At 42.1% G+C, this 72,089-nt stretch overlaps 3 protein-coding genes across 4 annotated transcripts; all 3 read right to left on the bottom strand.

Moving 5' to 3' along the window:
- Positions 1–5,196: 5,196 nt before the first annotated feature.
- On the bottom strand, positions 5,197–34,862 carry si:dkey-191m6.4 (rho GTPase-activating protein 22). 2 transcript variants are annotated; one of them, XM_036540489.1, is made up of 11 exons: positions 34,710–34,862; positions 30,215–30,414; positions 27,976–28,063; positions 27,601–27,606; positions 12,261–12,377; positions 9,943–10,150; positions 9,288–9,420; positions 8,649–8,722; positions 7,635–7,756; positions 6,389–7,286; positions 5,197–5,490 (listed from the first exon to the last, which is right to left on the bottom strand). In XM_036540489.1, the coding sequence occupies exons 1-11, from the start codon at positions 34,750–34,752 to the stop codon at positions 5,268–5,270; spliced, it is 2,112 nt and encodes a 703-aa protein (XP_036396382.1). In that variant the 5' UTR covers positions 34,753–34,862; the 3' UTR covers positions 5,197–5,267. The 2 variants fall into 2 exon arrangements, with proteins under 2 accessions (XP_036396382.1, XP_036396372.1); XM_036540479.1 differs by lacking the exon at positions 27,601–27,606 and having other exon boundaries at positions 12,261–12,389.
- An 11,040-nt stretch (positions 34,863–45,902) lies between these two features.
- lrrc18b (leucine rich repeat containing 18b) lies at positions 45,903–46,670 on the bottom strand. Its single transcript, XM_036520885.1, has one exon. The coding sequence runs from the start codon at positions 46,668–46,670 to the stop codon at positions 45,903–45,905; it is 768 nt and encodes a 255-aa protein (XP_036376778.1).
- A 9,224-nt stretch (positions 46,671–55,894) lies between these two features.
- vstm4b (V-set and transmembrane domain containing 4b) lies at positions 55,895–68,222 on the bottom strand. Its single transcript, XM_036540930.1, has 8 exons — positions 68,099–68,222; positions 65,768–66,163; positions 61,126–61,179; positions 59,272–59,379; positions 58,677–58,710; positions 57,856–57,977; positions 56,968–57,032; positions 55,895–56,245 (listed from the first exon to the last, which is right to left on the bottom strand). The coding sequence occupies exons 1-8, from the start codon at positions 68,148–68,150 to the stop codon at positions 56,120–56,122; spliced, it is 957 nt and encodes a 318-aa protein (XP_036396823.1). The 5' UTR covers positions 68,151–68,222; the 3' UTR covers positions 55,895–56,119.
- Between the last annotated feature and the right edge of the window lie 3,867 nt (positions 68,223–72,089).

A 72,089-nucleotide genomic window follows, 5' to 3' on the forward strand; every position in this document is an offset into this window, starting at 1 on the left:
ACTCCTAACTGTTTGCTGTTAAATGGTTGTCTGACACATTTTGCAAATCTGATGCCATTGTGTGATTCATGATTTTTGTTTTAAACGTTATTAGCATAACGAAAGTTGTAACAAAGAGCCTTCAGAAAACAGGAGTTAAGTTTGGCTTAGTGCTTAATGTGCTACTCACTTTTCTGCATTGGTTAGCTACATGATCCTTTTTTCAGGTGGATCTTGTTTCATGGTGGGAAGGAATAATTTTGAGTCTGAATATGTGGCACTTAACCTGAGATGTGCCAGGAAATTGATGTCATTCAAGCAAACAGGTCACGTGTAAAAAAAAAAAACTGGGTAAAGCATTGCAAAGAAGGGGGTGTAAAGGGATTTTTTAAACTTTAACATCATACTTTACTAAATGTATTCATACAGGGGTTGAAAAAAGTCATTGAGGTTTGGAGATGTTACAGTGCCTAGAATCAAGAACAAAGTACAGGTGCTTTTTCTGCATGCTGCCAGTGTACAGTGTTACAAATAGCATACCTGTTTAGAAGTCCAATTTAAAAGAACTCCAGGAAGTATGACTCTAATGGTCTCTCACAATATTTATTTAATGTTCTTCCAAAATGATTATCTCTTGTTCATTGTAAGCTTGTGGTGTGTTTACATTATTGACAAGCATTTACGGCTCTCCCGATTAAGTTAAGAACGAAACATGAGCAAAACAAACTGGAAATATGATAGTGAATGAAACAGAACCAATGCAGGATATATACGCATGTGTGCGCTGTAAAGCTATTTTTATTTGCCCTCCACTGACAACATAAAAGGAGCATAAGCACCAATAAAAAAATCAAAATATAAAACTGTATGCAATAATGGCATCGTTTCAGAGTGTTTTTATTTTAAATATAAAGGAAAAGTGCCTGTAGTTGTCATGCATTCATTCCTAAAGTACAAGAAGACAAGCATTTGAGGTTTTTTGAGGTGCACAGTTTGTGAAAAGTACTAGTGTTTCCACAATGTTTAATCACATTTGAGGTGGTTATTATCACAAGTGGAATATCTATTTTTCTACTGCATTGGTATAAACCCAAAGTTGGAAGTGGTAGTCTCCTGAAAGGACAAAGTACATTTAAAAAAAAAAAAAGTCATAGCACACGTGTGATGCTTAGGGCGGTTTTATCAAGGTATTTCATCAAAGTAAAATACTTTGTTTTTTATAATGAGGAGTGATAAGTATGTATGGTTTGCAGCTTTACTTTGCAGCATTGAGATGTACTGTTATTTAAAAAAAAACAAGTCAACAGTACTTCCTTGGTAAATATTGCACCATGCTGTAGACAACGATGGTTAGAGATGGAACAGAGGATTTGGTCTGGGTAAAAAAGAATGTTGTACCTTTTGGAGAACAGTGTTTTTTTAGAATGTAAAGTGACGTGTAACTGAGAGTACGTGAAGGTGAGGACGTGGTTGTTTGAGAATGACCAGAAAATCGAAACATCTGGTGTTCTGTCCCATCACGAGGCACCTATTGTCCAAGTGTCTGACTCAGCACAGAAAACGATTCCTTTAAAACATGATAGCTTTTCCTTTTTTCCTCTTTTGTTTGTTGGTTTGTTTTAAGTGCTCTTAATTTTGTGATTTTTTTTTTTTTTTTTTTGCTTTCCTGATTCTTCTGCAGGAGGCGCTGTTGAAAAATTTAGGGTAGTTTCATTTTTGCTTTTTATATTGCAGACTGTGGAAAAACATGGAATAATCCCAATTAAATAGGCTTTGATGAACTACCTCACAGTAAATTTCTATAAGTTCTTGGATACTTAGCTGCCCACATTGTTAGGTGTAGAGAAGAAATGTGAATAAAGATTTTCATTATTTATTTATTTGAAAGTGTACTATTGTCAATGGTAGGAGACCTCTAGTATTGTACGTATGATGTATACTTCAACTAGAAGTAAGAAAAAAAACTGTTCATGTATATTTTTTCTTTTGTTCTGTTATTTGTTTTTTTTTTAACAACCGTTCATGTGCAATACCCTTTGCAAATTGTGCAAGTAGTAAGTGGTGGATCTAGCCATGTAGATGTATGTTTTCTGAAGGTAGAAAAAAAAATGTTTGGTACTGTTGATCCATGTTTTCCTTTTTATAAGTTAGAACGATTCTCTGTGACTGGATATAGTCATGATGTTATAAAGCCTTGCCGCTCCTCGATACCTGTGACCAGGTGGCAGCTCGAGGAGATGTTATGCATGGCCGTATATATATCGTTCACTAGATGGTAAGGCCATTTAAATACTACAAATAAATGAATAAGTAAATGCCTAAAAACAAGCTAATGTAACTATGGTGCTGGTTTGTATCATTTGCTTGGAAGGCCAGCCGTGCAGGTTGTTGAGAAATCCTGGCTCTGGGTATTCCCCCTACCACAGACTATGAAAAAAGTGCACTATTGGAATGTATGCACTGGGATTCAGTAATGCCAATTTTAAAACATGTAATGCAAATAAATAATTGAATTTGACACGTGCATTGTTTGTTGTTTTGTAAGCTAGCACACTGAAATACAGTTTTGTTGTTTGACAGAAAAAGGATTGTGATACAGTGAGTATGCACACTGTCTTATATTGTCCATGTTTGTCTATTCCCAGTTTGATTGTCACAGTTTCAATTGCAGTCATTTTCTAATTTTCTTTAGAGAAATAATCGATAATTTCTCTTATTTTCATCATTAAAGTAATATTTTATGATGGAACACTGGTGTGCAAAATAAACTGCTTGTAAATGAGGTATTCATTTTTATCATTCTGAAGAAAGTTTACAAACCATAGCACAATTATCTTTTTTCTTGTTTCACCCCTTAATGTGGAGCTGTAGATTGTGAAACACTTTGCACCAACATGAGTGTATGATTACTCAACAAATTAAGAAGAAAAAATACAGATTTCTTTATTTGGATATTTTTGACATTTAATAAACTGATGATGCTGTCAGGTCTATGAAAATGTCCTATTATGCACCTTCATTAAACAAGTATGTCATGTAATATAGTACATTTTCTATTGAGGGATTCCTTCAAATGATGGTGAAAGTCAAGTACACATTCAGAGGCTATTAAGATACTCAGACAACCTTAGAAAAACACCACCTGAGAGTTGTGTTAATAGGTAATACTGCAACTCACAACAAATGACAAGACACAGAGTCTTATTAAAGTGAGAAGAGCTCCTAAAAGAACCTACCTGTTGTTGAAATGTCATTGCTGACTTTTCTAGTAGAAAATGAGACATTCATTTTTGTATTTCCCTTTGATGGGTTTACAGATCATAGAAAAGATGGACAGAATGGTTCGTTAAGAAGAAAGTGCCTTGGCAAAAAACGTGTGTCCTCTGATACTTCCTTTGATCCTCCTCCTTCGCTGTAGGAGGTGAAGACCTCTTGAAACTACAGGCAGAGCTTCACACTGATTCTTGAATCATTCTGCAGAGTTTCTTCAGTGACGACATACTCCTCTCTACTAGTGCTCTGCATTCAGGAGGAAACAATTTTGAAAGATGTACACAGTCCTATGACAAACGGTAAAGAACCTCAATGTGTCCTGTGATATAATGCCATATGATATAATACTGTCGTTGGTATTGGGCATTCTGCCTACATGAGACATTGTGGTGTTGACCACGCCCTTCAGGGAACTGCCCAATCGGAATCGTGCCTAACCAGCAGAACTTCTCTGCACACTGATGTTTTGCGTCCCCAACTGGACAGAACCACCAGGCTGCTGGAGGCCATGAGGAAGGAAGCGCATGAATCTTGTCATCCATTGGACAACCCTGTTTGTCGGGGTGATTTTTATATCACCAAAATAATATTTAAATTTCTCATGTATCACTCAAGTAACACTCAAAGAAAAGGCAACAAATGTTTTGATTTTTTGGAAAAAATCTAATCTCTGTCTCAGAGGCTGAGAATTGGGAGATTAGATATACAGCATAAAGGGCATCACATCCTTGAATGATGTCACAACACAAAGACAAACACGGATGTGAAACATTATGCTGCATTTTCAGTCTCATAACAGGGTTTGTTCAAAAAATGTGTCTTGATTCACATAGGTATGCAAAGGGTTTGGCCATTTTTAAAAGACTTCTCATTTTTGCACATACTGATACATACATGGGATAAAAAGTAAAGGTACAGTAGTAACAATTTATGTCCTTTAATATATGAGAGAAAGTATCATATATTAAAAATAAATCGTATTTTTCATATTTAATCACATTCTCTTTTGTTTGCTTGTGGGGTTTCCCAAAAATTGGCATTTATGGGCCAGGGATAATTAAAAACAGTTAAGAGCTCACACTGAGGAGAATATTAAAATCAAATTTCCACAACCATCACTATTCTGTGATCACTAGTCAACCATCCCTTTCTCTTCCACATGCAATAACCCTTTAAAGGCACAGTTAGGGAAAGACACTGTTTGTTGCTGCTGCTGCTGCTGCTGTTGTTGTTGTTGTTGTTGTTGTTGTGTGTGTGTGTTTTAAAGCAGAAGCCACTCTTGGTCAGGTCCATGTGCAAAACAAAAGAAAAAAATCATATGGCTGATATTCTGGATGATCTAAGTATTGGAAACTCATGCTTTGGTATTGTCTGGTCTTTTGTGCATATGAGAAAGCCAACAGTAATAAATTAACAAAATCTCACAACATTACACCTCATATTAAAAAATGAGTCCTGTCATAGGTCTACAGCTTATAAGCAGGTGTAAACCAAACATCAAGATGCTGTTACGGAACAGCTTGGAATAACCTTACAGTACTCCTGGCATATAAGGAGAGATGCACAGTGACATGGAGGCACACGGTCTACTCCTACAAACAAGTAGTATATGCAAATATACTGCTGACGTTTCACACTGAAAATATGAGGAATGTATTTCACAATATATGAAAATGTACTGTATGCCCATGTACCGAATGTACTGTGTATATAAATTATTGAATGTTTGACAAACTGTACATATAAAATATCGCCAATTTCATATACCCAAAATCAGGCACACATTGAGTTGAATGCAGCTTACAATATGCCATTTCACAATGAACATCACAACGTTTGCAGCTGATATGTTCTGTAATAAATTTTAGAAAACAGCATATTGTGTGTGTATTTGTATATGTATTGTATGCATTTTGTAATGTATTTCTTACTTTGGAGGCCCTATATTTTAACATATACTACTTTGTTTGTAAGAGTATGTTCTCTGACATCCTCTCGTCCGGTGCGTCTGGGTTTCATATGTTGCTCGTCCTTGTTCCCAGAGTCAGGTCCCCCAGCGTGGAGAAGAACTCCTCCATCTCCTCCTGCAGCAGCCGGTTCCGGTTCTCGGCGTCCTCGCGGGCCCGCTCCGAGTTGCGCAGCTTGATCTCCAGCATGCGCTGCTTCTTCCTCTCCTGGTCCATCTCGTGCTCCAGCCTCTCCATGTGTGCGCACAGGGCCGCGCTTGACTCCTCCAGCCTGCAGGGGGAGACCATCACCATCTCAGAGAAATGCACGCACCCACTTGTTTCCACTGTTGCTGGGTGATGAAAATCACGCAATCACGCAATAGAAATTGCATCTGATTAGATGTCAGTGTTTTGATTTTTACCTGCAATTCATGTTCAGTCTGCTTAGCATATTTACAAAACTGATAACCTTCTATGATTTACAGACCACATAACAGTTCATTTTTGTGTGTTTTATAATGGCACGTGTGGAAAGTGAGAAATGAATGCATTGAGAGACAGAATTAAAGTTCCACACATTGTGCTGGTAGCACTGATCATTTACCCATTTGAATGTACTGAATGTGAGGTCTGAGTCAAAACAGTATCAGATTTTTTGGATAGATACTCCACTAAAATCAACAGACTGTGGCTGCTTCCAAAGATATTTTATGGCTGTTAGAAGCACTGTGAATGCCAGTGTAGTGCGTCACCTACGGAACATTCTGAAATTCTAGTCTTAAACTGTTAGGATTATACTTTTAGGTTTAGGGAGATTGGCGTCTTGAATTTCATTGCCATACTCAAATTGCAAAAGGTTTCATTTGACAGTCATGATTCAGAAACATGGCAGAGACCATGTACAGTAAGACAATGTTTTTCCTGCTTTTTGTAATTTACAGTAGAGTGGTGAGATTAAGATGTAAGTGGTAAAGAAACTGAGCAGGAGTCCAGAGTCTGCCCATTTGATTCTCTGCATTGATGTTGTACCCTTGAATAAAGTACTTACCCTGAGCTGCTTTAGTAAATATCCTGCAGTATCAGTGGAGACTATGTAAGAACAATGTTTGCTGTTTAAATTACCCCGGATACCCTGGAGTTTGTTAAGCAAAATAAATAAAGTAATTGACTCTGAGTGGGGCCCTTACTTTCGTATCCTGGTCTCATAGGTCAGCTTCTGCTTCCTTAGCTCCTCCCTCAGCTCCTCCACTAGGCTGGTAAGTGCTTTAGAGTGGCCGTCAGTGTCGGGGGGCGCGGTGGGGTCAGAGGTCACCTCCCTGTTCTCGCCCTGTCCTGCACCGCAGAGGCATGCCTCCAGAGGCTCGCTGCTGTCAGCCCCGTGCTCAGGGGGCTTCTCGTCGGCTCCGCCCCGCCGCGCCAGAGACCCCGCCTCAGGCCACTCCCCCTTCCCACAGTCCTCCAACCCCGAGAGGTCGCTGGTGGAGTCCGCCACGGAGATCTCGCAGGACGAGGTGGACCAGGGCGTGCTGGACACACTGGGCACACTCAGGCTGGACGAGGTCACGTTGTCGTAGGTGGACAGCCTCTGGGACGAGCCGGAGTCCCTGACCCGCTCGCCCGAGGAGGTGCGGCGGTGTCCCCGCAGCGAGGACAGCCCGTTCAGCAGCCAGTTCCCGCCCGACAGGCTGGAGATGTCCACGGAGGAGCCGCCCAGCTTGGCCGGGTGCGGAGACCGAGACCCCCCGCTTTTAAAAGAGTACTTCCAGGAGGGGAGGGGTTTGACCTGCTTGCTGGGACTCACCGCCCCCTCCCCGTCTCCCTGCCCTCCTCCCTGAGGCCCCCGCCTGGAGGTCATGCTGATCAGGTTGACATCCAGGGAGGAGGAGCTGCCATTCAGGTCTTCGCGGGGGTTGGGGCCTCTCTCCGTGGGGGGGTGACTCTGGAGGTCCTCCTCGGAGATCCAACCCACCGTGCCGTGCCGGCCCTGTGCCTGGACCTCCGGTTGTTCCTCTGAGTCCGGGCCCGCGAACAGCCGCTCATGTTCCCTGATGAGGACGGTCATGAGGTGCTGCACCATCGAAGTTCCTGCAAAGGTATATTGATTTCCACACCTTGCTGAAAATCGGCTATACAGACCAGAATAATATGATCATAACAGAGAATTTTCAGATTGGTTTGACCCTTATACTGAGTTAGAATATGCTGTATTGAACTACATTATATTATTGTCGTTTAGAGGCAAGTCTTATACTGAGGCAAGTTTGGACTAAGTACCTTGTCCAAGGGTACAGCTGCAGTGCCCCAGCAGGGAATCAAACCAGGAACCTTTTGGTTACAAGCCCTGCTCCTTCTACCATTAGGCTACATAGCCGATTTAAGGTAAAAATGTAAAAGAATTTAAAAAATATATTTTTCAACATGAAGTACACATACCTTCCATAATTGCCACAGGGTCTTCCATTTTAGGGCGCAGAATATTTGGTCCGAACACAGTGGCTAGGTTCTGCACGCTCATTTTATTTTCATTGGAGTGGGACTGCACTTCATCAAGAAATCTACACAGATGAGCCATGACAGGTTTAAAAAGCACACAGAATACTAAAATAGGCATTTTCAGAATAACCTAGCAGTGATTCAGCTCTCCTCATGGTTGCCACAGATTACATTTTCAAGTCACAAGTCACTTGGTTATAATGGACTGTATTATATATATATATATATATAAATAGCCATAACTCCATCTGCTGTCTAGAAATAAATATTTAAGCATAATTATAGACAGTGAAAGATTCCAGATGGAACCAGCATTGTATGTTACTGTGATGCGCATGTTATTATGATTCAGTTCTCCACATGGTCACCATAGATTACATTTTAAGTCACTCGGTTATAATGGTCTGTATTATATATGTTGCTGTAACTCTGTCTGCTGTCCAGAAATAATCATATAAGCATAATTATAGACAGAGAGAGATTCCAGATGGAACCAACATTGCATGCTACTGTGATGCGCTGAATAGCTAATTGTGATTGGTCAGACAGGGGAGAAGCAGAGCATTTTGGGAGAGAAGCTCATGCTATCTGTCTAGATTAGCAGGCTGCACTGCAAATATCTCTCCGCTGAGCTCGTGTGCTCATATATCCCTCAACACCAGGGACTGGTTTGCACAGGGCCAGGCCTCAAATAGTACTACAGCACTATTACTTTGATAATCAGGAGGAAAGTATAAAAATATGGTGTTTGTACATAAAAATGTTTTTTTTTATTTGTCATTTATAATGTATACTATATGTACAGACAATATAAAAACAGAACCGCCATATCAATTTCTTAATTCATTTTGTCAATTAATTAATTGACTGAAGATAGAGTTTAACCCCTCTGTCCTCTCTGTGTGTGGTGAGTTAATTTGTTGGGACTGGGATGTGAGGAGTTTGGGGTCTCACCTGCATATGTATTTCAGCAGGTTGTAATTGGCCTGAGGAAGAGTCTTCACTTGTTTAGTCAGCTCCTGTATTCCCTAGAGGATAAGAAATACATACACACTTATTTTTACATCGCTCCTCCCTGCCTGGAGAAATATATCTAATCACTGTTACCTACAGCACCCAGCGGTGAACACTGCTAAACTGCTTTGTCTAAAAACAATACAATATGAAGAACAACAGCCTCACTCTCAAACTGATTAAACACTTTGTGTAAAGCTATATTAGACACAAGTCACTCTGAAGATCCCTTAAACTGTCACAAACACACCTATCAAGGTGAAATTAACAAAGGAACCGAGGAACAGCACCAGTCCTCACAAAAACAAAAATGGCACCATGATCTTGATATGAATGTTTTAACATGTATGGGTGACAGAACAGGACCAATCAATAGCAGGGGTTCGTATCTGGTTAAGCAAGATATCATCTGCCATTGCATTCTTCAACCCTCTGGAGCTGTCCTCCTGGGCTTGAGCATCAGTGAGAGGATCACCATGGGGTCATAAGCAGGGGATATACGACAGATGGTGGAATATTAACCCCAGGGGTGACTGGCGACCTCTGAACTCTGACTCCTAACCCCTGCCTCTGACCCACCTCCTCCTCATCCTTATCCAGCAGCTGAGCACAGGTGAGAAAGTCCTGGTACTTGGCGAAGGGGATAACGGGCTCCGGGAGCTCGCGGAGGTACAGCTTCAGCAGGGACGCCACCGTGTGGACATCTGTGTTACTGCAGGGAAGGAGGCAGGGTCACAGCAAGGTCAGCTGCAGCGCAATCACTGCCAAGCCACAGACAAACTAAATTAGATGGCACTTTTCCAGAATGTAAAATGAGGCCATTGGTTAGCATTGGTCTGGCATTCACAAATGTCTGTTTTATAAAGGAATCTAGGGCGGTTCTATGAGAAAATAAAACTCAGGTAAAGTGCTTGGCTGCGGCATTTTTGCCTTATAATATGAATTCCAAACCCATGGGCAGTTTTCACAAGATTTGAAATACAGTTCCTTCTACAGCACCCTTACTGCCCCCCCCCCCTGCTGCCCAATACTGTTAATACTAAGTCAATCTCTATTGACCACCTGTTGGATGCTAGTGTGGCGAATGGAAGTAAAGGTTACATACTTTAAAACCAATGTTTGCATATCTATTTCCTTGATTAGTTTCAACATTGCTTCAAAGCTTAAATGACTGTAGAATCACAGAGACATCACTGACATCTGACAGACACAGAAGGGGTTAACTGTGTCATACCTATCGAAAAGAGGCTTGTCTCCGCAGTCAAAGGCATCTTGGAGCTCCTTCACGAGGTTGGCCTGTCCCGGCATCCGAAACAGGCCCTCCTCGTCCAGACCCTGCTCTCGTATGAAGTCCACACATTGCTCCACCAGCAGTGGGGCCAGACGCCGGCCAAACTTCTTCTCATACTGCACCGTGTCTTCTAAACGCTGGCCGAATATCCCTATGGAAACGATACACACAACTGGATCTGACATTTCGTGGATCATGTGGAGGTAGACATGATGGAAAAGATGATGTAGTAATGGATGTGTTCTCTACTTATATTCAAAGATTTCTGTTCTTATGTGTGTCAATCGATAATAAATATAATATCCAGAATAAATGAAATATGGTATAACATATGTCAAACATACTAGATGTATAATTACATTCACAACAGGCCTACATCTCATCTTGCAATACATGTCATTGCACGTATCAAATTAATAAATATATACTTAATGTATGAATTCTATTTTGAATTATATAAAAAATTGTAAATGTTTTGGATTAGTGCATGTTCACATATACTGTTCTGTAAGGACTATAACTAACACAGCAAGAGATATGCGTATCATGTGGCTTAATGACAGAAACTGGCTGTAATTATTACAAAATATAACGTCAGTATGTACCAGTTTTTCAAAGCATTCCAAAACAAATATATCATTTTCACAATTATATAAAACTTACAAAACACAGTTTAAACCTATGCGGACATGGAAAAGACCGAAAATATAGCACATGGTTTAAAATATGATATATAATAAATAATAATCAGTTATTTTGAAGCAGTAAAGGCAATTGTTTTTGCCAAAACCAGGTGACAGACAGCGCAGATTGTCTCGGCACTGTGCAGCTGCGCATCGTTGCCGCTTTGTACACTGCTCCAAGTCGCACTGTCTCAGTCGTACAGTACAACGGTACCTTGACATTTATCAGCGCATCGCCGCAGAGTGCAGTCGCTGTCGCTCTCACCGGTAAGCGCGCAGAGGTTGTGATAGGCTAGCGAGCAAGAGCTGCACAGAAGCAGCGCCCGGACCTCTGGGGCGAGGAACATCGCAGAACTGCCCTTTCCCAGCGTCGGCAGTCCCGCGGCAAAGATCCAGTCCGACTCATGCGCTCGAAAAGAAGAGCGTCTCGTTAAACCGCAGTGACACATCTGTTTTAGCCTGACCTCAGCTGAAGTAGCGGAGTAGAATATTACGGAAAATGGCAAGCAAATAGCGCACGGTTTGTCTGTCCTCTAGGAACAGAGTTTGCTGATGCAAACAGGCAATACGCCCCAGGTCCACACGACAACACCGCGGCATTCCTGTTAGCAATAGATTATAGCTCTAATTGAGCGACAGTTCTATTCTTGATAACAAGTGGGTGGGCTTGGGGGCATTCCGTGATAGGCTCATGTCGTATACATGAAACCTCGGTGTCCGTCCAGTTCACCCCTGGAAAAAAACACTCTGGATTGATGCTCTAGTGGCACAACTCGTGAACCGTCTTAGCGCCAAAAACGCGACTCATAGCTTCCTAATGCAAATGTTTAAAACGGTCTCTGACCTTTAGGATGTTTTTAGACAGGCTGTGCGCACTCTTTGGAGATGACAATTCACGGTTTAGGAATGTGCGCTCGCTGGCGCACGGACATTGCATTCTGCATAGATGAGATTAACGATTAAGAGTTATCAAACATGACTCCTTGTAAGTCCCTAACAATTGCATCACCGCATTATCACAATTGTTATTCATACGGCGTTCTCCGAGTATAAACTAAAGTTCAGCTTCTGCCTCTGTCGCATGGATTGTTGATAATGTTGATACATGTTATGCAGGATAACGGGGGTAAATTGCATACTTTCTCATGAGGTTAGTGTTGTCGAACGCTGTATTGACTGTACAACTGCGTATGTATGCACGTCTGAATGTGTTCTATGTCAACACGCAGAGGGCTCGGCTCTGACAGTAATTGCTTTACATTTCACGATCTTTCTATAAATAACATGTTCTCTGTAACATAATGCCTAGAAATCCAGACGTCTGGTCAGACAAGTGCCATAAGCCTTAGGTTATTTTTGCATACACTCTTAACATTGTTCATGGCACAGCGAAGTCTACCATTCAGGGGTTAGAAAGACAGAGGTCAACAAGAGTATTGTCTACTGCCCTACAAAACTCAATGTACATCTTTTTAAACGTGACATTGCACAAAGTGATAAATGATGATGATTAATGCTTGTGTGTTTGTAATGGTATTTTTTTTTCCAGTTTATTCTCTGTCGTATCATTTGCGCTACCTCCTCCAAAGGGGGACCAGATGACCCGTCGGATGGCTTTGACCCAGTCGTCCATGTCGTTCTGGGAGCTGGCCATGAGCAGGAAGGCTTCATGACTGATGGCAGTTTTGTCCCTCTCTCCACCCCCACCTGGAGCACAAAAACAGAGGGAATGACATCAGGTGTGTTCCATGTTTTCAATTTGTGTTTACCTCACGATTAGTACTGCACAGTTCCAATCTATATACTGTCCATATAAGAATACAAGGCCAGGTTCTGTCAGCAATACAACACAATTTGTCTTTTTTATCTATTTTCTCTGCTATGTAAGATAAATCTTGCAAAAGATTGGTTTGTAAGTCATTTATTCATTAGCCACCTTTCACTTCTATCCTGCATGAGATCTGGAGTGAAACCCAAAAATTGAATCAATCAAGAAAAACAAAGTAAACACAGCAAGCTAAAGATACATTTCTATACTGACATGTCATGCCCTTGCACAGGAAGCACTCAAGCGTGAAGCATGTGCATGCCTCCACCGCTGACGTGGCGGCATCCCACAGAGCCCTGGCCAATGCAAGGCCATGACCCCTCCAGCAGGTGAACCATCTCCCACTGCACAGTGACACAGTGTGACACAGACAATGCCTGGATTTCTGGGCTCAACCTGTACTCAGAGCTGAGCACCCTAAAAAGCCCATGCCATCCAAGTATCTGTCCCTCAGGTCTTTAGAAGAGAGTCCCACATGTTCTCATGGGAAGCCTTAAAGGAGCTCTCTGGGTTTTGAATGCATCTAAGATTGTTTTTTTTTTTTTACATTACATTGCATTACAATGTTGTCATTTAGCAGATGCTCTTATCCAGAGCAACTTACATAGGTTACAATTTAACATGTTATCCATTTATACAACTGGATATTTACTGAGGCAATTTTGGGTTAAGTACCTTGCCCAAGAGTACAGTAGCACTGCTCCAGCAGGGAATAGAACCGGTAACTTTTCGGTTACGAGCTCCACTCACTACCACTACACCACACTGCCGCCCTTAGGGGGTGTTGTCTTAAAGCAGGATTCTGTGTGAGATTTCTCCTGCAGCTCTTTATCCCACAGGGGCTTCATCTTTCCTCTTATCGCATTCCAGGACATTACATCATCACTGCCCACCGCCACAATAGTGCCAAGCATAGCCATGTGCTCCCCTGTCCCAAAATACCAAAAGGTCTCATCTTTTAATAGATTTATGACGTAATGGAGCTCATAAATTAAACTGACATGACAAAGGTTTTTAAATCCATTCACTATATGATTTGTACTGCCTTTCAAAAGACCTCTTAAATTAGCCTGTTGGCACCAGCCAAGTCCTTGTCATTTTGGAATAGATTAATGAAGCTTCACCACAGCTTTGATGATTAAGTGAATATTTTTTTAGGTTATCATTGTTTCTAGCAGCTGAGTCAGTAAATTTTGTTTTGAAGCCATGTTGATAATTTTTGGTATCAATTACACGTCAAAATGTATGTATTCTCAGATCCTGTACAATGCCAACATCATCAAAAGATCACAAGTACAGCATATAAGGAGTTAATTAGTACTCTTGCTTTGCTTAACTCTTTCATGCCTTTATTTTATAAATTGTTCAGAACTCAGTATATCAATAAAAATATAGCAGTAACAAATATAGCACATAGTAAAAAACACAATCTAGTTTATTTTCCTAATCAGAGAAGCAGTGGCAAAGGAAAAACCAGACTCCACTATATTGCTATAGTTTAGTCCAGAATAAGTCAAGAAGACAACAGCCATATAGTATATAGTTTGTATCACATATGGCTGTTCTGTAACTTCAACTCCTTTTGGTTACCAAGCAACCATACAGCAGAGAATGAGCAGCCAGATGCTTGTAAAACTTGCTGGGAGTGTTCCCACTGTGGCAAGTTAGTCCCTATTAGTAAATTATACATCAGCAGCTCTATGTACCATATACTCTCTGGTATATGTTCTATATACCAGAACCCTACAACCCTATCTTTGTAGCTGGTTCTTATAACAGTTGGTATAACGTAAGTATATATACTGTATATGTAAGTATATATACTGTGTATACACCTGTGTATGTGCATGTGTGTCTATGTGTGTTCCCTAAACAATATCATTTGCATTAAAGCACGGTTTCTCAACCAGTGGGGGTCGCGGATCATTCTATAGGGGGTTGTGAGACTTTCTCTGTAATAAGTACAAATTGCCCATTGCCCCAGAAGTATAGAAATGGGGATTGCCGGTGCAGCCAGTAAGTGCACTTCACAAAAGGCTCATTGCGATATTTGGGCAACAGTGACCCCTATTGTCGAATCGTATTTTCGAATGTCGTATGCCGTAACTTTCTAACGCCATTTTTAGCTGTCCTATCACAATAATTTATCATCGCTATGAACAGCTCTTATTGGACAAGGTCCTACTCTCTTTACGTAATGTTACACACATACACACTAGCCGTGCTTGCTATGCTAGACCTATGCTATTATACGCAGCCACGGCCTGTTAACTTGAGAAAATGCATCCGTTTTTTAAAAGAAAAAAAGCAGCAAAATGTAAACAACGCAAGTACAACCCGGACTATATTAAATATGGATTTACTGCGTCGGACGAAAAACCACTGTGTGTTGAGTGTGGTGAGGTCTTAGCAAAGGAGTCCATGAAGCCATCCAAACTTGAACGTCACCTATAGACTAAACATCCAGCATGTGTGGGTAAACCTGTGGACTACTTTGTACGAAAGCGAGACCTACTTAAAAGACAGCAAAGTAGTATTGTGTCACTCACGACAGCTTCAAAAAGCACCCTGAAGACAAGTTATCTGGCAGCTGGCCAACAGCAAGCTTAGTTGAAACACTACGAGTCGCTCTTTCCCCAATTCCACCGCGTCTGGATATCATCATTTCAGAGCGGCAGTCTCAAGTGTCACATTAACGTGAGCAAAAAACAAAAAAAAAAAAAACAAAAAGAAAATCAGTTTGCCTCATAGTCTGCCTAATGATTGAAAATGTTTGTGTGTTTTCGTGAAATTAATTATAATAACCATATACTGTAGCCTAGGTCTAAAGAGGCATTTCAGTAATTTATTTCTTTATTTCTCCCCTTAGTGGGTCGTGGATGACTGGCATACAAAAAAGGGGGTCGCAGTAGGCAAACGGCTGAGAAACCCCGCATTAAAGGACCATAAACAAGCCATTGTAGTAAAGATGTGGGATTATATTTGTAAATTGTTTGAGCACCACTAGGGGGCAAGAATACATTAGTGAAAAATACACATGCATAGTCATGAATTTAAAGGTATTATCCTTAGCCATGTTCCCAGCTTTGTATTTTTCCATTGTCCTTTTACTCTTTATTTTGCCTGACAAATTGGTTACTGCTTCAAGGGAGTTCTTTAAAATGCCCATCGAAGCCAAGGCACACTCTCAGTTTAGGCTGGGGGGTTGCATGCTACTATGAGAGAGCAACAGCTGTAACAGGAAGATTTGTGTATGCGTGTGCTGCGTTTCCTTAATGTTTATAAGCATTGGGTTTCTGTAATGTATTATTTCAGAAACTCTCCACAGTGTTGTCACCCTCCCTCCTTGTGGCTGACGCCAAGTTACTTCTTGGTAATCAAGGTGTGGTTCCGACTTGTGTCTCAGGTGCTTTTTAGCATGAAATTGTGGTTTATCATGGCAAGACCTGTATTTAATAAACAAACAAAAATACTCCCTCTCTGTGTCTGTTCTGTGCATGTGCATGTGTTATGTCTTATGTGTTTGCATACCTGCTAGGGGCGATCTTTTGGGCATTGCACGCACATCTGTGGACCTCTGTTCTGTCTGGTCCTCCCTCATACATATAAAAAACATTACCACTGATTTCCTAAGCAGTAAAGTTAGACTTTTGCAGACTGTTGAAAATGTTCTGTGACCAAGTGGGGGATGATAGTGTAATATATTATCATGTCTGCTGTTGCCTGTAGTACAAAGGGTAAGCTCAGGACGGTGAGGCCAGCTCTGACAGGTACAGCTAGCTCTGTTACTGTGACATCAAGCAGCACGAGCTGAAGAGTTTAAGATTGTTTGTGCATAACCTGAAGTAAAAGGTGTTTTTGTGGTCAAACTGTATTTCTCTATAATGGAGGATCATAAAAGAATAAAAAAATGTGTTGATAGAATCAAATATAAAGCATAAGCATTGGCTCAGATCCCGCCACAGGCAGGTTGTGTTGATATTCCATGCATCCCATGATATGTAATTTAACGCGGGCGCCTCTTAAAAGGTGAGCCAGAACATATGATATCCTGGAGCTAAGTGCTTTTGGCAGGCATCCCAGCCAAACCCATAATATTCTCCAAGTGTTCCCATAGCATAGCAGCAATGTTATCACGTTGCAGCGACATAGCGATGGGCGGAGAGCGTGACGTGTCTCCACTAGGGCAGGGGTGTCTCCCGAACACAGAGGGGGAAAAAAAATCTTTTTCAATGTGATCTGAGGGCAGAGGTTCGTCCGAGAGGCTTTTAATTAAAGAGCAGGCGGCTGCGGATGCGAAGGGTGGGAAGTCTAGGGGTGGCAGGCTGCATGGTAGCCCGTGACAAATGTGCTTTCGTTCTGTCTGGAGAGGTCTGTGGACATGCCAAGTGGGCTGATATCATGGTTTCCTAACTGAACGCACCCACAATTCCCTTGTTGTATGTCTAAGCTGTGCCATTACTCACAGTTGCCTTCATTTGTGCGTGTGTGTGTGTGTGTGTGCATGAGTGTATATTTGTGCATGTGCGTGTGTGTTTGTGTATGTATGTATGTGTTTGTGTGTGTATTTGTGTTTGTGTGTGTATTTGTGCGTGTTTGTGTGTGTGTATGTGTGTATTTGTGCATGTGTGTGCGTGTGTGTGTGTGTATTTGTGCGTGTGTGTGTATTTGTGAGTGTTTGTGTGTGTGTATGTGTATTTGTGCATGTGTGTGCGTGTTTGTGTGTGTGTATGTGTGTGTGTATTTGTGCATGTGTGTGTTTGTGTTTGTGTGTATTTGTGCATGTGTGTGTGTGTGTGTGTGCGTGTGTTTGTGTATATGTGTATTTGTGCGTGTGTGTGTGTGTGTTTGTGTTTACACGGTGGCAGGAGGAGGGGAGAATCAAAAGCAGCAGAAAAGCTAAAATGATACAGATGAGCAAATACCACTTCTTCTACCCAATCTTGGTTCTAATGTGACACAGTATTTGCATGGCATCAAAATGAAATGTTTGAAATTCAACAATTCCAGGCTGATGTGGTTGACACAGAGTATGCCTGTAACTACATCTTCCCACACTGATTACTTTTCATTAGTGATTGCAAGTGTAAGGGCTTTGGTAGATGCTGTTAGTTATATTGGTAGCTAGCTTCAGAATGAAGGACATAGGCAGCTCTCCTCTTGAAAACTTCACTTGTAACTTTAGGAGGACTACACTTTCATGATGAATTGATGTGGCTTCTGCGAGTATGTAACAAGCTAGGATTGCTCACACCAACACAGTCCCAGCTCCAATGCAGGTGTCACCTCTGACCCTAGAGGAGGACAAAACTTCTCAAAGGAACAGCAAAACTATTGTCCCACATTAGAATCACAGAGGAGGATGTTTAAGTTTAGCTGATCATCACCATCATGGCTCTGCCCCAGAACCAAACCACCAAATGAAACTTAGTAAAGTGTCAATGTCAATGTTGGAAGAGACAACCAACATGCTGTTGTTCAGAGAATTGGTTTATCAGCTGTCTTTAATATTTGCAATGATGACGCTGACACCAGTGAAGTGAAGCTGGGGGACCAGCTGATGACCCCTTGCTTTCGCTATGTTCTGAGTGTCATCAGTGGCTGGAGACCCAGAGTTTCTGCTCTCCATCATTCCTGTGCTGATACAGCATCACAAAATGCTACCTTGAATCTACGATTTTGCTCCGAATAAGCTGAACAAGCACTTTGTTATGGAAGGCAACTAATGATCAGTCTGATGTTTCACTAAGCCAAAGGTGCTTATACGCAGTGGTCAGCATGCAATAGTTTTGATTAGCACTCTTTGGCTGAAACCCACACTCCGATGTGCGTCTCTTTAGAAAGGCGCACAAAGCAGATATTTGTCTTGGCTGGGCTTGCTTAATAATGCTGTTCAGGCCAACACCTTCCCCTTTCGTCAAATCTGTCCGGCCTGTTTACAGGGAATCAGGTGTCAGACGACCCTTGGCTTTCATTCACAGATCTAATCCGGCCATGTTTTTGCTGAGGTTTATCGCCGTCCGTACTACGCCACTTCAAAAAAAAAAAAAAAAAAAAAAAGCCGAAGCCGTTTTGCTGAAAACGAACCCACTGACCTCAGCCTGAGAACTAGCGTTTCCTCAGACGGCAGGAGAAAAAGTGAAGCATTTCTTCTGCATGCCTTCAATTTTTTTTTGCCTCCTCTGAGTTCCAGCTCTTGCACCAACACAAAGGGATTATTATTATCTTTTATTTATGTAACGTGCAGCCTCATGCACTGCAAATTTCAGTGTTAGAAACCTGCAAGCCCACTTGAGAGTACAGTACAGTCATCACGCTGTGGCACGCATTGCAATACCATGTCTCCCTTAGGGTACACTATTTAGAAGCACCAGTCCATAATACATACATTATACCAAGACACATATAACAGCGCTGTATGTTCTGTCCCTGAGGGCTCAGGCTGTTCACATAATGGAAGAGCATAGCGGCAATGGACCTTTTAGCATTTGGCTAACCGTGAGAGACAGCCCTGAAGTGCTACTCTTTGTCACACACTCCATCAGTGTGGAAAATAACTGATGTTCATTTACATGGGATTCTAAATCTGCCAAATGTGACCTAGTTAGCAATAGCCTTCATCATGCTGACACTTTCATTGTACCATTTGGGCTTAATGTGTCTAATGTGTGTGTGTCTCTGTGTGTATGGCTCAGTTGTCCTTTAAGGCCTCTTCTGCAAGATTCACCAGGACAGCCTGTTTGAGTTCAGACGACCCCACACACAACACCTAATCCTTTAAGCCTGATAACAATCATGCGCCTGCAGTGTCATCTCTGTCTGTAAAACTGTGCAGATATCACAGCAAGATTGTATATGCGAGATTGTAATGTGGGCCAAAAAAGGTTGTTTGAAAATACTTGGTGTCCAACCACACACTTACCCTAGGTTTATTTTTTTTCTTTTTCTGGAAATAATCCAGTGTACCCTTAAGAGTATTTAAACACATTCAGTATAAAGACCTACTCTAAGCAAGTAAAACTGAACATATTAAGAAGCATATGATACAAAACAATACAGTAGGTTATGTTTGGTGATGTTAGTACTTCAACATTTAAGTAATGTACTAACGGAAAAATCTTTGCCAATACACTTAACTGAGTTGGGTAAGAAGGAGGAAGATGTGCAGGCTATGTACATGTTCACCAATTTCATTCTTAAAGTAAACTTTGTCAAATCTGCAGTTTATTCAGTGCAGAGAATCAAAGCAGTAATCGCCTCCTGAGCCTACAATTACCTGTATCATGGGAAATAGGCAGACAAAAAATACCTCAAAGCCACATCTGTCACCACCACCTAAAGCAATTTCTTATTCCCTAAACTTTGTTTTCCTTTAAAAAAATTAATGGTTTAATGCACTTGTGTCTCTACCAGCTATAGCTTGTACGTTGTCTGGGCAACTATTGGAATTTCTAATATTGTGACTCTGGGTATGGCTTTTGCTTGTGTTGTACTTTGCCTCACTTGTAGGTTGCTTTAGATAAAAGCATCTGCCAAATGAATAAATTTAATGTAAATGTCACGAGCTAAAGATATTGGTGGAAAAAGCCATTTTTAGGGTAAGGGAGGCTGAGAAGGGCGATGGAGGAGAGTAGGCCTGAATCCAAAGCCCCTGGCTTTTCTCTGTAAAAGCGTTTACTCTTTAAAACAACACATACAGACACTGAACTAAGGCTGTGCAGTTCACTTTGCAAATTTATAAAGGCAAAATTGAATTCAGATAAAAGCACCTGCTCAAAGGAAAATGATTACTTAAAGGATTACTTTAAAGGACTTTTCATCTCAAAACCCATCATTATGCAGTTTTCATTTTTTAAAATATTTTAACCGCAATGCCCTGAGGAGCTGACATTTTTATAAGAACTATTAGAAATCAGGAAGACCAATTAACTGCATTGGCAAGCAACGTTGTATTTATCGTGCTGAAGCTGCTGGAGGTTGTTATGGCTACAAACGGGTCGAAATTCTTTAAGTTCCTCCTCAACCTCGCGTCGAGGCCAAGAACATCATTTTGGTTGTTTTCTCAAGAGTTTTCTTATTTATGACTGTCAGTAATGACCCAGCATGTTCGAGTGAAGCTGCTCTTCTCATTTCCATACTGACAGATGCAGCCGGGAGGATTCATCTCTCTTCATTCCTCTGTTTTCTCTGAAGTACGGAGCAATGTTTGTGTTTGTGTGCTTTTCCATGTTTTTGGCTCACTGATCGTTAGCAACCAGCAACACTCGAGTCTGCAGTTAGAAAATAAAGGCAGATGTTCTTTCTTGTTTCAGAGGGTTTTCATTTAGTCACAATATCCATGTTTTAGCAACATCAGGAAACAAACGTCGTCATCACCGCTTAAGCAGATCATGATGCGCTATGAATGACTGTGGAGTGGTAGACAAGCGTGTACGTTACTAATTTGCCAACTCAGTGTAAGTCACTTCCCTGTTGTTCACTTACTTCCTTGCTCAGTGCACACTTTGATTGCTCTGCAAGTCCCATATTTGAAGTCTGGCTCTGTGTGTATCTGTGTGTGTGTGTGCGTGTGTGTGAGCGCGTGTGTGTGTGTATGTGTCTGTGTGTGTCTTTGTGTGTCTGGGCGGGGCATGGTGGTTAGGGGGTGGGGGATAAATGTAGGAATAGGGGCCTGGCTCCCTGAGAGAGCACTCAAGTATATGGTACATGTGAGGAGTTTGAATCATGAAGTTCTTTTCACCTGTTCAGTGTTTTTTCCAGAATCCCCAGTTTGGATGATCCACAGGTCTCGTCTGTGGCAGACCTTAAAAGGTGCCAGCAGCTTTGTGAGAAGAAAAAGAAAATGTCTTTGCCATGCGCTAGGAGTGCCAACAAAAGTAGCCCTCTTTCTTCTGGGCTCCAATTCAATCTAACCTCAATGCCCTTTGTTCTTAACATTGAGTCAGAAATTGAAGTTATAAATTGAAGTCTAAATACATGTTAAAATTAATTTTGGCAACTACTAAACTCATAATGTTGTATGAAAAACATTTAAAGCACTTGTAATGCTTGCTTTAAATTGTTTCCCAAAACTAAGGACAATGGACACACACTGTGGTTAAAATGAACACTGGTCATGATTGTCTTATCAAGTCTTGCTGACATCCTGAGAACTTCAGGAAGAGTTCCTGTTTTAAGCAGCCGTGGCCAGCAGTCATCTGTCGTTCAGCCCACATAATTAACAGAGAGAGAGAAAACGAAGGCCGCGGCGAAGATGCCCTGGTAACGCAAGACAAGAAGCAACTGTCATGCGGCCAGTGCTTTCCTGCCCACCCATTGCAACAAGATAAGCCAATTCAGGAAATCAATTAAGTCCAAGCGAAAACACTCAGAAGGCCAGACAATGTTGGACAGAAAAGAAAACACAAAGGTTTCATTAGGGAACAATTGAGACAAACGAGGCCCTCGACCTAAAAACTTTGAAGTGGTGCTCTCATGCTGAGTGGCGAGAAGAACAGATGGAGGCACTGGGACACCTCATTTTTCACAGCCCACAGTTAAGGTCGTTTGTAACGGTGACAATACTGTGCCTCCCCTCCCCTCCCCTCCTGAAAACTCACACTGAAGTGGACCTGTTGCGGGGTTTTACAGTATCCTGCACAAGCTAGAAGGTGGTGCGGGTTGATTCTGTCGTGGTAAACTTTGTCAAAGATGGACGGGTTTGGACACTTACTGTGTGTGACATGCCACACCTGCATCGCAGATGTTGATGGCTTCCAAGACTACCCGAGAACTGCCTATGGCTGACCTTATGAAAAGGTCACAGACAAGACAAGAAACCTCTACTTCCTCAGCAGTCACATAGACTCTGTGTGCGGGGCACAACTCAAAATGATAATGATATAGCTGCTGATCCTGAAATCATGCAATAATCCCCAAATCTGGGATGAAATCAATATTTTGAGGCAATGGAATTGCAAGTAGAGAGTTGTTAGTGGACTCAGTTGCAAGGTGTAATTGAATCATAAAGGCCACTAAGCATGTTCTTGTATGCTAATTTCATTGGTAGTGATACTTTCAAGTCAAGCCAAGTTAATAGTTAAAGAGTTAAAAGTTAATAAATAAGTGTAAATGTAAATGTAAAGCTTGTTATAGCACATAATTCAGATTGTCACAAAGCACTTTACTTTCACAGGTGATCAGCTCATACATGAATTTTGATCTTCCAATTTAAATTAAGTTTTAGATTCTTTAAATGTATTAGAAAAATGTAAAATCATACAACAGTTTGCACAAGACCAGAACTTTCCTTGCAACTAAATCTGCAAAGCCAAATTGGCTGTATGCACATGGAGAACTGTTAAATTGTTAAATTGCTAGCCCTCTGTAAAATGCACAGAATTGAACAGCAACGTCTTACAAATAGACAGGCAAAACTTCATTGGAGAATGGCCCTCTACTCAAAAGCATGATAAAGTAAGTGAGGGCACCATACCTTGGGGATGGCTTGACTGGTCCTTCTTTAACTTGCAGCACCCAAGCCCCATATCTTTCTTCCAGAGAGCCAGCGCTAGGCTACAGCCGTGGCATGCTAACGCTATCCCCGGCCCTCCCGCAGGTGTACCCACACGCAGGTGTGTGCCAAGGCAGCTCCGCGCCAGGAGGGCATGAGGGAACCCACGGTATCATCACAGCCGAGAACCCGAAAAACAAGTCCTTCTCCTCCTTTCATTCATTGACCAAAAAGCGGGAGCCAGTTTACCCTTCCCAACCCCCTTCAGGCAGGACAGGACCAAACCCCTCCAGCGTGTGTGCAGTCTCCTCATGTGCCCTCTCTCTCCCTCTCTCTCTCTCTCTCTCTCTCTCTCTCTCTCTCTCCAGCTCCCTCTCCCTCCCCGGCTGAGCAGGGGAGAGGAAGGCTGCACAGCTCCTCTTTGCCAAACACCGGCAAACACATCCCCAAATACAAACAGACCCAGCTAATCAATCTGAGAACTCAGCCTGAAGCCATCAGGAATCGCCTTTGACTGTGTTCCGGCCCACAATGCATTTCTTCTGGCTAGAGGTGCAGATCTCTGCATGTCACTGCTCCAAACCTCCCTAATAAAAAAAAACCTACAATAAGTCATTATTCATAAGCCTCCTCCCTTTCTCTCCATCACACACACACACACACACACACACACACACACACACACACACACACACACTCACGTGCGCGCATGCACGCACACTCACTCTCTCACACTGTGTAGGGGCCACAAAGGTGGGAGTGTCATATGTGTTAAGCAGATGTTTTGGATCGTAGCTGAAAGGTTTCATATTTAGGACACTCCTGTGAGGACAGTAAAGCCCCGGTCCCTGCAGCTTCACGCCAGCGGCAAGCACAGGCTCAGTTTAACCCCACACCACACGGCCCCCTGACCCTGTCTCTGGCCGCTCCGCCATGTACAGCGTGGTGATCAACAGCTGCATTGTTGTACTTTTCTGACGTTTTATGCATATAAAGTGGGTAGACCTTCCAGCGCGAGGCACTAAAGAGGGAAAAAAAAGAACCCGAAAGCAGGAGACTGCAAATCAATGCAAAATAAACAAGAAAGAGAAAAAGCTCATTATTCTTTAATTTGAGACTGTAATCTTTGCATAACTTAAATAATAAAACACGTGCAACCTTCATTGAGAGGGAGCGCATGAGTACATTTCCTAAGCAATCATCAACTAACACTTTTTTAGGCACGGTCCAAAGGACTACTCAAGCAAGAAGAGCAATTTACAATGTTAAAGAAACCAATGAACATGCAGTCTCTTCAAAAGAGTTCAGGAGTAGCTTGCTTCCAGGGAGTATACTGTACAAATTGGAACTCTCTGGAACTCAGATTGTGGTGTCATTTCATTGATTTATAACAGCAAAAAATGAATGAAAGGAAATTTGAATGAAATGAATGAAAAGAAAGGAATTGAACGGGAGAGGAGCTTGCAGAATGAGACCTGCAGCATGCTGTATTATGATTTTATGATTACGTCCTGCTAAACTGCATGGTTGTCTCTCAGGTGAAGCCAGTGGGCCAGGAGCCATGGCAGACAGAGGGCCGTTCCAGCCTGGGCAGAGCACTTTCCCTGGGGAGGAGCTGCTGCTGATGACCCAGCCATGGAAGATGATATTGACTGATCCAAAATAAGGGCATGGTGGTGGCGGTAGTGTGTGTGTGTGTGTGTGGGGCAGGGTTCAGTAAACACATCTTCCAAGGGGGTGTTGTGTGTGCTGGTCAAACAACCGGCCCACTGCTACCATTAATTAGCCTAAGGGGTGCCGTTTACACAGCACAGCATCCGCCTCCGTCCGTCTCCCTCCTGATGCCGCCCAGCTGTCTGTGCCGGCAGGGGGAGGGAGATTGTTTGGCATGCTGAGGAAGAAGGGCTGCGGTGTGTGTGTGGGGGGGGGGGTTTCGCACGCCGTGTAGCTAATTCCTCATGTCTCCTCTCTTGGAAAAATCTCACGGCTCTAATGTACCGCCTGCTTCATAAAAAAATGAAAAAAGAGACACCTCCGGCCTGGAAAAGAACCGTATTAATCTTCTCTGGTTTGCTCGGTTTAGGGTCTGCAGGTAGATTGATGGGATGAGGAGCCAGCGGTTAGATAAAATTGCAATTTTCCGTTGCCAGAGGTGTGACACGACCTGATCTCAGAGCGGTGGAATGCGGTGGAGGTGTCTCTTTTGTCATGGCGAAAGCTGTGGCAAGGGTCCAAAGATTAATTTAATAAGTTCAAAAACCATAGCACTAATTAATAAGTTAGTCTGTTGGTTTCAGGTGACTTAATTTTCCACCAGATGGAGCTGACAAGTGACAAATAGGACAACTCCACCGTGGGTGGGAAAGACTACAGAGTACAGAGAACACAAAGCCAGAGACCACAAGTGCATCACAAGTCCAGTGCGAATCAGCACACACTGGACTCAGAACCTGAGGGTCACAGGCGTAAATACCAATTTAGACACTTCAGTTGCAGCCCCGAAGAGGGTATATTACCTCAGCTTCTTCAGGAAAAACCCAACAGCATAAATGGCTTTCTGAGAGTGAGTCACTTTGGACTTGTTTCACATGCTGCACTCCAGGACACAGAGGCCCACAGAGGGTCTCAGCAGACAGACTTGCTGTGCCAATGCCGCCAAACCTGGGGTGTTTTATTAGCCAAGAGTCAAATCAAGCCCCACGGAAAAAAAAAAAAAACGAGAAGCAATGTGCGATGACAGGACCATAGGTCAGGCAATGGAGCCTTTTGGATCTGTCACACATGTCAGAAACTCATCGCTTCAGATGTTTCTGTTGATCCACCAACAGCAGCCGCCATTCCTGCCCCCCCCCCCCCCCCCCCCCCAGGATCAACTTTGTCCTAGGCTGGCAAGTGTGGGGTCATTTTAAGGAGCAGGTTTTGTAATAAAAAGACTTTGAAATTAGCTTCCCCGCTAGGCACTGATAGGGGTGGCAGTGCACCATAGTGTTTAAGGAGCAGAACCCATAACCGAAAGGTTGCAAGTTTGATTCCCTACGGGGGCACCACTGCTGTACCCTTGGGCAAGGTAATTAACCCAGACCTCAGTGAAATATCCAGCTGTATAAATAAATAATGTATAATATATAATATATAATATATAATATATAATATAAATAATATATAAAACTTTAACCTACGTAAGTCACTCTGGATAAGAGTATCTGTTAAATGACAATAATGTCATGTAATGTTGTACCCTTGATCAAGGAACTTGAATTGCTATGGTGGAATATCCAGCTGTACAAAAAAATTAAGATATTCAAGTGGAAGTGTGAAATAAAGACTGAGATCAGTACTCAGCACAAGCAGGGATCGTATCCCATCTGTCAACGGGAACAGCAGGGAGGAGATAGCGAGTCGACCCTTGTCTGAGTACCTTTAAAATTCCTCTCTGTTTTCCAAGCAGTGATTAATAAGGACCATGTAACATGGAATCTAGCTAGAATTAAAGAAAGCTTTTTCAGTTTTTCAGTTCAGTCCTTTTTTTTAGCTTTGTTTTATATACACTGTAACAAGGATGAACTGGCTTTGAACTCCCGTTACAATTAAAAGGTCATTCAGAACATGCGGCAGTTGTTAATTTCAGACCTGGGAAATCAGACACCCTCAAATCTAAGCTGATTACGGACACATCTAAGGGAAAAACGTGTTTCTCATTAAGCAGGAAATGGTAAGCTGTCTCCTGAAGCTTATAATGAGAATATAATATCTTGTAAACACACTGCATGCATTTCTGTGCTTTACAAGGTCAAGTTGGGTGAGAGGAATGTGTTGGTGTGCAATCAGAACAGATACGTGGCCCAGTTCTCCAGACCACGACCAAAGCGCCCAAATTCCTGCAAATGGGTCCGCAAGTCCATGTTTTTCTGGGGAAGTCTGGTGGATGTTTCACCAACTTGCAGTGGGTGCTTTGTCATAAATAAAAAAGACATTCACATCCAGCAGGGGGCTACAGTAAAGAGTTGAAAGGTCACAGGGAAAGTCTATGCACTGTGATAAATCCAACAGCAACTTACCTCACATATCAGAACTTTACTATAAACAAACGTGCATTTACTAATACAGACCTGTGGGTAACATCCACCCAACCGTCCAGCCACGTGCTATAATCTAAAGACTAAATCCCATATATAGCAGAATACATATGGGTCATCTGCCGTGTGTATTGACTGCAATTAAAAAAACCTCCTTACTGAATATCAATAAATACATAGAACATAGAAAGAGTGCTGCCATTAATTTGAGAAAAAAAGCACTCATTTCAAGTTGCCACAAAGCGTTCACATGGATCTAACACAACTGAAGCTGTTCTGCAGCATTCCCACACAAGCAATAACACTCATGCATAATGTGTGAGTACTAAATTTGAACACACTTATTAAAAACAGACTCCTTAATATGTTTTGGAGCTCAGTCAACAGGAAATATTTATCTTTTTTTCTGAGGAAACATACTTTTTCTACAATTCAGAGTACAACAACCGCAGCCTTAATTTTTTAAATAGTTTTTACCACACTCACACTGTACATTTGAAGTCCCCCCGAGCTCATGTGCACCCCCTGCTGACAGATCAAAGCACTGAAAAAGATTTATTTATCCCTATACACAATGGATATTGTCTTTACCTTTGACTCACAATGAAATGCATATGCTTTTTCATCACTGACATAGTTCAGTGTGTGCACCAATCAACAAAATGAATTTACAAAGAATGTTTTGTTTTTTTTAAATGTGATGCTTTAACAACTTTTTAGTCAAAGTTAAGGACAGATGTTGATTGAATCTAGGGGCTACTCTTGAGGGTCTTCATTACATTACATGTATCTCAGCTGAAGAACAAAGGTTTTACTTTAAAAAGAGAGCAAGCACAATCAGATCACCACGTGTCTGTGAGGATGGGGGCGTTTAGTGTTTTTAATGTGCGATCTCACCTGGGATGATCTCAAAGAGGTGACGTCCAGGCTCATCCGGATTAGGCGTCAGTTCATTGACCTGGCTGCCGAGAAGGGGGATGCAGCCCTGGCGTTCAGAGGGAGAGAGAGGAAGGGTAACGCAGAGAATTAGAAACGAGCTGCTTTCCCATACGAGAATTAAAAATACTAAAATACATTGAGAAAGATGTCATTCAGCCCAAAAATATATTCAATACAATTAAAAATTATAAGTGGAAACCAGAAAAATATTGCAATATACCAAAACAGCAATGATTTACATATTTTGTCATATATTTATCAAGCTAAAATTTTATCTAACATATATTTTCAAAATATATAACCCATTTTTGTATGGGTTAGCACCCTACTATTTAAAAGTATGGATTAGAAAAGATACCATTTTGCAATGCTAGTTTTTCCCCAGCTGGGGATGAGTGATGTGCCTCTTGAAATGATTTTTTAAGAAAGCAGGTGATTGGCTGGCCTTTCTGAGGCTCTAAAAATGCAAAATACAAGTGAAGAATACATGAAGAATTATACCCATCATCTGCTGGTTTAGCACTGTAATGAATCTTGAATTTATTATGGATGAATGGCTCTTCATTGAGTGGTATTCTAAAACAAATCACGAATGATTACACAGGAAGAATATACTCAAATCCTCTCTCTGCTATTGCCATGGTTTCGAATCAGGAGAGCCCAATCAGGGAAAACCAAATGAAATCAAGCTACACGTTATTAATTATGCGTCTCACCACATTCAGCCTTGCTTCATCTGAAATATTCAGGAATACATCCACTGCCTTTAATCATTTCCGCTGAGGATTTATGCACCTTTGATTGTAACACCCTGCAGATCCTTCAGAACATATTGCCCTGGAGTTGATGGGGGTTTTCGAGAGCGTCTGTATACTGTCTGATAAAAGCCCACAGAAGACAGTTGATTTATGGACCAGGGCATAACAATTTATTTAAATGTTCCTGTCTGCTCCACCCCCAAGCCTGTAGCCCCTTTATATCAATCCCATCATGCACCGGTGCAAAGAGTCCCCACCCTCAATAATTTTCACCCTTGTACTCACTGGCCCAGGTTCAGTCCAGACTGAATTTATCTAGTCAAGAATTACACCTCCTTTTTTACAGTGCTCAAGCTGTATCCTTGTCAGTCCTTCAAAGTGTGTGTAACAATAGTTGTTTTTTTTCTGATTTCATTCATTTTTAAGGCAATTACAGACCCTGTTGGGGGTCATGGAGACTATAGAACACTAGCACTGTTTGACCAGTTCCATTGTTCTCCTCAGCATCATAGATGCTCAGTGTTTTGGTTATAAAGCTTTCAACTCGTAATCTTTATTGATCAGATGCAGAAAATAGCGCAGCCTGACACTTTCTCACTGGTTCTTTTTTTCCCCTCTGCTTTCAAGGGTCGGAAAAAAATCCATGTGGTATGCATGAGTATTGACAGTTTTTCATTCAGAAGGGAATCTCAAAAGCCTCCTGTCATTGGCCATTGAATAGCTTGCTCTCTTCAGGCATTGATTGCCTATAACTCAAATTAAAGGTCTGGGTGGCCTCAAAATTGCTGTGAAAATCTATAAAAAATGTCAGGGCTCTTATGAAGAGCTGAAAAGATACCCAGTCTACTCTGGTGCAAACTACAGATGGTGAAGGATTCAGGCCAGTGTATCTAACAGCTGTATTAGCAACCAAATCTTTTGCCTTTATGCCATTTTTGACATCATGATTCCAGGAAAAGTGCCTGTTTCCGGTCAATTACAACAGAGATTACTTCAACCCAAACTCATGTCCCTGGAGGTATGTGTTGTCCATGTTTCCTGCTAATGTGAAGCTCTTCCCATGAGTCACTATAACACACTTGCTTCAGCTTTACTGTTTTACACCAAATCCTGTTTTGTTTTGTACCAAATAGTACATGCCGTATTCACACCAGGAGTGATAACTGCATTGCTCATTACCAATGCAATTCATTGCAAATGACCCTCTCAGAGTATTGTGATCACCTTAGCCACCAGAAATTGATGGACTGAGAGAGACTGACATTGTAAACTTCCTCCATCAGGCGTATTTACAATACACCTACGCCAACAGATTTACCAGTGTATCTGTTCTGTTTGTCACCATGGTTACTAACACAAATATTTAGAACTACCAAACTGAAGTTTTTGCTTTCCTGGTGTGTGTGTGTGTGTGTGGGAGCGTGGGGAGGGGTGTATACCTGCGGCTTGCTCTCCACCTCATCCTTGTAGAAGTAGAGCTGGTCGGAGCGCAGCACGAACCAGCGCAGCTGCCAGTTCTTCATGATGCTCCTCTGCTTCTTCAGCCAGCCGGCCTTCAGCGCCCCCGCCGGGTGGCCCGGGGACGAGGGCCGGCCGGAGCCCCGGGTCGTGTCCCCCATCACCATGCTCTTGGACCTGGCTGGAGAGAGGCAGAGAGGCACCTCAGCAACACAGCTTCCCTCTGTTAGCTGGGATTCCGAGTTTGCCATGGTGATTTAGACTTCCTCCTCTGGACCACAGCTTGCCTTCTGGGTGTGGTCTTGGAGGAGAGAGGGGTGTGGCCCTGAACAAGGGAAGGCCCCTACTGTCTCGAGAAAAATTACATTGCATTACAGGCATTTAACAGATGTGCTTATCAAGAGAGACTTCCATATTTCACTGTGGCAATTCTGGATTAAGTACCTTGCTCAATGGTACAGCAGCAGTGCTCCAGCAGGGAATTGAACCAGCAACCTTTTGGTTATAAATCCTGCTCCTTACCACTGTGCTACACTGCCATTAAATATGGAGTTACATTGTGGAATTAACTGTGGAATAAGTATATTTCAGCCTCCTTTTTTTTGATTTTAGTTTTCTGGTTATAATAGTGCACTGTAAGAGGCTTGATGTTACTAACATGGTATTGGTATTGCACTTCAGGCCACCCATGCTGGGTCTAAAATCTTACAATTTACTATGTGCATTTTATGCTACTATATTCGTACATACTATATATGTATGTGTGTGTATGTATATGTGTATAGGTAATTCAAATTTACAGGTTCTGGATGTGGTGACTAACATAGTCAGACAAAAGACAGATACCTGCACTCTGCTTTAATGCTTTTAAACCAATGTTTTCACTAACTGCGTCTATGTCAGGCCACCATTTCAAGCAACAATCACACATTGATGGTATCTGCAGGGATCAATCTGGACCTGGAAGTTATCTGAACATTGCTAATCTGCACACAGAATACTACATACAGAAAATGGACATAGTGTATTAGTCTATCTAAATGTGATAGTCCGTGTTTTCCAAACGAACGTGAAGCTGCATTAAAAACTGAGAAGAATAAAAAATTCAGCTTTAACGCCACCTTTCACAGAGCTGCATTCTCAGGGCAAACAGAGCAAAGCCGCTTTAGCATGGATTATTTATTAAAATCAATTCTGAGGACACCGCTCCCGTTGAGCCCATGTGCCCTCCTGCAATAGGGGCAGTGGATCAATGCTCGCCTGGTCTTTAACAAAAATCAATACCCCCACCCTCCTTACAATTCTGTGTGCTGATGGAAAGGGCAGTCTGGATATGTCAGACTCCCAGCCCTCTATAGTCCTACACATGGGTTACCGCAGTCATGATCAGGATTGCTGTTTGTTCTGTCTCTGTAATCAGGCCTCATAATGGGCCTGTCACTAGCAGAGCTGCCCCGATTCTCACATTTCCTGTCTTCACATATGCTGCTGGTGAATCCTGAATCTCAGTAAAAACACTTCTCATGCAGGCTCATGGACTCCTTAGAGTTGGAGGGTGGGGCTATTCAATCTAACTGCTGGGGTAGCAAATTGAAGGAAGGTTTTTTATTTGTACGTCATCATAACTTTGTTTGGCACTTCAATGAATTAAAAAAATTGTGTACTTTTTCAGCTTGCTTAAATTTGTTGCTCTCTGCATATTTCCTAACCGGGAGAGACGGGGGAAATAATATTGTGTTTTTACAGGTGTCTTTGTTTAATAAAAGATGAATGAAGATGAATAAAAGATGTCCTTCTTTATTACTGATAAAATAGCTGTTGTCACATGTCAGCTGGATCAATCAAAGACATTTCTGGAGGGATCATTGAGTCTGAATGTTCATCAGCAACAAGCTAATTCATTTAAGATGCATCAGACGACAGACCACCGAAAACAGGATTATAATCTTGGTATTATAAACGTAGATTGATTGACATGTATGTATGTGTTAGGATAACTTTAAAAAGGTGGGTTTACAAAGGAATCTGAAATATTAATGTGCACCCTAAAATTCTAACAGCTGACAACAGAGAACAAAAACGTTTTCAAAGCACTATAGCATCCATGACTGACATGTCAATGTCGTAGTGTTTCCTAGAATATGCTAAGGTATAGTGATTCCCCTTTGAGAAGAAAACTGAGGCAAAAAACATTGTTGTCTTGCACACAAGTATATCAAGACATTTAATTTGTAACCAGCCAAATTTCAACCAAAAAGCCCATTGCTCCCGATTTCTTCTCAAGCACCACTTCTGTTTATTTCGCGTTTGACCCAAATAAGATGTTTTGTCTCCACGCAGCGGGCTTGTAGGAGTCACTGGGAAATAAAACGCAGCCTCTTGTCGTCTGCTAAATGGGGTTGCTGGGAAATTCTCTGACTCATATTTTCTCGGCCCCGCAACGCCCCTGCTTTGACAATACTCTCTGCAGGGCGGTGCTCTACAGATACTTCACATCTGAATTGATATCATATTTGATTTGGTAAAACCTGCAGTTTTGTTCCCCTGCAACAACAATGTTTTCCTTAGTTTATTGGGTAATTGCATACACAATTGCTTTAAGAATATCCCCGGGATGAACAGCCCATTGGATTCCTGGCAAATCTTATCCCAGCCTGTGAAGGTTTCTGCTTTTGATGATTCATATGTCCCCGTTGGTGTCTCTGGCTCTTGTAGACATGTGGGGTTTGTCATTCTCCATGGACTATAAAGTCACCCTCAGACGGAAATGAAGCCTTTTTGCATTGCTCTTGATGCATTTTATTGGATATAGATAAGACATTTTTCATATTTTTCAGCGGTTCTGTTACTTTCATAAATTCGTATCTCAGTTCTACACACCTCACATATCAGTGTGTCTGTGAATTCCAAATGAAATTCCGATTAGCTTGTTAACACTATTGCTCTTGTGTGAATCTAGAATACTAGAAGACACTCATTTCAGTTGGAATGCTGGGCGCAGAATATTGCTCGTCTGTCTGCCTGGGTTACATATTGACTTTTTGATTTTGCATCAATCTGCCCTGAGCCGTCTCTCGGGGTGGGAGGGGGCAAGCTCACCTTTGGACAGACGCTAGGAATCGTATTAATCAAAACCAGCATGCCAATTCATGAGATGGTTCTCAAGTCATTCATCACACTAAAATAACAGGCCACTGTAGCCCATTATATATACAGTGAGGCTGACAATAACAAATGACGAGGGAGTGTCTGTTTGCTTTTAGACTCCCTCCACTGTATTGCATTTCAAAGCAGGAGAATAATCCGCCGCAAATAGATTTTACAATCAGAGAGAAGCACGGTCACACCGCTGTGCCGGTCCCATTAGGTCACAGCTTATTCAGCCTCATATGTCGAAATAACATCACCTGTACCCCAGGTGTTCATTCATCTTGTTGGGGCTTTCTTTTATCTTGACCGCTTTGTTTTTTTTTTAACAGGCTTCAGTGACAGACTATCCTGGCCACAGGGTGGGGCTTACAAAGGGCTGGCACATCCGAGTAACGGTGCACAAGCTGAAATTTAAGTAAGAGCTCCAGCTGGAACTCGGAAGTGTACATAAATAGCCACGGATACAAGGGCAAGCCTCAGTCCGCATGCTGGTCTGAAATATAAAGCAAGACCTGATGGATGCTACGCTCAGCTGTTGTGATGTGTAACGCACTGTAAGTCTGCCATCACTATGACTCTCCATGGTATGGTTCACCACGTGGGAATACAGTCAAGCATAATGTTTTTTTTAAAAAGAAGCCACTGGCATGCAAAGTAAAGACAGAGAAGGTAAAGTCATCATTTCTGTTTGCAGGAGATTCCCATGTGTCTGTGTCATTTTTGATGATTTAGCCAATGTAATAAACTCATTCTTTTCTTTCCCTCCTGAGCATCATGTGTCTTGTACTGAGTGTTTCATTCATCTGACAAGTGAACTGACAATACTCAAAGGTTGCTAATGATCACATCTCAAAATTCACAATCAATGACATTCGATCCAGACATGTATGATAAGTTTCATTTCCTTTGCGCTAGGTATCATCTGGGTTAGACTTAGAATTAGTTTTTACAATTTGAACTTCAAGAAAGCTGGTTATGATTATCTATGTTGACACAGTGTAAAAGTATACGGTAAAAGTAAATATTAAATAGTATATAGTAAAAGGAATAAAAGCAATTAGAAAATGCAATTTAAAGCAATGCAAACTCAGCTTCACACAAGACTAGGTTTGAATGCGGTCCCGATTAAAAAAACAAGACACACAGCCACAAATTTTGGTTGTCAATTGACACAACTCACCAACAAAACAAAAAAGAAAACTGATATTCAAAGGCAAACTCAGAGCAACGTCGCTCCACATCCTGGCTGGTTTTACTGCGCTATCTCTTTAGCACTGCCTGAAGCTGCAAGCCCTGACTGAAATCTGGAGGAGACACCACGCTTACCTCTCCTGGTCTGTCTGATTTTGGGGCTCAGCATGGTTGTCATGGCAGTGCTGTGCGGTCCTCAGTGGGCATGTTTGTCCCTCAGCCTCTCTGTCCCCTCGTCCCGGTGCACCTCACCGTATCCCCCATCCTTCTGTCTCTCGTCTCGCTGAGCCTTCCTCTCCCGAATGGCCCACCGGCGGGTGACCAGCAGGCAGTGCCTCCCTTCACTGGCCCCGCCCCACTCTCATCCCGGCAGCCGGAGAGGGGTGGCCTGCACGTGCTCTCTCCCGTCTTGCTGCATTATTCATACACACACACACACACACACACACACACACACACACACACACACACACACACAGCCCCAGCGGAATTGATTACGCCCCACAATGACTGTTAAGGGTCTGGGTGATTACTGGCGGAGATTCACCCGCACTGTAACAGCAGGGTTAGTGCCGGTTTGCTCTCCCCATCCCCTCCCCCCAAATTAACCATGCTCTCTCTTTTTTCTTTCTCTTCCCTTCTCTGCCCCTCTGCCTCTCTCTCCTGCTCTCTTCATTTATTCCTCTCTCCCCCGACTCTGTGCCCACGCCCTCAGTACACCAGCAAAGGCTGCCTCTTCTCCACTGCCCCCCTCTACCCTCTCTCTCTCTTCCCCCCTCTCTCACTGCCTCCCTGTCCCTCTTTCCCTCTCCCTGTCTCTGTGCTTTCCTCTCTCTCACCGCTTCCCTCTCCCCCTCTCTTTCTCCCCCCTGCCCCTCCCTCTCCCTCTCCCTCTCTCCCTCCTTGTCCTTTTCCCTCTGCCTTTCCCTCTCCTGACCTCTCTCCTCCCCCCTTATCTCTCTGCCTCTTTCCCTCCCTGTATCTTTCTCCTCTCCCCCTCTCTCCTCTCCCTCCCACTCCTTCTCCCTCTTTTCCTGTTCATCCCTTTCCCTCTCGCTTTCCCTCTGTCCCTCTCTCTACCTCTTTCTACCCCCTCTCTCCTCTCCCCCTATCTCTCTCCACTCTCCCTCTCTCTCCAACTCCCTCTTTCGCTATTATACATGTATATACACAGAAGCATACTCACACATGAGTAAGTACCCTCTCCATCTCTCTCTCCCCCCCCCCCATCTCTGTCTTTCTCCCCTCTCTCTGTAAAACTGCCCTTAGTAAAGCCCTCCCAGCAGCATCTGCCTCCTCTCCCTGTCCCTGGTGCCCCCTCCCCCTTTCTACCAGCACACAACAACGGCTGTGACTGCGGTGGTGATTGAGTCAGCGCAGACCTGCAGCCCGCAGCAGCTGCCTTTATTACAGGACAGGAAGGAGGACGGCTGCGCACCCCCATCATCTGGCCAGCCGAGGGAGCCATAAAAATCCCCCAGCGGCCGCGTTCAGGGCTGGGTCCGGCTCGCTTTGTTTCCCTAACAAAAACCACCCCGCAGCAGATGCACTGCTAAGTAGAACATGTCATAAACGTGTGTGTGTGTTTATTCATGTGTGAGTGTGCTTCTGTGTACGTGGCTATATGTGTATTTATCTGTGTGCATTTATCCTCATGTCTGTGGATGTGTTTGTGTGTGTGCATATACATGTGCAGAGTGTGTGTGTTTCTGTATGTATGTATGTATGTATATGTACTCACATGTGATTATACTTCTGTGTATGTGTCTGTACATGTATTTATGTGTGTGCGAATATATACATGTACAATATATGTGTTAATGTGTGCATATTTTCATAACACTCAATTTCCACTTAATTTGCTATATTCTATAATTTAATATTTTTGTTCTGGTACGTGCCTCAGACAGCTGATTTGGATACAGAACGCATACAGGATGCAACCTCTGTTCATGTGAAGCCCCAACATGAAACAAGGAGTCCTAAAAGGACAGAGAATGCATTGTACTTCTCATAGTTTAATAGGTGTCGGCGCACAGTGATGTAGTGGAAAAAGCATGACTTGGCTTTCAGCAGAGCGCTACTGGGGCTAAGGGACACTAACGGAGCCAGGGGTTTAATTACTTATGAAGCATTAATGCGAAACAGACTGATGTGGAGCTCTGTTTCCTTTTATTTCTGTTGCAACAGCTTGAAGTGTTTCCAGTGTGTGATGTGGACGCAGCAATACCGTTTTCATTGATTTTTGATGCGTTGCAGGAGAGACGTGGTGACAAGGACACAAAAAGACATGGCTGATATTGACATTACGCCTCACAAAACCGTGAAGATTTCAGCAAAAGGACAGAGGAAATGTCACAGGTTACACTTCGCACATTTAGCTTCATGTGCATTGCGGTCTGCATCTATGGACATTTGCATGCCTAAATTGAATGAAATGTTCTCCACATGTTGCAAATATTCTGTGTGTGCAATTAGGCAGAGTACCAACAATATTAAAAGGAAATTAAATAAAATGTCGCCTTCGACCACTTGCTGATGTTTCTTGAATCTGGAGTAAATGTCAGTATGTTTCCCGGTAGAGGGCTGTGCTGTAGCCATGCGGCGTACGTTTCATTTCCTACAGACATGTGTTCTACAGCCATTCATGGGTCTGGGTTAGGCCTGCTTCCTGTACATTTCACAGTGATTTACAGATTGGAATTCTGCCAATCAAGAAACCATAAGTGAATGAATACATTCTTTAGATGATGGGGTGTAATGATCTTTGATAGTACATAACTGCTCTACAATATATTAATATATCTATAAAACTATAAAATACATATATACTGCATATACATATAGCTGTATATATGTGTAATGTAATATGCTGTAACTGCACAGAGATGATATCTGTATGCGTGATGTGCATATATAAATGGCTTTTGTACTTCTGATCTATATTAAAAGTTGTATATCTTAAATTTGAGTATATATTTTTGCAGATAGCCTCGTGTCTTTACTACATGTGAACAGTAACCCTGTGAAACCAGTCACAATGTTTCTTGGTCCTCTGCCATGCTGGGCTCTGTGGGGACTCCAGCTGGCAACAAGGCGCCAGCATGTATGCCAGATGCCTGTTCTGGGGTGCATATCATAAACGTTCCAAGGAGCTTATACTTCAAGGCGGGATGTCATGTAATCTGGTTTCAGAAGAGTCAATATAAATGGTGCATGCAATTTCATTTGCGCTCAGAACAGTTTGCCTGGAACAGAAGGGAGAAAAAAAAAAAACAGAATAAAGGTGCTCCAATCAATCATATGTAACATTTGAAAGAATAAATGACATTTAATTCTACCTCGCCCCCCCCTCCATCGTTCCAAATGCAATCTGAGTTGGAATGTGCCGTAGACGTTTAATCAAAACGAACGGAAAGAAGAACTATTCAAGAATGGTTAGCAAAGTAATTCAGCAACGTGGACACAAACATCAATGCCTCATGCTATTTAGACGGATATCAATAAGCAATCCATGACAATGAAATGAATGACCTTGTTGGGATACATCAAATCACGTGGCCTCTTCCCAGTGCCACGGCAAAGCGATTTAAATCGTACACGAAAGATTGCGGGTTTTTAAAAGAGAGGAATCTCAAGAGAAACTACACTGTGATATAACTGTGGTCAGAGTAACATTAAGGTGACCTTATTTATAACATTCTGGCCCTCGAAGATAATGTTATAAATCTTGTTCCTAATGGCAACATATTTTACCTTCAGTTGACATATTTGGGATGAATGGTAGTTGTGAAAATGTACAAAGTACAGATGATCCAATGTTATGTACTTCAAGCATTCAGTTTCAGACATCATGGAACTGGAGCCAAATAGCGGAGGCCATTTATTTAACTGAAACAAAGATTAGAAAATACACGTGCTTCAGTGCACAAACACCATAGCCTCAGCTAAATGTCTACAAATCCACAAATCTTCCCCAAAAAGGGTTCTGCTGTCTGCCAACTGCAGACCAGCAGAACCAGAAAACGCAATCACCAGGAGATTCTGCGCATGAACCTGCTCCACAAACGTAATTAACTCGCTGTGTGGAATTAGATTGAAACGTTATTTAATTTGCTAATGGACGCGCCAAGATGAGGAGCAGACATGTGCCGAAGACGTAGTGCCTTTTCGCGTAAAGATGACTGTTAAAGTCCGTGGTAATGACTCACCCGCAGACGGGGGTAAAGAGCTTACCGGTGCACACGGAGACTAATGTTGCAATGAGTCACCAGACCGTCATACTAAGCAAATACATGGCAGTGAATTAATTACTTAATCATAATCACATGTATATATTAAATATACGACTGTGTGCGTGTGTGTAGAAACAGCACATCGAATACTGTAAACACAGAACACTGACATACAGTGCCAGTCAAAAGTCTGGACACACCCACTCACAGAAGGGTTGTTCTTTATTTCTACTATTTTCCTCAAGTTTAGAATAATAGACATACAGACATAGAACATTTACAGAATGTCTGGTCTGTATAGTTGTGTCAGTGTTCTTTCATGTTGAGTTGTATTACCTGTGGCAGCATAGCAAAGAACATTATGTTATTTAGCAGATGCTCTTACCCAGAGTGACTTACAAAGTTTACAGCTCTTTACAATGTTAACCATTCACACAGCTGGCTTTACTGAGGCAATTGTGGGTTAGGTACCTTGCCCAAGAGTGCCCCAGCAGGGATTGAACCAGCAACCTTTTGGTTACAAGTCCTGTTTCTTAGCCACTGTGCTACACTACCACCCGGAGTATGTGAAAAGATTAATTCAGAAATGCATCTGTAATGAAAATGCGTGTTCATCCTTGGTATTCAAATAGTGAAGAGCAAACCAAAGGCAAATGAAATAAACCTGGATCACTCCCATTAAGTGCTGTGAAAGCTCTCCTAGCGAGAGCAGGACCTGATGTCAGTGAGGTAATGAAATGGGCTTACGACTTTGATTTAGCACTAATCTTTACTTAGTGAATTTGATCTCTCGACCGGTATTCTAGCCACAGATCAAAGATACACTCAGGCAAAACCTTGGCTATGGAAGATACTAACTGTATCTGCTGTAAGTGTAAAATTGATAAAGGCCTGATAAAAATAAATTCTCAAGCAAAGACTCCCAAACACAATCACTCAGCTTGGGCTCATTACAGTTTTGCATGTTAAATCCATACCACTGATGTTCCATATTTCAATATTCAGTTTAAACCAGTCCAAATAAAACAGCTGTATGACTCAGTCTGTGCGCTTCAGAGTGATTCCTGTATTTTTGAGAGGGCTTGAGAAACCATGACTGAGGGCTCCAAAAAATATAACAGATCTCTTTGCAACCTTTTACAACATGTAACCCTTTTAGCAGATAGAAAGAGAATATTTAATTTTTACAACCTATGTATCCATAAGGAATTTGTCTTGCATGCATAGATAGAAATCATACATGTATGCATGCATGTACATGCATCTCAGAAATTAAATCAACTGGCATTACCCCTGTTTTACATTAGTATTGATGGTACCGAAACATTGAGGGCTGAGTTGATTCATATATATATTATATCCAATGATGTAACAAGTTTAATTCAATTCATCAGCAGCTAAATCAATTTGGCTTCTATAGATCAAATCAAGAAGCATACATTTAAGGAACAGCCAGCATCAAATTTACATCCTCAGAATGTACTGTAATGTCCAGAAATGGCAATAAAAACTAGTCTGGCACATTTTCACTGTCTACAGCTGACCATATTTGTATACATATAACACATATAATCTGTCTGGGTACTAGGTTCTTCCTCCCCATAAAGACCATGTCTTTTGGAGCCATTTCTCTCTGCTGCATCCACATTGCAGAGACACAGCGCGCTGACAGGGTCCAAAACCCTGGATACGAGGGCTCCGATTCCATCCTCCCAGTCTTTGTGCTGTAGGCAGGTGTAGAGAAGCTGGCCGCCACTTCTCTCATAAATGAGCCAAAAACAAAAGGTTACAAAAGCAACAATTTATTTTAAAACCAAACAAAGAAACCAGCCTGTGCAAGCCCACAGCAAGGACAAAGTGAGCCTTCCTCCTGTGCTCAAGCTACACCTGTATTTAATCAAGCCTCCATTAGCAAGGTGTGGCTCATTATCCAATAAGCTAGTCCTTATACAAATTAACACAGGTGAACACAATTGACTAATGATTAACAATTAACAATTACATTCAAGGGAGAGGTGGTGAAGGCTCTCCTTCACAGCAGGGCAAGTAATGATAAGGACCTCCTTATCCTGCTATCCCATGGTAAATGGTCAAAGATGCTAGAATCACTTGCTGATAAAAACCATACCTCAGCAGAGAAAGAAAAATCCACGCACACACACGCAGAAAAGAACACACATACATGAATGCATGCATATAGGCGTATGTGCACACACACATCTGTGCTCTCATGTGGACACACAGATGAGCTCGCACGCACACATGCGAATGCATGGATGTGCACACACACACACATTGTCTGATAATGCTGCAGTACTGGGGCAGGTAATATAGCCAGGGAGAGCTGTAGAGAGGACAAGTGCGACAAGCAATAACGCTAAGCCGACAGTTATACGCAATGTTGTGTTTTAGCTCATTACTGGCACAACAGAAGCATAAAACTAGTCTGTGCTGTCCTCTAGTGTTAATAACATGATATCACAGCTACAAGATAATCTGAGCATTTTTATGCCTGTGATGAGTTACACTTAGCAGCATTTCTTCAGAGGTAGAGTGCAATGCTTAACGCTCCCTGTCAAATTTTGCTCTCTATCCCATTTTGGTAATATTTGTTTAAACATAGGGAATGGGATCAGGTTTGCTACTCAGCCACTTTTAAAATCTATGGCAAGTGCTCTCCACAAAGGGTTAAATAGTAGTACTGACTCTTGTGAAAAATTGCAAGCCTAATTTAACAGCAGCCAATTACACACAGTTGATTAGCTGTTTTCATATGTGGTGCATGATGGTAGAATGGCACCAACTTGAAACTTAAGCCATTAATTAAGTGTCCTCAAAACACCTCACTACACAGTGCCGAGAGTGATGCACAAATTGCGTTTCATTCCGCCAATACACCAACTGTAATGTTAAAAACACCATACAAACACAATTCTTTCCTTTTTGGAATCTGATTATTAATTGACAAATTGAGTTGTGAAATGTTAGCATGGCAACTCAGCCTCCCACAGGCTGGGGGGGGGGCAACGAGTTACACCTGTCAGTCATTCATTAACTTACTTTTTCACACCTGAAAATGGGGGCATTCAAACACAAAAGCTGCCATTTCTTTAAAATGGTAAAATGTATGTGCATGTGAAGACCATTAAATAAAAGTTGATAGTTTCTACTTTTATTTCACATTCATCTTTTCATTTCAAATCCAAACACCTTAAGTTAATGGCAAAATTACACATTCCAGTCTACCGTTAACATACTTTTGGAGGGCACTGTATTTTGTTCTCCCCGTATGAACACATTTTGCAAGTCAAAAATTCAATTCAACAATTCTTGTTGGGCATTGTTCCAGTGTAGAAAGTACTCCCTGAATTTGTTCCAAGCACTTGGATTTTCTAACCAGAAAGGGAACTAATTAGTGAAACCAGCCAGGTCAGTGCACAGGTGGAACAAATACATGCAAGCACTTCCACTTCTGATAACTGGAGTTTTCCACCTCTGCTAATTAGATGAGATTTTTTTTAGCTTCGTTGTATTGTTCCATTAAAACACTAGAGGGTGCTGTATTCCAACGGATAGCAATAGCTACACAGCTGTTCCTTTGTGTAGTCACTGGTGACTGGTGATAACTCACCATTCAGCAGTGACTACATTAACTTTGTGTTCTGTTTGACAAAAGTTGATTTGTTATTTGTGGTCGACATCAATCAATTAGTCAATAGCCAGAACCTATTGTGCATTTATACAATAGAAAATTATCACAAAAGTGCTGAACATCAAATGCCTTCGTGACAAGCTTGATTATTCATTTCATTATGTACTGTATACACATTTTAATTATCGTATACAATAACCGTGTCTGAGATTATGTGCAGCAATGAACTGCAGCTGACTTGTGAAATCATGTTCTTGTCTTGCTGACTCATTTAGATGCCTTGGTGTGGGATAGATTGTGTATTCCAACACAATGACAGCTGCGTCCTCTGTCTTGACATGATGGGAGTTTACTATGAAAGTCCCACACTTTTCCTGGAACGCAAAGCTATGTGGAACTTTGTGTAACATTTTCCTGTTCATGTGAGGGTGTGGTCATTCATTGGGAGAGGGGTCAGAGGAGGAGTGCCTGTGCGAGGGTGGATAATCTTATACTCTGATAGGGGTGTTTCTGGAAAAAAACCAAGAGGATTGAAGCTGATTAGAGTAACACTTTTGATTCCCTTACCCCTTCTGTTCTGAAAAACCATCCTCACTGCTACTAGCTCCTGGCTGCTGCTGCACACACATCTATAAAGAAATCAAATGGTGCATTCATGCAGACACATGGAGATTTGCTACTCACCACCAGTGAAATATAAAACCATACCAGTAAAGGTCTCTGACAGTGTTTGCTATTAGATGAGACATGATTTTGTTCCTGTTGATTGATCAGCCTGTGTGCACCGTTCCAAAATCTCTGTAGAGGACAGGACAGGAGATGGAGGAGATTGATGTACTCTGTGAACAGCTGACGGCTTTCCCATACCTCTGAACCCTGCACAACTAACCATGCTCCAATGTCTCTGGACCATAAACAGCTGAACGCTTTATCATACCTCTGAACCCTGAACAGTTAACAGCTTACCCATGTCTCTGGATCCTGAATAGCTGACCATGTTCCAATGCCTCTGGACAGTGAATATTTGACTACTTTCTCATCCCTCTGAACCCCAAATAAGTGACTGCTTTCCCGTACTTCTATACCCCCCATAGCTGACCGCTTTCCAATGCCCTTGGACCGTGAAGAGCTGATCTCTTCTGAGCTTTTAACAGCTGACCATTTTCCAATGGTTCTGGACCACGAACAGTTGACAGCTTACCCATCCCTCTGAACCCTGAACAGTCAACCATGTTCCAATGCTTCTGGACCATGAACAGCTGACCATTTTCCAATAGTTCTGGGTCAAGGACAGTTGACAACTTTCTCTTACTTCTGTACCCGCCATAGCTGACCACTTTCTCATACCTCTGAACTCTGAACATATTGCCGTGCCCCTGGACCATGAACAGCTAAACATTTTCCAATGGCTGGGTAATGTGAACAGCTGACTGCTTTCCATATCTCTGGACTGGAAATGGCTACACTCTCTTCCAGTGGAATGAAGACCTCTATCCAAAAACAGGACACGACCAATATCAAGACAGACATGAATATGCATGCAGTATACTGTTTAACATCAGAAATAGTCAGCCCTGGTCCTGGAGTGCCAGAGATGCATCTGGTTTTCACTCCATCCAAGGTCTTAATCACATGATTAGAATTAGTATTAGAGCATGTGTTCAGGGTACTCAGCATCTGAACCTTGAGACTGGATACCCTACTGTACATTAATTGAGCATAATTAGTGTTTCAATTAAGTAGTTAAAACCTTGGATAGAATGAAAGCCAGATGTCAAGCACTCCAGAACGACTGTTGCCCACCCTGGCTGTAGAAGAACAAGACCAAGAAGAACATCAATCATCAATCAGACATTCTAAGACTGACATCAGGACAAACACCAAATGATTGTTGTGGTCTTCAGGATGACACTTCATGGCACTTCCATGTAAGGATCCACCAGTAATGGTGGACTTCAGTCACCATCACAGCACCCCAGGACTTCTGTCACCTGGACTGAGAGGGGTGGAAGATCCAGCCAGAGCTGCTAGGGGCAGGGAGCACTGAAGGACATCCCAACTCAGGGTCTGTAGATCGCCCCCACTGGGGAGTCCTCCAGGGTCAGAGAGTCCACTGTGAATGGAGAACATCTGCCCAGCAGATGGATAGGCTGCTTCCCTTCTCTACAGTATAAATATTCTGTTCTCTAGAGTAACGCTGCAATAACAACCGAACAGGAGCTAGAGCACGCCTGCATTTATCCTCACTCTGTAGTTCATGTTTTAATAAGATCTAATCAAGGGGCAGCGGCCCGAGGCCATCTGGTCCCCCAGAAGATGAGCTTCGTAATGTCTGTACAAGGGGAGGACGGACCGAAGCCGCTGCAGGCTGACAGAGCCTGCTAAGCTGCAGCGGTATGCACGGTTTGTGTATTTGACCAAGGTAATAATGAAAACACAGGGAAATGACATCACTTGTCTTGGATTCATTCAGAGGTTTTCGGCCTGGTAGCAGTGCCAAGGCAGATGAATGCATCCATTCATGCCTGTTAATCTATAATCACAGTCCATGCCATCTTGAGCAGTGCCCTCCATCTCTGAGAATAATAAGGCCTTCTGTATAACAACATACACAAGTGTTTAAAAAAAAAAGTACTGAACACGACAAACAGACCCTTTTTTTGTCCTGAAGTACTTTAATTCCCTAGTTGAAATGACCCCACCCTCAAAAATAAAAAGTGCTAATGAAATCATTGTAAAACACTAAATGAACAAATTTATTCGCAAAGATTTCCTATCCATAGCTAGAGAACAACTAAGGGATGTTTCACTGAGGTGAAGGGCAGATAACACCACTTAGAGGCTGATGTGTTAGGTGCTGCACTTAACACATCAGGCGAATGCACACAGGCAAATGGAAGATTAGGTTAAGGGTCACTATAATAACCGTGCCCTGACCTCAGCACTCATTGGTGTACATCCATTACTAAACACAAGGATCTGTCCAGCCTTCTCAGTCCTCTAGTGGCAGACAGAGAGCCAAGCAGCTGCTGTCTCTTTACGCCTTGGATTTATGACTTCAGAGCCTACTGAGAAATGCTGCACATGCAGTTGCTCCTAGTTGGCAGAAGATTTGCTACATTGTCTTTTATAATAAAATGATCTATTTTTTTATCCCCCTAACATAACATGAGAGGCCTGTTGCAGCAGTTCAGAACAACTTTGGATCAAAATATTTTTGACATGAAAGTTTTACTTTTACTAAATTACAAGATTAATCTATCTTGTATTTCATGTATTTGAAGTACATCTTATATCTATAGACCTTATCTCTGTAGATTGTATATCTATAGATGTACAAACTGTGCATGTATAGATATATGATCCACAGATATAACATCTATAGATATATACACATATTGGATGTGATGTCTGTGTGTAACTTGACACCGCCAGAGGTTTTCACCTCCACAGTGCTTGGTCTTGCTGTGCGACTGAATTCGGGGTGATCAGCCCCGAAAAGTGGGGCTTCCTGTCAGGGGATCCCCCACTCAGCCGGCTCTGAAGCCACTGCCGCTGGTCCGTGCACCTCTTTATGCAGTCCTCGCACAGACAGTCCTCCGTCACCAGATACAGACACCTGACCCGCTTGATGGGGTCCAGGGCCCTGTCCCGGTCGGGTGAGGGGATGGGGTTGCACTTGATGTTGAGCCTGCCAAGTTTCGGGAGGCTCCGGACGCAGGGCGGCACGCGGGTCAGGAGGTTGTTGAAGAGGCCCAGCTCCCTCAGCTCCCGGAGAGCAGCCATGGAGGACGGGAGGGTGTCCAGGCGGTTGAGCCCCAGATTGAGGCTCCGTAGGCCCCTGAGCAGCCCGATCTCGGCGGGAAGGCCGGCCGAGCCCAGCCGGTTATTCGCCAGGTTGAGGTAGTACAGGTTCTGCAGCTGCCCGATGGTCTCGGGGAGCTGCTCGAGCTGGTTGCTGTGGAGATCCAGCCAGCGCAGGTTGGGGAACTGGCCGATGGAGTCCGGGATCTTCCGCAGCATGTTGCGGCTCAGGTCCAACTCTTCAACATCGGACAGCTTGAGGATGCACTTGGGGAAGGCAGCGATCTGCATGTTGCTGAGGTCCAGCCGCCGCTTGCCGTCCACCGTCATCCTGACGGAGTTCCTGGCCACCTTCAGGGTGATTTTCCTCCCCTTTGCCTCGGCCTGCTTTTTCCCTTTAGCCATGACACTGTGAAAATAAATAGAGATGACAATCACTGCCTTCTGGATCATATATGCGTCACATCTGCCCAGATCCGCTGATATTTAATTCACGTGCAAAGTTTGTCTTATTCACTAAGTTCTACCTGTAGTATATTACATTGCTACATTGAATCAGCAGATGGCGCTGTGACATGGAACGTGAATGTAAAAAAGGGAAGCAGAATGAGAGATGCAGATTTGTGAACAAGTCACCCTCCGCTTACCTGCTGTTTCTGCGTGCTTTATTTCCTTAGATTCTTACAAATACAACACTACCAGCTAATAAATCTGCATGCTGCTACGAGTAGTGGATCTGCTCAGATGTGATGAGGATCCAAACTCACAGACCGCGACTGTGTCATTGCTCCTTCAACAGCCTGTCTTCCTCATTAAACTGCAAACTGAACCAGAGCTATAATGCCAACTGACTGCAAAGCTGTGGCCACTTGCCAATGAAAGACAAGAACCGAAGCTGGGATTACGTACAAATGCTCTTCTCATTTCCATAGAAACAGTACGTTCCTGTAATGTCTGGAAGTACTTGGAATGGCCTGGTCTCTTGGTGTCAAGTTGTTCTGCATGCAGCAGTCTCTCTGAGTTAGCACAATATACAGCAATAACAGGAAATGATGCACTGTAGTGAAAGCTGATGACTAATGGAATAAATAGTCAGCGTTTAGCTGACTGATGTCCTTTGTGTTTTAGTGTCTTGGCTAAGTGGAGTTTGGTTGAGCCGTTGATAAATGGCAGCCTGAGAAGTGAGATGGCATTTCCTACATTTTATCTACACTGAAAAGTCTCTCAAGGCCCTGTAACTAATCACAGCAATCATAGCCTTCTAATAATCCAGTAACACATGTATTTATATCCCAAATGTTTTTTTTTTTTCTTGTTAACATGAAACCTTAACGTATAGTAAAATAAACAAACCAAGATGTGTATAATCAGTTTAAAATATACTTAACAGACTGTATATTGCATTATGACATGTCCGGTAGTTCCAACAGAGTAATCCTGGGATTTGTAATAGTAATTACAGTCCCATGTGATCATTGCACAGATACATGGAATCAAACAAAGGCACACAGAAATACATACGTGTGTACGCAGCTGCCTGTCGATTTATTTTCTCCATATGTCCTTGTTTCCTTGTTTCCTTATACCCTCTCTTACCGCTATTCAGTCACACATACTACTGATCACTTGTCATTCTTGAATTTTATGTTTCAGGCTCTTCTACCTGTAGGGTGGCTACTGCTATTTGAAATATTTAACTAACAAAGAAGAAATGGCGTTGTGCACTGAGGACATTATTTTAGCTCTTACCGGCTCTTGTTAGCGTGTTAACTCTCCTAGGTGACTGTGAAGCTCAGCAGTGCTTGCGTCTTTGTAGTCAGAAGACTGGAATGCCTCCACAGGTTTGGGTGCCTTAGCTGACGATTCCTCTGTCTCCTTCGCTGTGAATTATACATGAGGCCTTCAGAGAGCCTTGTAAATAAACCCAGGAGGTATTTCCGTGAGCTTAGCTCATCTTTTTTGAACAAAAAGGAGTGCATATGAAGGAAACTGGGGAGCTCACATGCACTGTGGATAGTGTAAAGCAGGTCCCGCTTTGTTTAACTTTGTTACCAAGCAACAGAAATCTTTGGTTCCTGCCGATAATTGTCATGTCTCCTTGCCTACATGGGGAATAGCTGTTATGGTGGTTAGATTTTTGATGTTCTTTTGAGAAAAAATGTACAGATGTTTATATTGTTGAAAATATTAATATAATGGCTTTGCTTAAGGTACATATGTATTTATTAACTACAGTGTTTTTGGCGGGCATTGATCACATAAATGTTTTGTGTATTACTTAGCATTAATACATTACTTAGCACAGGTTATATTTGTGTTGCTCTTGGCATACCTATTTTTTTTTTGGAAATGAAGATGAAATAGAATAGCTCTTCATTAATGCCATGCATGTGGTGTGTTTTTCACAGAGTGTTGTGTCAGTGTATTTTGTTATTGCCAGTTAGATTTTGTTGTGCCTGCCTTTGTTGCACTCAGACAGGAGGAACATTATTAGTCACACTGAAGACCTCATGTGGTGCTTGACCAAAATACAGTGACATACAGCTCTGTGAGTGTCTGGACTTTAGCAGACCATAAGGAAATAAATGCTGTCATAACTGCACCTTGTTGTAGGTATAGCCCATAACCTCTAAGTGCAATAGCTACATGTCAGCCTTAGCCAAACTGTGTATGTAAGATATGATCGAGCTTTATTTATCAAGAAAAGGAGCTGGGTCTGGGTGCTCTGACGGTCTGATGAAACGATAAATTCCTCCACAACTGCAAAGAAGCACAGTCCTCTACAGAACCCACCGTTATGTTCACTTTAACCGTGCAGCTTTGTGTTCTGACTGCTTGCATTTTCATCTACGTAATAGAAACCCTTATCTGGGATCAGACACCATGATGTGACATTTACCTTGCATGGGCTGCCAGCTGACTTCAAGTATGAGAGATAAAATCCTGTAAGATCAAAGACAGTAGTATTAAATATCAAGACACATTACACACATTACAGGGCTACAAGGGCAGAACTAAGTCCAATATGTAAAAAGAAAACTTTTACACATAAGATTACACAGAGGCCATGAGGATAGAGACTGCATTGACCCAGTTCACAGTGGGACCTCTATTGTCTTCTAAATAGGGCAGGTGGATTACAAAAAGTGACATTCTGTGCAGTGCCAGCAGAGGCTGGGACACTCAGGCCAAAATCCACAGGCGGTGTCTGAAAAAGAACAGACAGGGCCTGTACAACAGTGCTGCTGATGAGTGTGGACAACAGTGATGTCACTGAATCTGGACAGGTGTGATGTCATAGCGCCTGGCCAGTTGTGATGTCACTGTGCCATCATAACTGGTCTAATTGCTTAAGCTTTCTTACTTACTCCCATAATTTATTATGTTGCATCAATATAATATACTTAAATCATTTATAGTGTTCATTCTCTAACAATCCTCACTCATTAAATCCATTCTTTCTCAACAGGGGAAGTTTCCAGTTCATTTTTACTAATGAAAAGTTTGCCTCCTCTTTTTGCAAAAAGCTCAGAGATACCACGCAGTAGCGGGTAAAGGTGATATGGACTACCTGACAGGTGGAACCATTTGGCAATCCCTCAGACTAATCAGCAGACATTTCCTAGCAGCTTGTTCACTGTCTGGTCGATGTACCGTGCCTTGGTGTGGCATTACAGCAAAGGGGATATCTGTGTCACCTGAGATTTGTCCCTTCCCAGTTCCTGTACACGGTTTCTGTTACAGCCAAGCTTCCAGTTTCACACTGATGTAGTTATGAACCTCCGCTAATGTATTCCCCCTCTGTGGGTTTGCTTACACAGCACCACTGTGGCCTGCTTAATACTTAACGATCAAAGTTTCTAATTATGCTGTATATCTTACACACCTATTTAGATCAATGCTATGCTATGCTATGTTCTTTGTGAAGAAGTGATATTAGTTTGGTTTGTCTCAATTCATATTTGGGCTGAAAATAATAACAACCCATCTGAAATAACTCATGACAGCCTAGTCTCTTGAGAGCAGAACAATGGCAAAAAATGTTGGAAATGACGTATGATGTACTGTACAGTGATTTGTCTTCCCTCCAACTCACATACTAAAAAGTGTAGGAAAACAGTATTTATGTTCACCAAGGTGTCATAAAAATACTTCTTGGTCTTGGCTCTTCCAGGTGCACTGACTCAGGTGTGTGTAGGGCGAGGTTGGGACTGCAACACTCACGTCCATCTGAGGATCAACCTGGGTCTCTGCATCAGGCAGGAAAGCCCAGCCAAAGTGGAGTCGGACGTTACCTTTCAAACAGCGTCCAGATGCACTTCATAGGCTCGTTTCATGTCAGCTGATTCCAACATTAGCTCCCCTTCCAGTGAGTCGGAGAGTATGAATACAGGGGCAGTAGTGTAGTGTAGTGCAGTGGTGTGGAACAGGCCGTATAGCTTGTGGGTTGATTCCCAGATGTTCTTACCCTTGCACAAGGCACTTAGCCCAAATTGGTTCAACAAATGTCCAGCTGTATAAATGGCTATAAATGTAAGCTATGTAAGCCGGATAAGGGTGTTTGCCAAGCAAATTAAGCTATCTCACCTTATACTGCAATTTTGCACCAAGCACATGGTTTCAAAGCCATCATTCCAACCCTTAAAGGTCATCTGGACCTATGTTCTGGAAAGTCATCTGAAATTTAACCTGACTTTATCATTTAACATGTTACCTGAATCAGAAGTGTGGTCTTCACTACAGGTACGTTGGATTTTGTCTGGAGGTTGATGACAGCAGTGGTGGTGAATGTCACCCAGATTTGCTGCCTTGTTAAGGTTACCAGCAGGGAATCCCAATGGCAGGACCATGTGGAGTTAAACTACACCCCCAGCTCTTCTGGGGACACTGCCAGCCTCATTGCACTGGTCCATAAGCCCCACATACATTCTGTCCTGCTGCATTACTGTATTGTTACCCAGAAAGCAGCTATGCTTCACAATGACACCCTATGGCCAACACATATTGGATTCAAACACACTTTTCACTCCCTGAGAAATGTGCGGACAATGGATGGCTTGTGAATTTTGTCAAAACTGTTAGTTCAGCTGTTGGTTAGAGGCAGGTTTCCAGGTTTCCACAAAAGACAGCAGATACATGGTTTTTTTTTCCCCTACCGCTGTGACCAATTCATTCAAGAAACAAAATTCTGTTCAAGAATGCTTCAGTGGGCGTTTGACAAAGGTCATCACTCAAGAAATTGGGCTGGCACAAATTCTCAAAGTGCACGTCTTCTCTGTTTTATTCATGTAAACCTTTCAGAGAAGTAGGCTGGAGACAAAAATATCGCTGATTATTTCCTCTCATTTACCTGGCTTCACGGCACTCTGCCAGTTGGTCATGTCTGGGAAGAGGGCGTGTTGATGGTGTATAAGTGATCCTGGGCAAGTAGGTAATGCCAAAGAAGAGGGTGTGTATCTGAGCAGGTTTCTGCCAAGACAGACGGTGTGTAACAGGGTAAGGGGGTGGTGCCAGTGGAGAAGGTTTTTAGTTGGGAATGTGGACATTCCCTGCTTGGGGGGCATTAGCAATGTCAGGGGAAAAGGTGTTTTGCTGGGTGGGTGGGCAATTCCAGGACAGACGAGTTTAAATGCATGGATGAAAAGTTTCAGGGTATTTAGGTGGGCATTTCCGGGAGAAAGGATGTTTAGGTGGACAGGTTTAGGGGAGATGATGTTTAGCTGGGTCAGTACACAGTTCTAGGGGAGAGGGTGTTTAGCTGGGTAGGTTGGGAATTATAGGGGACAGGCTGTTTAGCTGAGCAGATGGGCAATTCCAGGACAGAGGGTGTTTACCTTTGCAAACAGGTTGTTTCAAGGGAGAGGGTGTTTAGAATGGCAGGCCACTAGACCAAACAGAAGGCCGGACATAGCAACCTAACGCCAATTGGCCAGCAAATGTTCAAGCCACTCCCACTCTGCATGCCGTTCATTCAAATAACTGTTGAACTGGCCAGAAAAAAGGGGAGACGGGAACAGTGTGTTTCAGAGATGACGCACATTTTCTTTGGGCACGTTCTGGAAAACTGGCAAGACGACGGAGAAACATGACACTGTTTGTTTAAGACCATAAAGATGCTGCCGTTTCCCTCAAGGTTTCCAGCATAGCTCTGTTCTACGGCATCCACGGCTCAGTAGCTTGCAGAAATGAAATGAACCCAAATCTTGCTTTACTTCATAAACACTCATCTGGTTTGGATGACTTCAAGACATCTGTCTGAGTGTCCTTTACAATTTTTGGTACTGTACACATTAGGTTGTAAGGAGTAAGGAGCATTTTTCTACCTCTTCTGGCGATGCTCAATGATTACATGTAGTTCTTTTAATCCGCTTTTATTTAGCTTGAAATTATGTTTCATATAACATTTACTATGAAAAATGCAATAGTTAGTCACAATTATTAAAAAATGATCAATTTCATAATTTAGCTTCACAATTCACATTACTATGTGGTACACCTTGCATTTGTGATTTCACACCTCCTACTTCCCAGAGCTTGGGCCAGACTTCATGACCCTGCATTTTTTTGAGGCCTCTGAGAACAGTGGGATGTTTTTCTTTAAATGAAAGTCCAGGATGTTTCGACATCTTTGTTTTGTACTGTTTGAGGTCTCTGTTCTCTGTGGCGGCACATCTTGGCTTTCCTTTTGTTCACTCCTGCCTGTGTTTTTAGCAAGGCCACAGGAACTCCTCGGTGCTATGCAACACCCAGCTGCCCCGCCTTCCTCTGTAAACAAAGCCCAGTTTGAGGCCTAATTACACCCGCATGTGTCTCTTCCCTGTTTTTGTTTTTTTTCTTTGCTCAGTTTGACAATGAAGTTCCTCAAAAAAGCACAGAAATATTTATTAACGGATAAATCCTCCAATACAATTATGGCTGATCGATCAAAATGGCAACTACACAATATTGTGTATATTTCACAAATAACTAGCACAAGGCATTCTGGGTTATGTATTTACCGTAGTGGAAACATTTAAAGTTTTGCACAATTTTTTGCCATTGAGTCAACACAAAACATGCTAGCTGCTGCCATGCAGACTCCTCCTATCTGACTGATGACAGCATTTTTCTGTCTGTCTTTTCTGAAGTATCTATAAACACTACAGTCAGGGTCTATTTTCAGCATTCTGTGGAGGTATAGAATAACCTCTTGGACCACATTTCCAAGACATCTTAGCGGACTGGACCAATTCAGCTGGGATGCCTCTACCTCAGCTGGTGTATGAAAACATTATGCTGCATGAAACTTAAATCCAGTACAATGAGGTCATGAATGTAAGGCTACAAGACTCCATTATTTGCTCATGAATGAATGAAAACATATGCACCAAACCACACAATTCAAATGGATGTTTATAGTACATAGAGCATATATGTAGTAGTGGTGCAAACATGCCTTCCTGGCACGAGAAGTCTAAACTTTTGCGAGTGTCCTCATACGCACAAAGTAAATAGCAAAAGACATGCAGATGGTGTTAATGGACGCTGAAGACAGTCTGTCTGCACCAAATTGAGGTCAGAGTTCACGGTACACAGCTGATACTCGTTAGTGGTCCGCGCTGCGGCCTCACGTAAAGTGAAACAAGGTTTTGGGGATTATTTTCACAGTTTGAAAATGTTCTTTTCCCTGACGAGAGCTCGAGTGAGCGCAACATAGCTATTAACAAACATATATATTTTAAATGTTTGATAGTCCTTTATCAAACTTACACTGTGTTTCCACTCCCAGATGCACACTGGGTCAATTTGCATCTGGGAGTGGTATACAGATAAACATTTTCAAATCTGAAAAACAAAAGTGATAGAGCCTGCAGGTCTAGTGGGTTTGGGCTAATGTGAAGGAAAAAAGGAAAAAGGCTTGGATGTTTTAAGTGCGTTGTTTTTCCACTGCTAAATCCAAGGGGTCGTTAAACTCCGCGGAAGAACACTGACTAAGCATTCTAACACGCATGTGCTCCAGGGTTTAAGCACTGCGTGGAAATATGGGCTAGAGGAAAAGAAGTGACTAGACTTCAGTTTTAAGAGTAAATCTGTCACACTTACTTGCTGTGCAGCACCAAAAAAACAAAACAAAAAAAAATAGTCACTTTACAGGAAGCAAGATGGATGGTGAACCAGGTCATTTTAAAGAACCAGATATTGATTGGTTTACTGATGTACTAAATTTCAGGTTACCCAACATCTGACATACAGGAATTTGATTTTGGAAATATGTATTTGTGTATTGTACTTTACAGTAATTACAGTAATTACTGACTAATTACAAACTTCAAACTACAAATGCAGGTTTGATTCATGAATATATCATGCTCCTCCTGTGAAAGTTTTAACCCTGCTTCTTATAATTAATCCCCCACTTCTCTCATGTACTAATTGGAACTTGCACTCATTCTTCAGAGGTGCATGAGGCGGTGCATCTGGGCACAAAGAGGAGTGTTGGCTCAATTGCAGGGAGAGATGTAATTCTCTCTCACTGCCAGTAGGGGTCCTCAGGCTTGAAATAGGAGAGGACAAATGCAAACAGGAGAGGACAAATGCAACATTTCCTGAGGCTGTGTTTTGACAGCTCTTGTGTGGAATTTTGCACATTTACATGAGAATTACCCTTCAGTGGTGTTGTCCTCTCTGCCTAACCATTACTGTCTCAAACAACATTTGTGCGTCACTTGAAAATGTTCATGTAATTAAAAAATAGATTGACAGATTGTTCTGATTAATCTCCAGTCTCTTCCCCACCAGCAGAAGGTCATTGCGGACACCAGTGCTGGTTTTTCTGAGTGGGATATGGGTGGTGCCTACAGCGTGACCTTGACTCAACCCTGCACAGTTGACTTGGAGGAGCTCCAGCACTGCTGTGGAGATACAAGAAGAATGCGTACTTATGCCTCATGCGATGTGTGAGGAGGATTATTTTAAGGAGTTAAGTGTTAAACTCAACACTCAAGCTTACTCTTTCTGTTGCAGCCTGTATTAAAGTTGTTGCTTTTTTGTTTTTCACAAGGTAAACATTCAGGGCATAACTGCAATACAATACACCAATCAATATCAGACAAAATCCAAAAATATATAAACATATAGCACATGGTAAAATGGCAATACAGATCATAAGTAAGGAATGATACATTTCGAAATAACACTTCAGTGGAATGTCAGAGAGACATAATATATTCATTTGGTGGTTCCCTTTGCGGAAGAGTTCAAAGTTCACTTCAGCATGTATTCAATAAGACAATAGGATACTGTGATCCATAACTTTGGCATGAGAGCACAGATGGACTTCTGGGAAATAAAGGCCACGCAGTAGTAATGTAAACAAATTCTAGATTTGTGAGAGGATGAGAAAGCATTGTCTTATTGTCTTATTATTTTTATTATTTTTTCACATCAGAATTAATATCTGATGTGTTTATGGCATTAATGAGAAAAGATTTGATAAAATATGATATTTTGAAATCAATGATAATCCTTAACTCATGACAGAAGTAGCAAGACCACCATTTACTGTAGTGCAATGTTCACACCCCTTATATTTTCATAATTTCAAAATTGATCCTGTCTTAATTACAAATATACTAGGATCTTGTCTGCTTGTTTTTGTTTTTTTTTTCTTTTTTACAAAATATTAAGTCTCAAAAGAAATGAAGATAAACACCCATTTAAACCGCATGATGTTGTCGGCTTAAATAGCCCCATTGTCCAAAAAAACCCACACACACACACAACATAAAACAACATAAAAATACAAAATGATACAATACATCATATAAATAGACAGTATTGGCATTGAATGCAGTTTTGATCCAGGTGTTTCTTTTTTACAGCTGTTTTTCCTCAAAGAGAATCTGGGCGTACACAGTCCCTGTGCACGCTGCTTTGGTGTCAGGCAGTGGTTTGACCAGCTCCAGCTCGGCGTACATCAAGCTTTCCTCTGCAATCTTTGGCTGGGGGGGGGGGGGGGGGATATGACACACAACAGAGAACAGACCAGGGGTCATACTCAAATGCTTTGTACAAAGAGACAGACTTACTACCTTCATACAGAACTACTGATATTTTTCTAACAGTGTAACTCAGGACAGAATCTAGCCTGCTGTCCTGAGTTACACTGTCTTGTGTTAACCATCTGTCTTGTGATTTGTTTTGATTCAGATAACAAGTTTAAGGAGGTGATACTAGAAGAAAATGGGAGCGCTCTAGAGGGAATCACTTAGTCCCAATTATCCCATTAGTTCATTTTAGCCAATAATCACATTGGTAAATTCAGTATTCATGGCAGGAATATCTATATGGGTTGTATGACTGGTAGAGATGAACTCTTTCTTATTGAGAGAATAAGAAGTTAGCAAGAAAGACAAGTTAGATTTTTGTTTTGAATGTGATGAAATAAAATACTAAATGCAGTTTTTGCAATTAGAGCAAAAACTTTATAGTTCTCTAAAGGCTGAAAATTAAATAAACATTACTTGACATACATAAGCTTACTAGACATTCGGATAGTTTTAGGGTGATACTGGAAGTTAAAAATACAAGTAAATAAATAGAAAGAGCATTTGAGCTTAATGTTACTTATTAAAAGAGTTTTTAATATTTATTCATTTTTAGATGATATCACAGAGCCTATTCCTTGCCTGCTCAGAATCAAATACAACCAACACTAACTTACCAAAACCACTTTTCTTGGCTGAGGTTTTAAAAGCTTTGGTTTTCGCAGTTTGTCTGCAACCGGAGCTGAGAAATAAATGAGTACACAACAGTTTTTCAGAATAAAAATTTTTTGAAAGACACAGCCTGGAATACGTTTCTGACATTTCAGCATTGAAAGTCCTGAAACTGATCTGACTGAATTGGCTTAACAGATTTTGAGAGGGTGCAAAAAAAAAGTGTTGAATTTGAATTTTAGGGCGAACTTCCTGAAACCTGCTGAAAAACATTCAGTGCAGTGGTGCATTTAATCTGGTCAGATCTCACGCTGACAATGACAAATGAACAAGTCACTTAAATCAAGGGCCGCGATGTTCTCCAGAATGTTCTTGGAGTGAGTTCGGTTTGAGCGCTGCCTGCTTGGCGACCCAAGGTGGCCGCGCCTGCCAAAGATTGTGTGCATCTGACGGAGGCCGCAGACAGCGTTTGTGCATTTTGGCAGCGCGGTGAGGCGCAGTCCAGAGTGCTGTCATTTGTCTTATCAGATCCTCGGAGTGGAGGACAGGGCTGCGAATGCACTGGGAGAGCTCTGTGGAGACCTGCAATGCTGGTGTTTAGAATTCTATGGTCAGGCCGAATTCATCCTCCACCCATCTCTTTGACATAACTGAAAGGTTTTCGGGGTGCTGCGCAAAAGCATATGATTTGGTTTGCTGTTTCTTCGTTGTAATATCGTAGAACCTGAAGGAAACAGCTCAGACACCAGATAAAGAGAGGAAAGAACCGCTGCCATTCAATTTCAGAAAATACTTACTGATTAGTTACCATGGAATCCAAATTTACAGGTTATGCTGTGTAGATTAATAAAAATAAGACAGTACAGTCATATTCCTTAGTGAAAGCCCTTTACCTTTAGCAGGTATTGCTGGTGGTATCTCTGCGTTCTCTTGGATTGTTTTCTTTTTGTATTTCTTCTTTTTCTTGGGGATCACGGGGGATGAGCTGACAACACTGGTGACCGTCTCCCCTGAGCTGGGGGAGGGGGGCGAAAGGTCAACACACCCAAACTTTAATGGTAAAATTGGTCAGTTTAGTAAATGGTAGTAAATGTCAACATATACATGCAGGCAGAGAAGGCTTTTAAATAACATACAGATGTTTGTGAGAAAACTGCTGTCAAAAATCTGATGAACAACAATAAACTAATAAGTAACAGAATGTGTAGTTTATACATATTTTTGTCATAGATAAATGAAATTACTTTTCAAAAAGCCTCCATCATTTCTACCGAGCGGAAAATGAATTTGGAAAGCCGTCTTTGATTCATAGCAGAGAGCGCACTCATGAACATCTGTTTCTTTGTGATTTGCACAGGTGTGCTCGGGACGCGAGTTCCAGAACAGTCTGCGTCCAGGAGCATAAGAGTGCAGTCTGCCCTCGCTCACGGGCCTGTTACCATAGGCTCTCTAAGACTGTTTCCTGTGCCCTGAGTGGGTCATTGTAGAAGGGTTGCCATGGAAAATAAAATAAAATAAATAAAATCCCATAATAATGCTCGGCAGCCAGACAGAGTCACTGTCAGTACCCTCTGTAAACCTAATCAGAACCTCCATATATGACAGATGACCATTTTTGTCTTTTTTACCCTCTATGAGAGAGAGAGAGAGAGAGAGAGAGAGAAAGAGCAAGAGCAAGTGTACCGTAGGTATATAGGTGCTGGTGGTGGCCTACCTGTTTTGAGGGCACTTGACTAAATAGTAACTGGCTGGAAGGAAGCAAGACAATAGGTCATTAATTAGAAAAAAAAATGCATACAGCAATGGAATTTGATTGTTATACTGTATGTGACATTAAATTACACTGCAAGCATCAAGCCAACTGTGGTTAAAAATAACCCTGATGTTTTTTGTTATGTTAGAAACATGTCTAATTAGATCATAACCACCATGTAATTAGAAAGTACCTACTATGTATTGACACATTTTTAAAAGAGTAAGTAATGTGTAGCACATGCAGTTTCAGCAATTACACAAGTTATTGACTTAATGATCCTTTTTTCTACCCATAACTATAATTACAACCATAACCTTTTCACCTAACCCAAAATTCCACTGTGATCCTTTATGTTTTAACACATTTACCTGTACTTACTTCTGAGTTACACAATACCTGTTTGGAGCTACACTGTGCTGTTCACTCAGTAACTAAAAAACCTTCATGAACACAAATAGCTTTGTGGCCATTTTCATTGGTCCCATAATCTTGTTCACCCACATGCTCTGTGAATTGATGTGTGGCCAGGTGTGTTTACGGTTCTTTCACTCACCTTTCTCCCTCTGCTTCCTGTGCAGGTACTGGCAGGTGATGGCCACAGTGAACATGCACATACACACAAGGCCGACAGAGCAGATCAGCACTGCACATAGGTAGACATCTGAAACAGGTGGGGAAAAAGCAAGCCATTGATTAGTACATCCCCGTCTTTATACTACAGCAGCTTCCATAGATCCTGGATCCTGATTGGTCAGTTCTTCTTTCATCACCAATGCATCCATTAAAATCAGGAAAAGGACAGGATACTTCAAGTACTGTATACATGTATATACAGTACCAGTCAAAATTTTGGACACAACTTTCATTCTTTATTTGTACTATTATTTTAGAATATTAGTAAAGACATCAAAACAATGAAATAACACAAATGGAATTACGCAATAACCAAAAAAGTTAAACAAATCAAAACTATCTTAGATCAATATGTCTTTGAATGCATGTTTCCCATTATCTTAATCAGGTGTGTCCAAACTTTTGACTGGTACTGTATGTATGCATTTGCACTTTCTGTGGGAGCCAGTGAAAGCACTGTAGTAAAATTGTCATTGCTTTTCAAAGCAAGAACTTTCCTTCATGTGATTTTCTGTTATTTGCCTGAATCACCAGCCTGTCGTTGTGCGTGTATTTTCTTTCCAGTCTGAAATAGGCCGATGTGATGACTCTGTGTCATGAGAGCCGGGCCAGGCTGTCACGTGACCAAACAAATCCAATAAGCACGAGTCAGGCCTGACCACTTTGGTTTCAGCTGAGGCTTTTTTCTCATTATTGCAGTGTGTGTCATTGCAGTTTATGAAACCTCTTTGCAGAGCGGGAAGAAATGGGGAGATAGTACTGGCATACAGCACTATATGCACAGACACATAAATCATGGGCAGCAGGTCATTCTCTAGGCGTTTTCCAGGAGACTGGAAATAATGCCCAACAAAGGGCAGCAGTCTGGTGTGTAATCAAACTTTTAATTCCAGAGGGTGCCGGATTTATTCCCAGGTACACTGCTGCCTCCCCTTTAGCAAGACACTTAAACTCCTTAAGTAAGCTCTTCAGAAAACAGCCATCTCTGTGAAACTGACAATTTTTGAAATGTGAGCCATGCAGGCTGCTCTGGATGAGGGTGTATGCTTCACAAACAAGTCATTTAATTCTGGGCCAAACAGGAACTGTGCTGTGTGCTTTTCAGCTTATCAGCAGGAGAGGGGGCGGTTTGCGCTTTTGCGATGGGGCAAAATGCTACAGTATTTAATTGCAAAGCCTTGAAGGCAACGTCTGTCTTCTCTCTGAAAGGACTGTCAGTAGTACAGCTTGCAATTATCAGACAGCATGTCTTGCATACCTAATTGGCATTAGAAAAAGAAAAGAAAGACCAGCAATTTAAAGCAGTGATACCTGTTAATTTCAGTATAATTGCAACTTTGCTGTTTATGTCTCTGTAATGTCCTACACAATTTGGGGGACCTTTGGGTAATTGAAAGTTAGCACTGCAATGTTACTACATTGCTGGTATATCATTACTCCTTGATCCTGAGCTGTAAAGCAAAGTGCAGACAAAACTGAAGCTGAATGGAAAACGGTAACAAGTATTTGAAAATGATTCCCAGGGAAAGTGTTTGGCCGGACAAGAGAAGGTCCCCAAGGAGGCTGATTTGTTTTTAATGGCCAGAGCAGTAGGTTCACCCAAGCCTTTTTCCTGAGTTGTATTTACTCATTCAAATGGACTGCAAACCCCAAAAACATATTCGGTATGACTGAAGACCCAGAAAATCATGGCTATTCTGGCCATCACATTATCATCCTTCTTTTTAGTTGCTCGCTGTCTAGAGCAGTTGGAAGAAAAAGAACACAATCTTACCTTCAAAAAGTTGCCATATTCCTTCTCTGCTTTTCGTGTCTGGCAAAACGTGCACTGGAAGACAAGGGGGAAACTCCTTTGTCACTAAAAACAGCAATGATTATACGTTTCTCAAAGAGTTAAAAAAAGGATTGCAACGTAGGTGGAAGATTGTTGGGACGACAGGATTGAGGTTATCCGTCTAAAAAGAAAAAAAAGAAACACCCAAGCCTTCTTCCTGACTTGTTGGCTCGTGGTAGCTAACACCCACAGTGTTGTCCAGAAATACCCAAACCACTGCGAGCTGACGAAAACAGGGGCCAACATATTCCCAAGAGGAGCCCAACATAGGCAGGCATGGCCCGAAACGCCCCAGGCCGACTGTCTGGGGGTCGACCGCAGGGCAGATCCCCAGATCGCAAAGGAAAGCCGTCTTTTCATCAAAACGAAGAAAATGATGTAAGCATCTTCCATAATTATTGGGTTTCAGTGGCTATATATATGAACACTCAAATCAACTTTCCAATTGAAGGATCAACAAAAATTCCTCTCCTTCACAGTGCTGGAGTGCAGACCCAAACTTGTGTGCTCCGAAATAAAATACTGTACACTCGCAAAACTTACTGTAATGGTTAGCTATACTTTATTACATTTTGCCTTTCCAATCCATATGAATTGCCGTAAGAATTATCTCAATATGAATTACAAAGGGCTCACATTTGTTTTTTTGTACAATGAGTCTAGCTGTGTGTGATTATCAAGTAGTTGCATGCATCTCATGCCTCTGTCCCCAAAAGTTGTAAATTGCTCTGTCTCGTGTATAGAAATATATATATTTTTTTGCTTGCACAGTTACTGACTGATTTACCTCTTTGGTCAAACTGCTGCCATTCTAAACACCATACATCAGCCTCAGCGTGTCCTAGCGATTTGGATAATTTTCATGGTGAAATATTTATGGAAGTTCGAGATATTCTCCATATGGAGGAAGGGGAATGAACAGGGTAGCTCACCATTGTCATGACGTCAGACGGACTCTCATTAACTCTACCAAAAGCTGGTTGGCAGCGAACATCTTCTTTACTTGCTGCTAATAAAACAACAAAGAATAGGTTTTCTCCCAGTTGTGAGGGGGGAATTTATGTTGCTTTTGTTTGATTACTTTCTCCCACCAGAAACATTCATGGCTGTATTGTATCTGTATTGTATTGTAATTGTATCTTTCTTCTGTAAATTGCCCCCCCTCTGAAGTGGGTGCAGACTTCTGACTCCACTAATGAGAGCCCTGCTCTCTACAGCCACTCTTTGAGACCTTTTTTCTGATGCCCTCATCAGCGTTTTCCGTCTCTTTCTGAATGAACTCCAACTAGAGGGAAAAGACAAGGCTGCGCTTTCTCAATATTTGTGACAGACAGCCTGCCCTGGGGTGTTCTACGCATCTCCGCAGCCAATGAGAAACAGCCCCTCTCGAATAAACAGCACGCAGGGCAGTCACACACGACCTCTGTGTCTGTGTTTCATTTGTGCTTTCTGTGTTTTCGGAGCCGAACATATCTCCCTAAATCCTCTTAAACTGCCTGAGAACAATATCCAGTGAAGTCCTGAAAATGAGACAATAAATATGAAAAAAAAACTCAATATAAGAAATAAAACACAAATATATGAGCTGTTTTTAATAGCCCTGTGTCTCAGAATTTTTCTTCTTTCTTGCCTACTTTCCCTCTCTCTTTTTACAGTGCAGCGCGTTGTCCTACATGTGGTTTCTCGCCAGAACCATGTTTGTATGCTGGTCCGTTTCAGCCTGACCGACAGCTTCCTCAGCATTGCTATACTTAACGAGAACCCAGGCCAGTTCCTCCTGCTTTGGCTGTTCTACCCCAGCTGTTAGCCTGAATGCTGAACCACACATAATCTGCTGTGCTTAACACTGCTGGGTCAATGTGGTTCAGTCTCATTCACCTCAGAGTGCTGTAGTGGGTGCAGTCCATACTCCTGCCTCCTCCCCAGCACAGGACACTGGTGCTGAACCCCTTCATATCCTTTTTCTATTGAATCTACTAGCTAGCTTGTACCTCTACTAGTTGGCTTGTACCTGGTCTGGCCAACTATTGAAACCTGGTCATGCAGCGCTTCTAATATTGTTGACTCCTTATATGGCTATTTGCTTGTGTTATACTCTGCCTCACTTGTAGTTTGCTTGGGATAAAAACATCTACCAAATCAATAAACGTAAATGTAAATTTAAAGGGAGGAGAGCATCTGGTGGAGATGTGATTTGGCACACTGCTAAGACTGAGGCTTCATGAACCCCATAATGGGTGGAGCTACAACATGTTGTCAGTTGCTGTCTTCCACCAATCACAAGACAGAGTTGTCCATGCCAGAACATTATGATTGGTTTGTCATGATAGCTAAAGCCATTTTACTTTACTGTACTGGCATCTGTACAGGTTGCCATACATCAGTCTATTTTCTTGGTGAAATATTTATGGAAGTTTGAGATATTCTCCAGATGAGGGAATGTGAATGAAAAGAATAGCTCATCACATATGTCATTAAGTCTACCAAAAGCTGGTTGGCAGCAAACTTCTCTTTGGCCTTACTGCTAATACAAGAACAAAAGAGGAAATTTTCTCCTACTTGTGGAAGAATTTTATGTTGATTTTTGTTTGATTACTTTCTCCCACCAGAAACATTCATGGCCGTTGATTGTATCTTTATGCTGTAAATCGTCCCCCTTCTGAAGTGGGTGCAGACTTCTGACTCCACTAACGAGAGCCCTGCTCTCTACAGCCATTCTTTGAGACCTTTTTTCTGATGCCCACATCAGCGTTTTCCATCTCTTTTCGAATTAACTGAAAGTGAGAAAGAGAAAAGATAGGCTTTGTAGGAGTCATTTGAAGATGTATTCTTGAACATCAGGCTATTTTGTCCAATAACTTCATCTGTGTGTTTGTATTCACACAAGCCACATCCTGAATCCTTCATGCTGTTAGGAGACAGTTTTGTGGAATGGCATGGCGTTTGTTCCGGAGACACGCAATGTGTATTCGAATACAAACGCTGGAGACAAGCGATGTGTATTTGAATACAAAGCAGTGTCGCTACATCCGACCGGAGCCAAATGGCGCCTCTTGTGAACCCTATGGAGCCAATTAGGTTACAGGGCTCAGGAAATACCCAATTAGAGAGGGAGCTGTTTAGCTATGCACAGCTCCGCAAGACCAATCAGAAACAGCACCCCTGCTGGTTATCATAACTCATATGCAAATGTGACTGCTATTAACAGTATAAAAAATGAACTGAATTCTATACCTGTTGAACTTCTGCTCAATGCTGATGTTCCCGTGGCCGGCTGTGCTAATAAATCTTCCTGTCTTTTGCTACGAACATCGAATCTGCTTCTTGTCGTAACGAAACACTTTTTGGTGTTCCGGACTTTGAATAACAATGCCAAGAGAGGTAGGATGCCGTTCTTTCTTTTTGACCAGTCCGCTGAGTGTGTAGCCTTGATTGTTTGTTTGTGTGTGTGTGTGTGTACACTTGGATGTATAAAACAGTGTCCTATCCACACAGGGAGGGAAGACCCTGGTGCTGCCAACCACAATGTTTTCTTTGCTGTTGGTGCCAAGGTGCCCTGTGCTGTCATCTCAGCAGGCCCCAGGTCTGCACATTTTCAGCCCGCATGTCTGTTTTGATTGGCGCAAGACGCCATTTGTTGTGGAAATGATACCCAATGCTCGACAGGCTCACTAAAGCGTGGGGGAAAAACTACACCAAGGGCAAAACCGGGCTGCATGAAAACTACATAATTCAATTTCATCGCAAGTCGCCGGAGGGGTCTCGAACGTGACTCTAATTGAATTGAATTTGTTGTAATCCAGCAGCTCTCAGAATATGTCTGCATCTAAGGTAGCTGGAGGAGTATTATGTGACGCAGACACATTGTAGGGCAAGTTTCACAAGCCAAAGCAAAGCAGCAGAAATTATGAGTCAGTGCAGGTTGCAGACTACACAAACTAGGGGCATCACCCTTTGAATGTATTATCGCAAGGCTTTTTATGGAGCCAGGTCACCACTCCGCACCCTGTCACTGGTGATGATGTGGCCTAAGTTGAGCTGGCTCAGAACAGGAGCTCTGACAGGAGCATTGGGCTGAATCTTGGCCTGAGAGCTTTTAGCTGAATCCAGTCCATCTGATTCATGTGACAGACAGGTCTGTAGAGGCCAACCTGTGCACAGCTGTAAGTCATGGTCCCCACCAAATGAAGCAGTGCTAACAAAAACAGCTGTTCTGCAGTCCCCTTCGAGCACCCCCCCCCCCCAACCCCCGACCACCGCTCCCCACATCAGACCTCCCAAACAGCTGTCAACCTCGAAGGAGATAATCTGCAGTTTGCTTCTCTTTTTGCTTGACTAAGAGTCAGTCACTGTCAAGCAGGGAGCCACTTTATTTAACAACGTGCTGATGTCACTGAAACTGTGCGTGTTTCACAATCACGCTTGAAAAAAAAAAACACAGGCAAAAGATGCAGCCAGAGCCAGAACTGGATTTTATGCAGCCACACAAGCCTAAATTGTGTAAATCTGCATGTAACACTGAGATGAATTCAGCGTGCACTGTTGTGTAACTAGTTCCCTCTTTAGGCTTCAGAATAGTTACCTCTTAACTCTGTAGCAGCTGTCCCGTTGGACGCGGCCCTCCAGCGATTTTGGTGCTTCCTGATTTCCTGCACCTTGCATATGTAAAGGCCCCTGTCCTCCTTGGAAATGTTCAGAATGAGCAGGTTGTAGGCCTTGCCCTGCTTGGCCTCGAAGAGCTTCAGCTTGGGCCGAGCGAAACGCTTGGTGTAGTTCCCGTAGTACTTGGCCCGCTTCATGTTGAGCTTGACGATGAGCTGCTCCTCAGCGCCCCCTGCTGAGAACAGCCAGCGCACCACGAGCAGGCTGTTCGCCCTCTTCTTCTGGGATACTTGGCAGGAGAGTGTAAGGTTATCGCGCTCCAGGGACATTGCGACGGGGCCAGGAGAGACCGTGACGTTCACGGCCTGGCACACCTCTGGAAAAACAAAGCACACCTGTCATGACTCATGGTATCAACCCCTGTATCACTGTTCGGTTTGCATTTATCAAACCCTGTGCCACCAGCGTGACCCAGCAGGGAATCGAACCAGCAATCTTTGGCTGCAGTCTCTGCTCCTTACCACTACATCACACTGCTGTCATTGTACAAGGATTGGTAGACCCTTCTATTTAGTCAGTTGAACAGGGAATTCCCTGCTGTACCTCTGCTGTTGCACCCTTGAGCAAGGAACTTAACCTACAATTACCTATCCAGCCATATAAATGGATACCATATAAAACTTGTAACCAATGTAAGTTGCTGTGGATAAGAACATCTGCTAAGTGACAACAATGTAATGTAATGCTCAAAGCATGGTACTCATCAGTTCTTACTGCACTATGCTCTATTTTGCCATGTCTGATGTCCTATAAGTGCTCATATAAGTGTGTCAGGAAGTATTGAGTATTGTTTGTGATATTGTGACTATTGACACCACCTAACCAAAGCAAATTCCTTGTGCATTTAATGTATTTGGCAAATAAAGGTGATTCTGATGCTGATTCTGATTCTGATTCTATACAGAAAGCTGTGGGGAGGGACACATCAACCCCTTTGCAACCAAATAATGTGACAGACTCACCACTCACTGGAGTGGTGATCAATCCCTATACAACCACTTAAAGTGAGCACTTATCAGTCTCTGTATCAGTACCTGAAGTGAGGTGCATGGCAACATCCTAAGGTGAGTAAAACATTCATAAGTGTCACTTAAAGTGAGCATTTAACTAATTAGGGTGTTTATCAGTACCTTTATAACCAACCCAAGAGAGGGATTTATGAATTCCTTTACAGCCACGGAAAGGAAGCTTTCCTATTAGTCATGTTTTGATACTTGTGGACAAAAATCATGTTAATGGATACCGTGTAGTGGCATACTTAACATTTGCACAGGTCCTTTTGAATGTTGTTTGATTGGATGGAATTGGGTGGAAGTGACTAACTGTAGTGTAAGTATACAAATATTGCAGTGAGGAAAACTGTCATATTGCACGTGGAAATCATTTCTCCACTTTTCTGAAACCGAGACACATAAAAAGGAAATTGTAAGCATTTGTCCAAATTTCTTTGATTATTGCATTATACAAAAAATCTGTTTTTTATGCACATAAGCACACAACCACAAACAATGAACATGTTTCTCAGAACTAAAGAACATACATATCAACATGCACAAAAACACCCATAGCTCATGTTTTAATTGAGCCATAATTCACTCCTTAAAGACTGATACCATTTTCAGCTTGCTAAACCTGTTTACAATGCCAGCTCATCTTGGAACCTGATGAAAAAAGAAACATTTCTTTGAGAAACTGTTATGATTGGAGCTTTAAATGGATTCCATAAATCACAAGAGAGTCATTACTCTCTCAGATCAGGTCAGGATCATTCTAAGGGATCATTCTAGTAAACAAAGACAGCATCTAAAGCCACCGTTTTCAGTTACTGCTTTTGTCATGAGATCAAACAGACAGGTTTTTCCATCACTGTGTGTAAGTTACCCATGAGTGAGTAAAGCTCAAGTATGTAAGTGTTTTTTTTGTTTGTTTGCTTTGTTCAGTTTTGATACACACTAATGTAGTTCAGCATGCTAGTTCCATTTAAATGCCTTTAACTAACCCCCTTGTAGTAGTTTTCTCTTTTTCCATTAATGACCTGCCTGCTCCCCAACCCTTCCACTGCTCCAAACATTCTTCAGCTTTCAGGTTTCAGTGATCCTTTTTGTCTCTCCTATCCATCCATGACCACAGCCTCCTGGCAAAGGCTGTCAGATCACTCTACTTCAAAAGAGTGCGTTTACGAGAAAAAAAAAACTCTTTTTTTCCACCAAGCATTTGAGCAAGAAGAAGAAGGGGAAAAAAGTGTGCTTACCTCCAAGGAAAGCTCTAGTCAGGAGAACGATGACCACTGAAGAAACTTTCATTTTTCAGCTGCACAGGCTCCATAAACCCAGTTAGACGGCTTGAGAGAAAGGAGTCCCAGGACCTCTCTCCCTTTTTTCCTCTCTCTTTCTCTCTCTCTCTCTCTCTCTCTCTCTCTCTCTCTCTCTCTCTGTAATATGAAACAGGGCCCACTCTGTTCTCGGCTAGAAACACCCTCTCCCTCCCTGAACAGCCCTCTCTCCTGCAAAATGTGGGAAATGTCATTTCCTGTGCTGGAGTGCGTTTGGCGCCGACGCAAACCTCCAGCTGGACTTACATCAAACACCTCCGCCAGGTCTCTCTTTTCACTCTGAGGACAGATAATACCTGAAAACCTATTATGATGATGATTATTATTATTATTGTTATTACGTGTTTGTTTATGAGACACCCTTATCTGGAGGTAATGACATAGCTCACATTTTACATGTCATCTATTTGTGGAGTTGGATAATATAGTTGCATGTCTGTCCCCTGCAATGTAATCCTCCAGTCTTTTTTTTAGTGTGTGAGTTTGTTTGAGTTTGTGTGCGTGCGTTCGTGCTTGTGTGAACATGTGTGTGTGTATGCGCGTGGTTGTGCGCGCGTGTGTGTGTGCGGATGTGCTTGTGAGGGAAATCTCTCTTAACGGAGCCCATATCTCAGTGTCAGGACCATGTCTCTACAAGCGTCTCTTCAGTGTCTGCTACAAACGCAAACATTCATTAACGTTTTGAGGCTGTCCCTCATTTACGTACCTCTGGGATCTGTCTGCCCTTCTGACACTGAAGTACCACCCACATTACCCTAAAAGGCTTAATTGAGTCTGCACGCCCAAAACGCAATAGCTCTGCTCTAATTCCCAGGCTGTCTACCACCCTTCTTTGTGGTTGGAAACCTGATCCTTTATTCGCAGGGACGATATGATGAGACAAGTCAGTTCTCCCACAGCCTTGGCATGGGGTGGTTGAATGACACAATGCTTATTAGAAAAACATTTGTCAAGTAAAATTCTAATTGTTCTTTACCCAACTTTTATTGAGTTATACTCACACTGCTCAGTTCAGATTAGTTTTGGTTTAATTCCACAAAGAGACAATCAAAGCCAGTAATGGTGATTGTGGCAGCAGTGTAGCATAGTGGTAAGGAGCAGGGCTTCTAACAAAGTTGCTGATTTGACTCCCTGCTGGGGCACTGCCGCTGTACCCTTGGGCAAGGTATTTAACCCACAATTGCCTCGGTAAATATCCAGTTGTACTGACGGATAGCATATAAAATTGTTTAAGCATGTTGTTTGCATTTGCATTAAAGCAAACATGCTTTTGTCCTTTTTTTCCTGATAATTACTTTCAGTAGAGACTGCCCCTATACACCCTGCGTTTACTCAGTACCATTTTGTTCAATGTCTGTTTTAAAAATCTAGATGTGTTCATTCTTGCATTGCTTTATCATATTAATACTGTGTAAGTCACAAACTTTAAAATGAACTCTTTAAGCAACATAATCTACATTTTCAAAAAGATTGTGTTTTGGAAATGAAGAAATGCAGAGCTGGACTAAAGATGCTGTAAAGCACAGCCATTTTGAGCATCTCAAAGGTTTCTTACGCCTGATACAAAAAACTTTGTTGTGATTTTGGTTTTAAAATGAAGAAATGAAGTAGAAATGCAAACCACATGTTCTTTACAGACAAAGAAGGCATAGAATCAAAACCACTGGCTTCTTCACCCAAACATTATAGAGAAAAAACTCTCACCACATCTGACCCACTTATATAAAATATATAATACTGTATATAAATGCTGGATTCAATCAAGATTCCTGAATCGCAGAATCTAAAGTTATATGCACAAACCAGAGACTCCGGTTGAACCAAGCTGAAAAAAAGAAAACAATGCAGACATTTGTTTTGACCCCAGCATGAATTGAATAGTTACTGCATTTTATGATTATTTAGGGGGCGGAACCCAATGTGTTATTTGACCAATCAAATGCTGGGGCCAGTGACTCCCTGGCAACTTTTCTGAGGAAGATTACACAGTTTCCAAGAAAGAAAGTGCATGTTTGTAAGAAACATCTGTCGAAGTGGAAAGTTATTTTCTAGTGGTAGAGTCTTGGAGGTGGAAAAAAGACTCGTTAGCTCTGATAAACTGTGAGCAGTGAGGACTGACTTGGCGACAAAGCATTGTTTCTGTAAACAGACATGGTGGACGAATCTGGAGACGAGGTTACTCTGTGTTAGTGACACCATCAACAGAAGGGTTTACCCTGCCACCTTGTGGATGGAGTCTGAAACCACAAGACCATATCAATGTACATACTGTATCTTCAGGTGCAAATCTGACACTACGTTGAGTTGGTGATTTGGTCTTGCAAGATTCCAGATTGTCCATCATGTCCAAATCTCCCTTATTCCATAGATTTATTCCATGTATTTCTACCTCTTTGTATCAGTGAGAGAAAAGAGGCATGACATCTGGCTGGCATTTGGCTCTCACCTGAAATAATTAGATGAAAATCTCTTCGTCAGGTCCATCATCTGCTGAGGTGTCAAAGCCATTTATATGACCACTTTGGGTAGTGGTCAAGCAGAGTGACATTCACAATGTGATATGGCCTACATACGCCATCACAGAATAACTATAATTCATGTTTATAAAACAGTCCTTAGCCTGTTTAACATCTGGACCTGTATAATACTATGTGTCAACAATCTGTTGATTATTTAACCCTTTGTTGATTGTTAGGTTTGCATATGCACACTGCCTCACCTGGGCCTGATCCCTCATTAGCAGGTTTAGTCCCCATGTGTGTCACTTTAACAATGGCACCGACAAAAGCTTCTGAAGAAACATCTGTCATCAAACTTTTCACCTGAAAAGACAGGCTGTCACGTGTTGACTGCCAAAATATTTCTGCTAGACCTTGGAGGCTGTATTTTGTTGTTTTTTTTTGTTTGTTTGTCACAGTGTTATGGTTTAGCCTTTAGCTTTATAAAAGTAATGCCAAAAGCAATGAGTAAAATAAAAAAAATATATAGATCTCTGCTTTGTACAAAAAGGTAGAACATATCTTTTAACTTTATAATCTGACTGTGATTGTCTGAAAGCACAGTACTGAGTGGGGAGGTGATGTACTCACTGCGTTCTTAATACTATTACCCTATTCTCTGTGGGTGTGGCCAACATGCTGATTCGTCTCCTAGAGCATTGATCTTTAAATGTTTTTGACCCTGGAACCCCAAAAGCATTTTTCTGCCACCTTGTAACCCCTCACAGACTGCAAAAATAAACTAAATACGTTTGAAAAAAAAACTGAAATAAACACAGTTACCTAGGATAAACTGTGCAGACTTGTACTTGTTTGTATATTGACAGTGCTGACAGTTCAATTTCATAAGTACGCAATTAAATTTAATTGGCAATTGAGTAAATTAATTTAGCTGTTTTTAAGAAACAGATGTATTTTTTTCAGAGGCACAGCTCACAGTGGAGCTGGTATTAATTGCAGTCTGACTAATGCTAGCCACTTAATCTTTTTGTGACATAGTAAAAACCTGCCTGTGACTCACATTGGGTTCCAACCCATTTAAAGAACCAGTGCGTTAATTCAAGTAGGCAGGGGTTTGGTGACAGCATCCACACCACTGATGCAAATGTTAGAAGAATGACATCATCCTCTCAGAGTTTCAGTCTCAAGAGACGTGTCTATACTTAGCATTGGGATTATCTACCCTACTGTTATGTAATTAATGCCAAAATTGGAAAACAATTTCTTTGACTGCACAGGGACTTTCAGGACCAATGTGTTTAGCAGGATGCTCTTATGCCTTGAGCCTTTCACACTATTTGTAGGTAGACAGATAACATTTGGAAGGCATATTCATGTCAGGAAGCATTTGAAGTATAAACTATCTCAGCTGTTTTCTTTGATCTAAAGTGTTCAAACTGTATTTCACTATC

This window comes from Megalops cyprinoides, chromosome 1, assembly GCF_013368585.1.
Source record: "Megalops cyprinoides isolate fMegCyp1 chromosome 1, fMegCyp1.pri, whole genome shotgun sequence".
NCBI classification, from domain to species: domain Eukaryota; kingdom Metazoa; phylum Chordata; class Actinopteri; order Elopiformes; family Megalopidae; genus Megalops; species Megalops cyprinoides.

Excerpts from the sequence above, each read along its gene's own strand:
- si:dkey-191m6.4 (XM_036540479.1), bottom strand. The coding sequence starts at position 34,752 with ATGACAACCATGCTGAGCCCCAAAATCAGACAGACCAGGAGAG. Across the intron at positions 7,287-7,634 it reads CCCTGTGGCAATTATGGAAG|GAACTTCGATGGTGCAGCAC; the intron begins GTATGTGTACTT and ends ATACCTTTGCAG. Across the intron at positions 5,491-6,388 it reads TATGAGACCAGGATACGAAA|GCTGGAGGAGTCAAGCGCGG; the intron begins GTAAGGGCCCCA and ends CTCCCCCTGCAG.
- lrrc18b (XM_036520885.1), bottom strand. The coding sequence starts at position 46,670 with ATGGCTAAAGGGAAAAAGCAGGCCGAGGCAAAGGGGAGGAAAATCACC.
- vstm4b (XM_036540930.1), bottom strand. The coding sequence starts at position 68,150 with ATGAAAGTTTCTTCAGTGGTCATCGTTCTCCTGACTAGAGCTTTCCTT. Across the intron at positions 66,164-68,098 it reads GACTAGAGCTTTCCTTGGAG|AGGTGTGCCAGGCCGTGAAC; the intron begins GTAAGCACACTT and ends TTGTTTTTCCAG. Across the intron at positions 57,978-58,676 it reads GTCAAGTGCCCTCAAAACAG|CTCAGGGGAGACGGTCACCA; the intron begins GTAGGCCACCAC and ends CCCCTCCCCCAG.